This window comes from Manis javanica, chromosome X (assembly GCF_040802235.1).
Source record: "Manis javanica isolate MJ-LG chromosome X, MJ_LKY, whole genome shotgun sequence".
Classification (NCBI taxonomy): Eukaryota; Metazoa; Chordata; class Mammalia; order Pholidota; family Manidae; genus Manis; species Manis javanica.
The window spans coordinates 106,370,209-106,442,052 of record NC_133174.1 but is presented as its reverse complement, the minus strand read 5'-3'; the positions used below and the strand labels follow the sequence as shown (position 1 = coordinate 106,442,052).

The window sequence follows — 71,844 nt, the reverse complement described above, 5'->3', positions numbered from 1 at the left end:
AGGGCTGCAAAGGGGCCCTTGTGAGGGGTGGCTCTGAAGCTGAAGCATCATTAAGCTCCCTGTACATCGGCCTCTGTCCCCCATGAGATGTCTCTGCTCCTTGCTGAGCAGGGCACTGGTGCTCATTTCAACAGGAGAGTTTTCCTTTTCACTCTCAAGCATGAGGCCCTCAGAAGTTGGTCTGTCAACAGGGATTTGACACATACTTTGCTCTGGTTATGTCTTCACAGCTATAGCCATCTCCATTCTGGGAGTGAAAACATTAGAGAACGTCTAATAAAAAAAGGAGTGGAACGTCTCATATGATGAGATATGGTATGTTCTCTTAAATATCTACAGTGCTAACTTTCCGGCCTGCCTATGAAAGTTGCCTAAGGAAATGAAATCCCAGCATGGATGCTCACCATCAAAATAAGACCTCTCTTCCACTATGGTCCCTTTGACTGACAGTCATGGAAAAGCCATGGATTGACAGACTCCTTTATTTAACTCAGTTTTGTTCTGAAGAGGATCCACAGAAAACAACCACCCAGTCTGTTGCTTGAACATTGTTTATATTCGTTGCCAGGATACCAAAGGCCCTTTTAAGCCTTTGGCTAAGAAGAGCATCATGGATCTGAACTTGTTCACTTGCACATAAAGCAAATAATGGCTGAAATGATGGGAAAGCTCCTCCAAACATTTTAAGTGGAACACAAGGCATTTCTTGTGACCAGAAATTGCAGCATCTAATATTTGTTGTTCAAATAAATCTCCACCTGCATACCGAAGTGCACATTACACATAACAAGATGAGGCTTTGAAAAGACAGATGTTAATTATTTTGAGGTAAATCAGATCACCTTTGACCCAAACTCCGTGCTGTAATTTGGTTGCTCAGCTTCTTGGTCCTGAAATTAATGTAAATCTTTACATTTGTAATTTTACTTGGCAAAGCCAAGCCACCCACACAGTCTGCAAATGATTGCTCTGAGTCAGAGACTATTTACTTACAACTGTGTTAGATATTTTAAAATGTTCTCTGAAAGGATTAAATCACCTAGTCTCAGTCCTTTCATAGATTCTGCTTTATGTAAAAATGAAGGATCCAGAGAATATCTCAACTGGAAAGGACTTTAGAGGAGAACCTAAGGCTCTGGTGTTAGTTCCCCCAGGTCACTGAGCCACCAAAGCTAAAACCCAAATGGTAAGTACTAGTTTAGGGTTTTAATAAAAGATTTCACACTTAGAAATCCTTGCTCGGAGTCCAGAAGCTACCCCTTCTATACCCTTCTGCTTCCAACAGCATCTGTGAGCCCTGGTACTCCACAGTGTGATACTGGTCTAAAAGAATCATGCCATTTTGAATCCAAGTGGTCAGAATATGATTCGGATGAAAACAAACCAGCTATTATTACAACACTATGCATTCATATTTTAGAATGGATATACAAGAACCCGTTTACAATACTTACTTTTGAAGGAGGGGGATAGGGGATGGGAGAGGCAGGACAGGGAGATATTTGCTTCACATTTTATATATATTTTTTACTATTTGACTTCGCTCACCATGTACAGATATGAACTGTGTTTAAAATCTAAAACACAAATTAGAAATACTATGCTCACAAACTTCCCAGGAGAAATGCAATTTACCCCAATAGCACTGATGCTTGAAAATCTATTATCCAGTATAGCAGTACTTTTAAAAATGTTCTACAGAAGTATCTATAATGGCAGAGGAGGCTGAATGGGTTCCCCCACGGGTCTGGGGACAGTGCCAGATATGGCCCTCTGTACACAAGAACTCTCTTTACAGCTTATGTTTTTAAAATGCATTCAAATTGTGTAATAGACTCTCTAACATATCCAGAATCTCTTTTTATTGAAAATAATGGCTTAAATGACTTACCATACACGAAAACTGCCCCTGTGGGGAGACACCCCTGTTTTTTCTCCAGCGGTCCAGAGCATCCGTAGCACACTGCCTCCAGTGACTGAGTGCAGAGGCCCCTGGAATGGGAAGCACGGATGTGCGCAGGCTGACCTGTATTCTAGCTCTCTCACCTGGATTCAGGCTTCACGGATCCTGTTATGCATTGAATAGTAACAAAACAACGGCATAAATTAGGGTGTTGCTAAGATTGTGTACCATCAATTTTCACATGAGCATAATGGGTATAATGAATTCTATAGCGCTATCCTGCACAGCTTGGAGAGATTAAAACCACTTTGTCTTTAAATTAAATTTCGAAAATCATTGAACAACAAGAATAGAAATAAAAAAACACCCTCATCCATGTCGGCCACCCAATTGTAGGAGGCACCACTTCTTGCTTTCTGATCATTAATGTCTGGTCCTAGGTTTATTTTAATAGCTGCCAGCTCAGTGAGTCCACATCTATTGTAATAACCACAAAGGGGGTCTGGGTTCTCTTGTAGTGTGGTTTGCAGCCCTAAGTGGAGAGCTTATCCCCTTTCAGGATCAAAATCTATAACTGCGAAAGACCTAGGCTGAAGCTTATTTTATATAAATTCTACACAATATATGTGTAGGCTGTTGCAGAAAAGGAACAGTGGGTTTGAATGCATTCTTAAGTAGTGCTCTGCTTGGGCAAATCTTCATTCAACAAAATGGATGCCTAATTATGAAAAACTCACATTGGAGTGCTTACTAGGTGATGATGTCATACTTTTATCGCTCTCTGTGCTTTGTTACTTTAACCCTCACTCACTACCCAACTCATAACTCAACACCCCTAGGAAATATGGCTAGCACTATTATATACCCATTTCACAGATGAGGAAACAGACTCGGGAGATTAAGTGACTTGCGCAAGGTCATACAGCTAAGTAAACTGCAGAGCCAAGATTCAAATCCAGATACTTCTGATTATGGAGACCTTGAAATCTTACTGCCTCTTAATAATTACGAGTTACTGTTTCTGGAATGCTTATTATATAGATGTTTTCTATGGTAGATGCTTTGCATAACTTTTATCTTTGTAACAACCCTCTGAGGCAGACATTATTATCATTTTATACATGAGGAAAATTAAGGCTTAGGGAAATAATTTGCCCAACAACACAAGTAAATGGCAGAATCCAGGCTGCTCTGATACCAGCTTTTTTTTTAAGCAACTTTGTTATCTTTAACATAAAAACTGTATATATTTAAGGTGTACAATTTGAATATTTTGATACACATATACACTGCAAAGAGTTATCAAGTTGCATTGTGATTCAGGTGCTTGGCTAGGGGGCATGCAACAAAACCCTCTAGGATGCCCTGCACATTAATGCATTTCATGTATACCCCATCTGTGAGCTTAAAACATGCCAGTGTGTGCAATGTTCATTAGGAATGAGTTTTATCTGTGCAAGTCTATCACCTATCTTGTTATATTTTAATTTTAATGTTGTGGCTTGGCAGCCAGAATGCTTTATTCTTCATACAAATCTTGCTACAGGCCAAAAACCACTGGATTTGAAGCCTAATTAAGAGCTACAGAAATTGCAAACATTCTCATGTAGACCCCAAATAAAGGCTTATCAGAAAGAAGCCATATCCTCACATTGACTGGGCTTGTTAATTAGAATTTTAGGCAAAATGCAGATACATTTCCTTTAGGTAAACAAGCTTTGGGGTCATGGCGGTTGTCTCTCCTAATCTTTATCAGCAGTGCAATCTCAGCACTGCTTAACTGTACCAGCTATAATCCTGATTTGAATGGGATTTAAATTAAAATGGCTTGAGCCAGGTGAAGATGGATGAGGGAAGGCAGTTGAGCTAAACTTGATTACCTTATATTTCCATTTTTTTTTGTTTAAATGAGATGAAATTCATGTTTATGAACCATTTTAAAGTGAACTATTCAGCTTGTATTTCTCAATAACTACAGGACTAGGGAAGGTAGGCACACAGTACTTTTTGAAGAAAGCTCTTTCAGCTATGACTGTCCACAGGTCATGGACCAATCATTTCTGTCTACATTGGGCCTGAATCTCATTTTGCTAATGTATTGTGAGTGTTAATGGGTCACACAACCAAGCTATTCTTTGATGAGTGGATAGCTAAAGATTGGTTTTAAAAGAAAGCTCTTCATCTCAGGACTGTATCATTTATTATGTAGCATTTACTCAAATGTAGCACTTACTAAAGTACAAAATATATTTTATATGAAAGTAAGTCACAAACAAAATCACAGTTCAGATTTTTTTATTTCCTCAAATGTATTTATCAGGAGTGATTGAAATAAAAAATATAATTGAGTCCCATCATCATCATGGAAATGGCTTAAGAGAATACTGGTCAGATGAATATTATTGCTCCCATTTTCAACCAGTAAACAGTTGCCATTGATAAATACAGCCGACAGTCAAGAATGCTCAAGATATGTTATATAATACGACATGCCTGTTCACAGTGGGGAAAAGGCTAGGAAATAACTTATGTGAACTTCTTAATTTCATCATACAAGACAAGCACAAAAGCACCACCCATGCCTCTGAGAACATTGGACCATGCACCCTTGAAAAATGCCTTGGTTCCTTCATCGCGAGCAATCTTCCTCCAGCAGTCAAGTGTGCCTGTGTACATGATATCAGCTGCAAAGAATAAAGACATGGAGTGGGTGACTAAAGGCTGATGAAAGTCCAAAGATTTACTAGACTAAACCAGAGCCCAACCTCAAAGAGCTAATGTCAGTTTTTTAAAACCCAACATTTACACTTAGCATGGGCAATACTGAAATATTAATGCCATGACTAGAGAACAGCAGGGATATGTAGACTACCCCCTTGGTCTTATCCACTAATACCACTTAAGCACCCTCATTCATAGGCATCCAAGAGCGTGCTCAAAGCAAAGGCAGCTGTGCAGCAAACAACACTGAACCCCAGCCCGTGCTCAGTGCACTGCCATTTTTAAACATAGGCCTCACAAGTTTGTGGCCAAGTTTGTCCCATGCCCACGTTTTTATCTTCTGCTCCCGTGGAACTTACTTCCTTTGCGCCCTGACTGCATCATCATGCGGCGACGAACAGTGTCAAATGGATAGGAAGTCAACCCAGCAACCGCAGTGACAGACTGTGCGATCATCCAGCTGATGAAGATGTGAGTATTCTTGGGATCTGGAAGCATTCCTGAGAATGGAAAAGAGACACTTTTACCAGAAAGCAGAGTTTTACTGACTTCTTGTTTTCCACATATCCCCAATATCTCATCCATACACAAGGTTTGTACTGGATGACCTTGGCTTCCTTTAGCAATTACAAAAATGCCTCTGGCTCCTGGAAAATCAGGATGGCACAGTGACCTTTTAAATTGTCTCGTAAGAACATAGCTTCAAAGAACAGAGCAAACTTACCCTTTGCAGTGTCATAGATACCAAAGTAGGCAGCTCGGTAGATGATAATACCCTGCACAGACACATTAAAGCCTTGGTACAGGCCCTTAATCCCATCAGATTTGTAGATCTTAACGAGGCAGTCACCAAGGCCTCGGAATTCCCTTTCAGCTCCAGCTTTGCCCACATCAGCTGCTAGACGGGTACGGGCAAAATCAAGAGGATACACAAAACATAAGGATGTGGCCCCAGCGGCACCACCTGATGCCAGATTCCCTGCAAAGTAGCGCCAAAACTGGGTTCTCTTGTCCACACCACCCAGGAAGATCTGCTTGTATTTATCTTTGAAGGCAAAGTTGAGAGCCTGGGTGGGGAAGTATCTGATGACATTGGCCAGGTTACCACGCCAAAAGGACAGGACTCCTTGCTCCTTGGGGATACGAACAACGCAGTCTATAATGCCCTTGTATTGCTTATCTGCAGTGATCTGCTTGCTGGCATGCTGCACCTGACAGGGAAAAAGGGGGCCAACAGGGAGTGTTATAAGCATGGAGAAGGAATATCTCAAAATGCTTTAAAGTTTGCTCCCCTCTTCTCCAAATCTATTCTTCTATATCATACAGGCTGGACACTCCTAACTCTGATGAGGTTACTGGTGGAAGAGGTGCTGTGCACCATTAGAAGCGATAAGCCTCTGCCCCTTTCGGTGGGAAGGGGGCATCCCTCAAGTTGACCCGTGACCTTTAGACGTGGAAGAAAGGTCATTACCTCAGACCTAGGTTCACAGGCACTATGACGAGTCCCATGTAGGGCGCGGTCACCTTGGTGACCGTGGCCTACGCCTCCGCTCTTCGGGCGCTGCTTCCTCCCACTCCGCCCCCATTCCTCTCCTAAAGGTGACCCGTAGGCCACCTCCCCTGCGCCCGGACGGGCGCGCCCTCTAGAGCCCGAGCGGGAGAGCGCGCCGCGCAGGAAGGCTGGCGGCGGGGACGCGTCAGGGGCTGCGCAGGGCGGATGCAGATGGCACATGCGCTTCCCGGCGCCGGCTTCCGGCCCGGCGAGGTTTGAGCGCGTCCTCTGGCTGCGCGGCAGTAGACGGGCCGCATGGCCTCCCCGAGCTGTTATCTCCTTACAGCGACCTTGAGGTCTCCAGTAAGGACAGGTGTTCCTCTTTCTAGCGCTGACTTTCAGGCTTCGCCCTTGACCCAAGACCCGGGGGGACAGCCACTCCTGGACTGCCCCATCCGAGTTCGCTGCCTCCGGGATGCCAAGGCCCTGGTCCTCCTCACCTCCCGCCGCTCCCGGCCCCTTCAGGTCCAGAGCTTCAGGTCGCTAAAGAACCTCTCTTAAGTTCGCTTTTTGGTCTGACTCTGCGGCCACCGCTGCCCCCACGCTGCCACTTCCCTGGACAGGTCAAAAGAGTTCGTCCCCTCCCCCCGGGGCACCGCTTTCTGCGCGACTCCCTCCCTCCCCCGCCCCCAACTTCCTCGTCTGGCTTTCTGTTCCCAGGACGTACCTGCAGCAGCAGCTTGACTCGCTCGATGGGCGCTACCGCTGTCTTGGAGATGGCCGCGGCCACTCCACCTGCCAGGAAGTCCTTGGCGAAGGACACGGCGGCATCTGTCATAGTGAAACGAAAGACCAGGCGGGCGACAACGGGACTACGTTAGAAAGCAGCTTGGACTCCGGGGTTCTGGGGCGGAGCGAAGCTAATGGCCGATTTATATAGGGGGAGCTGGCGCCCAGGCGGCTGGCGTAGGGGGCGGGCCAGGGCGAGCGCAGAGCGGGGCGGCCAGGCGCCTGAGTGGCTCAGCGCTTGGAGGGCGGGGCCGAGGAGTCGGCCCAGGGACCGCCCTCCGCGCCAGCCCGGCTCTCCGGCAGCACCTGACCTGGCTAGAGGAATGCGCGGCCCCAGGGAATACCCGGCACCGGGACGCTGGACCCCAGGAGAGGCCTGGGAGTCGGGAGGGAGGGTGAGGTCATTGTGCCTGGACAAAAACCTCTGGAGCAGGGCCGGGACAAGGGTGAAGTGTAGTATTTTAAAGAATTAATATAGGTCTACTGGCCGGTCGCCTGTTTCTGTAAATAAAGTTTAATTGGAGCCCCAGGCTGGGACCAGGGATGAGGCACGTGAGGCAGGGTTATGCAAGTGCAGGGTGGGATCCTGTCTTTATTTTAAATTGTGGTAATTCATTCATCATGGATTTTTTTTGCATTATCTTTGTTTTTTTGAATAGTGCATTAAAAATCGTTCATCTTGATTACTAAGTTGTTTGATGCCCCCCTTAAATTTTGCACCAAGGCTAGTGCCTCACCTCTCCTAGACCAGGCACTGCTTTGGTGCTGCGCTCGTGAAGCCAGAGGAAATTGGGGGGACAGCATTGCTGAGCTGGGACACTGTTAGCGTGCTCCAGACTCCAATTTGCAAACATAGTTTAACAAAGATCTTGCCAGGAATTGGCAGAGAGTCCAAAGGCCTCAGCTGGAGGTGGGGAAATTATTTTAGCCAGAAGCCAAATAATAGAGATTGATTGTATCAGGAAGCCTAGGGGCTGTGTGAACTAGATTGACATTTGGCTCCTGGGATCCCAGGTAAAGTGCTCTTAGATTCAGCAGATTTCTGAACTCCAGAAAAGTTTAGAGGAATCAACAGAATTAGATAGGCATTATGTCAATGGACAAGTGCTTGCTGAGCTCCTCATCCCTGTACTGGGTAAGCATTTGTCACACGTCCTCAAAAACCTGCTTGTTAGCTTGAATGCAATCTCTCATGCTGAGAACAGGAGCCAGAGAGTGTAATCACAGATCCAGTGTCTAAGTAATCACACAGTGTTTATAAAAATAAGGGTAACTGTTGCAAACTCAGCTGCAACTGAACCCAAGGTGCCCAGCACAGTGAAGACATAAGAGGCATATCCTTTCCTTTCCTTTCCTGCCCTCTCCCACCTTCTCCAGATCTGCCTACTAAAAGGCCCAGTTCTAGGGTTCCTCCAGGATTGTCAGGCCCTTCCTCTCTACAGGTACTTTGCAACTGTTAGTCTTCCCAAAAACCCCCGCAATCCGAAGTGAGCATACACCACTGCAAGTGCTCAAAGAAGAGCAATTTTGAATCCAGTTTTGTTGATCTGTGTTCATGAGAGGCTGCTAACTTTTCATTAGCTGGTTATAACAGTGATGCAGCTTGGATACAGAAATGACCTTGCTGTATGGTTTCAATGATAGGGTATATTCTCTCGAAGTGATAGTCACTCCTCTGTCTCTACTGATGAAAGAATTAACACCTAAACCCAAAATCTACAGAGCATTTTATTTAAAGGGAGGTGGTGTTTAGAACCATTTCAAAATAAAAGTAGGAACTCTTGGAAATTCTCATTAAGGCATTTTTATTCAAATGTTAATTACTCTTTGATATGCGTCCCCATCATTGATGTAACTTTTTTCTGCCTTTCACTGGCCACATCTGCTACTCCCTTTGAGCATGATGTCACTACTATATTCTATCCCAAAGCTCTTTCACTGTTTTATGCACTTCCACATTTATGGTTTTGTCAGCTTTCTATCTCTCCACAAAAAGATGGTAAAATAATTACATAGAATTTGTCCCTTTTCAGTCTTTGGGTGCCTAAATGTAGTTTTATTGAAGATGAAATACACTGTGGGTCATTTAAAGGCAATTTCATGCCATGACTTGGTATTTTGCTAAATCCACTGTGAACTGGAGCTCTCCTAGTTGCCTATGACCAGGCACACTTCAAGGAGTTGGATGTTCTCAAAAGTGTCAAGGTCATGAAAGACAAAGATGAGGATCTGTCACAAATTAAAGGAAGCTAAGAGTGACAGCTTAATGCAGTGTGATTCTGGATCCTGGACCAGAAAAAGAACATTGGTAGTATTATTGGTGAAATTTGAATATCTGTAGATTAGTTAATAGTATTTTACCAATAGCATTCCTAGTTACAGTGGTAAGATGTTAACATTTAGAGAAGCTGAGTAAAGGCCATATGGAAATTCTTTATACTATTTTTTTGTGCAACATTTTTATATCTGAAAGTTAAAAAAAATTAAGTCGGAAGAAAAAAAAACCAGGAAAAAGAACCCAGGAAAATAGAGTGTAATATTAATGATAATGATGATTGTGTTGATAATGATATATGGCTGGTCAATTCATTAAACATTGATTCCTCTAGTGAAGCATAGTGGGGGCTCTGTATTAGTAACTATTGTGTTTCTGGAAGCTATGTAGCATACACATATTATTAAGAAAGAGGAACTAACATTAAGATAGTGTCTAGTAATTCTCAAGAAAAAACTCGGAAGGGGTCAGAAATGATACATAAGGCCTCAATTCTCTATGTACCAACACACCCAGAGTATGGGTAACAAAGTGAATGTAAAATGTTAATACAAGCAAGAATATGCAACTTCATACATATCACTCCAACATGGTAGAATGGGACTTCTTACTGGCATCTAGCACAGGAAGGGTAAGCCTGCTTAAGAAATACACCATGTAGAAGGAGAGCAGAGTGGTAATACATCAGGAAGCTTTAACCAATAATTCATTGGCTGGAGGATAAAAATCACTCAGGGAAAATGAAAGGGAGAAATGAAAGTGATTGTAGTTGTGGAAGTATATGAGAGACCGCCTAGGTAGATAAAAGCTATGAATAGTACTTCATAAACATTCACATAGGCAGGAAGTGGTGATCAGAGACATAGACCATCCAAATGACTATCTGCTGGAAGTTTCATTATTCTGATAGCAACACACTGGATAAATTCTTGACTCTCTTGCTGATAATTATAGTTCTCAGAAGACAGAAGAATCAGTGAGGTAAATTGCTAAACTAGGCTTAATCCTGACAATAAGGAAGATCTGGTTAGTAAAGTGAAAGTGACAAGAATCTTGGGGAAACAGATCGTGCCATCTGGACCTGTTAAGCAAAAGAATGCTAGGTGTGGTCAGATAGGTTAACTAACATGTGTGTGTACATGTTGGTGCATGCATGTGGTAGACTTGGAAAGAATCATAGAAAAGATAAATATGATCTTTTGGCCAAATACCAAAAGAAAAAGACAGCTCAAGAGGGTGAAGAATTCGAAAGATAACATTCAGACCCATACAATTTGGAGAAATTCCAACAAGAAATTAAAAAGGGAGAGATATCTAATAAACTGAAATGTCCCTACAGATTATTCTCTGATGAGCTCAGATTTTTTAAAGTACATATACAAATCACAGAAGGAGGTCTAGATATCCAAGGACAAAGACCAAAGTGTATCACAAACCTCTAGGAACTGAGTCAGAAGGGCTAAAGTCCAGAGTAAACCCAGGCTTATAAAATAGGAAGGACCACAATAAAGGGTTCAAATCCTTTGTTTAAGTTCAGAGGATTTATGGATGAGGAGCTAGAGTTTAATGGTAGGATGTGTGAAAAATAACTGGGGTGGGCGGCGTCCTTTGTTGACTGTGAGTTGGCAATGCCAAAATACGCTAATGAGTCTGGAGTTGGGCCAAGAAGATGGCGAACAGCTCAGGTAGACTTTCAGCCCCTCTGCTGGCTGGCCCATAGAGCTTTATGCCCACTTCTGGATGCCAGGTTTAAGAGGATATTCACAAACTGGAATATATTCAGGGAAGGTGGTCAGGGAAGTGAACTGCCTGTAAATCATGTCATAGGAGAAATGGCTGAATGAATGAGAGATATTTAACTGGGAAAGAGCTTTGGGTGAAGGAGGGATGTCATAACTGTCTTCCTAATAGAAGAACTCTCAGGTAGAAGAGAATTAGACATACTATATGGAATCAACGTCAGCCGGTAGAAGTTTCATGAAAGTAGACTTCAGCTGAATAAGAAACAACTTTCTAAAATGTGAGCAACTTAAAGGTGGAATGGGTTGCTTCATCATTTGGGGACCTTTTTGTCACTGGAAATGTTAAGAGTTGAGGCAGAATGGCCACTCATTAGGGACTATTTGTTAGAGCAGCCATAGGAAATGGCCACTGCAGAGAGATTGCTCTGTTGGCTGGAAAGAGAGTTCTGTAACCCTTCCAATTCTAAGATTCTATAGCTCTCTTCCTCTTCCTTTGTATCTCTAAGGTTGAATGGATTTGAGCATCTGAGTTTGGGAATCTTGGACAAAATAGGAAGCAAGAGGTAATTGAGCCCAGTGTTCTAGAGGGTGGGCTCTGGAGCCAGATTGCTGTAGTTCAAATACTGGCTCTGCCACTTGCTGTCAGGCCTTGGGTAGGTTGCTTAACCTCTTAAAAGTTAATTTCTTTAGGTGTAAAATGGGAATAGTACCTATGCCTCAAAGGACTGTAGGGACAATCAAATGAGATAATGTATGCCTAAACAGTCTGGTACATAGCAAGCATTCAATACATGATGGATTTTATTAATACTAAGAAAAATACTTAGGTGGACCAGCTATGAGTTTTAATGAACAAATCACTCTTCCCTTGCTTAAGTAGGGAGGTAGGCCAGTTCTTTGTCCCAGATAAAGACCCCACCATCTATCTGCTGATGATAGCCAAATTTCTATCTCCAGCTACCACTCTCCCCTGAACTCCAGACTTGTCCCAGTTTGCCCAGGACAGTCCTTGCTTACACTTAGTATCCTGACATAATCATTAATAGTGTTCTGGTGTATCAGTTTCCTATGGCTGCTCTAACAAATCACTATAAATCCAGTGTCTTAAGCAACACAAATGTATTATCTTATAGTTGTGTAGGTCAGAAGTCTGACACGGGGCTTATGGGGCTAAAATCAAAGTGCCTAGCAGGACTGCATCCCTTTCTGGAGGCTCTAGGGGTAAGTCCATTTCCTGGCTCATTCAGGTCGTTGGCTGAACTCAACTGTAGGATTGAAGTCCCTGTTTCCTTGCTGGCTTCCTTCCTTCAGCTGAGGGTTATTCTCAGCTTCAAGAGGCCACCCTCATTCTTTGGCTCCTGTACGCCTTTGTCTTCAAAGCCGGCAACAGTGAGTCAAGTTCTCACCCCCTATTTCTTCTGCTTCTTGTTCCATCCTTGAGTCTCTCTGAACCACTCTTTCGTCTTCCTCTTCCACTTTTAATGATTTGGGATTAGATTGGGCCAATCCAGATAAACCATGATAATCTCCCCATCTCAGTGTCCTTAACTTTAATCACATCTGCAAAGTCCCTTTTGCCATGTAAGGTAAATATTCATAGGTCCTAGGGATTATGGTGTGGATACTTTTGGGGGTGGCCATTATTCTGTCTACCACAACTGGTTTGGACAATTACACAGACACTCTGTGCTCCAGCCAATTGTCTGCTTGATTTCTCTACTTGGATGTTAAATTTAACGTGTCCAAGAGAGAACTTCTAATTTCTTCCCCATCAAAACTCTGGCCATTGGCAGTCTTCCCCATAAGAGCAAATGGCAACATTGTCTACCTTGTTAATCAAGTCAAAAGCCTAAAACCTAGGTGTCAGCCTTGATTCCTTTTATTCTCTACATCCAATCGCTCAGCAAATCCTGCTGAATCCAACTCCAAAATATGTCTTGCACTCATTCCCTCCTCTCCATCTTAATTGCCACCAGTCTAGTCCAAGTGATTATTTCTTACTTGGACTTTGTAATAGTATCTTTTTTTTAAAATTAAGATATCATTGATACACAATCTTATGAAGGTTTCACATGAGCAACATTGTGGTTATTACATTCACCCATATTATCAAATCCCCCCACACTCAATTTCAGTCACTGTCCATCAGCATAGTAAGATGCTATAGAGTCACTACTTGTCTTCTCCGTGCTATACTGCCTTCCCCGTGACTTATTTATATTGTGAGTGCTAATTATAATGCCCCTTAATCCCCTTTACCCTCCCTCCATACACCCTCCCTACCCCCTTCTCTGTGGTAACCACTGGTCCCTTCTTGGAGTCTATGAGTCTGCTGCTGTTTTGTTCCTTCAGTTTTGCTTTGCTGTTATTCTCCACAAATGAGGGAAATCATTCGGCATTTGTCTTTCTCCTCCTGGCTTGTTTCACTTAGCATAATACCCTCCAGCTCCATCCATATTGTTGGAAATGGTAGGATTTGTTGTCTTTTTATGGCTGAATAATATTCTATTGTGTATATGTACTACCTCTTCTTTATCCATTCATCTATTGATGGACACTTAGGTTGCTTCCATATCTTGGCTATTGTAAATAGTGCTGTGATAAACGTAGGGGTGAGTATGTCTTTTTGAATCTGGGATCCTGCATTCTTAGTGTAAATTCCTAGGAGTGAAATTCCTGGGTGAAGTATTTCTATTTTTAGTTTTTTGAGGAACCTCCATACTGCTTTCCACAATGGCTAAACTAATTTCCATTCCCATCAGCAGTGTAGGAGGGTTCCCCTTTCTCCACATCCTCACCAACATTTGTTGTTGTTTGTCTTTTGGTTGGTGGTGATCCTTACTGGTGTGAGGTGATATCTCATTGTGGTTTTAGTTTGCATTTCTCTAATCATTAGCGATGTGGAGCATCTTTTCATGTGTCTGTTGGCCATCTGAATTTCTTCTTTGGAGAAGTGTCTGTTCAGCTCCTCTGCCCATTTTTTAATTGAATTTTTCACTTTTTGTTTGTTAAGGTGCGTGAACTCTTTATATATTTTGGATGTCAACCCTTTATTGGATTTGTCATTTATGAATATATTCTCACATACTGTAGGATGCCTTTTTGTTCTAGTGATGGTATCCTTTGCTGTACAGAAGCTTTTCAGTTTGATATAGTCCCATTTGTTCATTTTTGCTTTTGTTTTCCTTGCCCGGGGAGATATGTTCATGAAGAAGTCGCTCATTTTTATGTCCAAGAGATTTTTGCCTATGTTTTTTTCTAAGAGTTTTATGCTTTCATGACTTACATTCAGGTCTTTGATCCATTTCAAGTTTACTTTTGTGTATGGGGTTAGACAATGATCCAGTTTCATTCTCTTACATGTAGCTGTCCAGTTTTGTAATAGTATCTTAACTGGTCTTCCCACTCAGAGCCTTGCTTTCCTCCAATCTGTTATCCACACAGAAACTGGAGGGATATTTTAAAAATGAGAATCAGCCAGAGCTGCCTCGCCAGTCATGGAGCAGGTCCTCACTCCCCTGATTCCTGTCTAGAGCTTCGTCGGACACGCCGGCCAATGAGCCGTCAGTGCCATCTTTTCTTCCTCAGCTCCTCTCCCCTCCAGCTGAGTTTGCTGGGAGCGTGAAAGGAGCCTGAGGACGCCCCAAGCCCCTTGTCCTCCCGCCTTTCACAAGTGCCACCACCACCATGGGCCCCACCATCTCCTTCCTCCTCTCCTGCCTCTTTGGCAAGAAGCAGATGTGCATTTTGATGGTTGGATTGGATGCTCCTGGCAAGATGACCATTCTGTACAAACTGAAGTTGGGGAGATAGTCACCATCATTCCTACCACTGGTTTTAATGTGGAAACAGTAGAATATAAGAACGTTTGTTTCACAGTATGGGATGTTGGTAGTCAAGATAAAATTAGGCCTCTCTGGACGCATTACTTCCAAAATACCCAGGGTCTTATTTTTGTGGTATATAGCAATGATCGTGAAAGAATTCAGGAAGGAGCAGAGAAGCTGTGGAAAATGCTTCAGGAAGATGAGTTGCAAGATGCAGTGTTGCTGCTTTTTACAAACAAACAGGATTTGCCAAATGCTATGACCGTCAGTGAAATGACAGACAAATTAGGTCTTCAGTCTCTTCATAACAGAACATGGTGTGTTCAAGCCACTTGTGTTACACAAGGAACTGGTCTGTATGAGGGACTTGACTGGCTGTCAAATGTGCTTTCAAAACGTTAATGAAACAGCAAGGACATGTTTGATGAATTGGTCTAGGCTTGTTACAACAAAGTTAATTCGCATATTTGTTATTAAACAATATCTGGGACTGGTTTAAACTTACTTTACTGCCAATTATTGTTTATCAAGTATAATGTTGCTATTGAGCAATATGCTCGGTTTTACAGAATTTTTCCTTAACTTGGGAAAAGTGTCCTCCTTTAATTTTACTTCCCTCAAGCATAAATGCCTGCACATAGCTATTGTGATACCTTTAAATAAATCCATTTTCAATGTTTTTTGATCCCACAAAATAATGTTTTAGTTACCCTTTGCTACTTTACTGATACCTTTATCATTCCTGGGACAGTCTGCTGATTAAAAAAATGTAGCATTCCATTTGTATTTTTTTCTCCCTTCCAAAAAAGGTTTTCTAATACTCCTTGTACCATCCAGGGAAAATGCTCCAAAACACTATTTTGAGATCTCTTGCACTGAGGAACTTATTTTTTCCCCCCATTATTGACTCGTCAGCCAAGTTTACCTTGGTGTGGTTTGGGTTTGATAGCTAAGTAGTTCTGTGCTGGTTGCGAAGTTAATATTGAGATGATTTTTAATACCCAGCAGATTGTCTTCCTTTATATTGTATCTTTTTTATATTGCATGTTGCTTTTGGTATCAGCCTTTTTGCCCAGTATATGATAGTACCGCTGTTTTATTGTTTATTGGTGAACATATCTTCATTAAGAGTTTTTGGAAAACTCATCAAACTCACTAAGTTTTCTTCATAACCCATTTGGAATTATTCCTAAAAAAATGATAAAATGTGTCAGAAAATGAGAATCAGATATTGCTTCTGTGCATAAAAAGCTTCAGTGACTTCCCGCTGCATTTGGAATAAAATCTAACTTCTTACTACAGCCTGAAACAGCCACATATGCTCTGGCCCTCTATCCAACCTCATCTCTACACTCTCTCACTCACTCACCACACTCTGACTATGCTCACTTCTGTGCTGTTCACCAAATCTTTTCTCACTACCAGTACCCCTTTTGTACATTTTGTTCCCTCAGTCAGGAATGCATTTCTCCCTAGGTCTTGCGTGGTTGGCTCATTGTCATCTTCCAGGTCTCATTCAAATGTCACCTCTCAAATGTGGCTCTCCCTGGCTCCCTGATTTAAAATATATCCCTCACCCCCACAAGATTCTCTAATAAAGCACCCTTTTTATTCTTCTTATAACATTACAATCTGGAATTACCTAACTTGCTGATGTGTTTACTTTTTGATTGACTGCCACCCTCACTAGAATGTAAGCTCGATGTGGGCAAGGATCTTATTTGCCTTATATACCAGTGTGCCCAGTAGCTGTCCAATAAATGCATGAAGCCAGTCCTCTTACTCTAACCCAAACTCTTTTCATTTGCTTCCATCTGTGTGACACTGCATATGGCCCACCTTCAACCTATTCTTGACCAAGTAATATCCTTTCACTTCCTCCAAGACTTAGTTCAAGACATAATACCTCTCCAAACCCCTGCTCATTGCTAACCCCTCTCATCTTTGATGAGCCCTTTAAAATCATTCAGTAAGTATATACAGGGCCCCTTGGCAGTATTGTAAAACTGTTACAACAGTATCATGCCTTTGCTTATATCTGTTTTGTAATCATAGTCATTTCACATATGCAGGTATGTTTATCTGTAGATTTCTCCTGGATCAATTCCACATCACACTTTATCATCTTCCTCAGCTACTTTGTCTGGTTTGGTGCACACTGCCAATCATGAAGCAGAAAAACAGAATACCCCCTTGATACCTTCATACCTCTGAGAAAATGAAAATAGCCAGAGGTTTATTTTAGGAACAAAACTAGAGTTTTAAAGAGTTGTGAAATAAGAAAAGTGAGGCATATCCTTTTTTCCACTTACTTTATTGAAAAAAATAATCCAACTGGAGTTCAGAAAACATTCGTGTGTGTGGCAGTAGCAAGAGCTTAGCTATCTATCTCACAACACTTGCAGAAGATATTCAGGAGATATTAATATGATGTAAGTAACCTGAGGTTAGGATTTTAGATTTAGTAAAAAAAAAAATATATTTTTTGCAGTTTTCAGAACTTTTACAAAAAGTTGTTAACCTCAGGGAAACTAGAGTAACAGCCATGAACTATGCACTCTGGGTAACAATCTGTGACCCTACAAATGCTAACAGATTGGACTACAGATTAGATTTTCACATGTGTGTTGAATGATATTGTCTGTAAAACAGTCTGCCATAGCAGTTGGAAAAATGAGTTATTTTGGTATATTTTAATAGGATAAATCTCTGAGAGTTTAAAGATTTTGGCCAGTATATATTTAACCATAGTTTTTTTTCTTTTTTAAATATATTTTTATTTAATTTTTAATACTAAAAGTAATACATGCTATTAAAGTCATAATTACAGAAATGTATAGCATAGGAAGTAAAAGTTCTTCTAAGTCCAGTTTCTTCACCAGAGGTAACATATTGATGCACATTCTTTTTTTTTTTGAGAGGGCATCTCTCATATTTATTGATCAAATGGTTGTTAACAACAATAGAATTCTGTATAGGGGACTCAATGCACAATCATTAATCAACCCCAAGCCTAATTCTCAACAGTCTCCAATCTTCTGAAGAATAACGAACAAGTTCTTACATGGTGAACAGTGCAAGGGCAGTCATATCACAGAAACTTTCGGTTTTGATTATTTAACCATAATTTTATAAATCAGATTTGTAATGAAAGAGCAACATAACATTTTTCTTTGGAAATTAGATTTAATAGGGTAAAGTACTTTCAACATACTGAAAGTATCTATGTGTGTATATATAAATTAACAACTTAATAGAAGATAGTTTTTTAATGCACAGATAGGCACCATCTGAAAGTAGTTATATAAACTTGACACAGAGTTCCCAAGGTGAAATAGTCCAAAATCTGACTTTTAAAAAACCTAGTAGAGATGAGTCTGAAATGTTTTTGTTCAGTTACATTTTTTTTTGGTAGGTGTGTCAAAGGTCCTATTTGATTCTTTCTAGTCAACTGGGACATCTTGTGGGAATAACTTAAGTTGACTAGGTGATTGATTTTCAGGGTAGGTTTGCAAAGCAATTTAAAAAGGCATGAATTCAGGCTACTTGAACTGTACATGATTTCAAATGGAATAAGGTCTTTTGGGGCATGCAGTCATGGTCAAAATCACTTCCCTGAAATATGAGATTCCTGAAATACCTAATCCTGGCATGCTTAAAATTTAAATAAAGAAGGATGGTTCTACTATGATCCTGGTAACTTTTAAATGTTACATGTTTTCATTTAGTTTCTAATAAGGCATAATTTACACTGTTGTATGTACATTCAGAAGTCAGCAAAGATTACGAGTTCCAGATCGACTGTATTGGGAAGTCTCAGGTCAAACTGAACAAAATGAGACTGATGTGGGTTAGTGCAAGCTGTTACCCTGTGGCAGAGCTCACGCCATGCTATCTGCTCAGCCACTTCAACTACAGGCTGCTTTGAGGTGTCATGGCAATGCCCTTTCTCTGGTGTCACGTCAACTGCGGGTTTGCATTCAGGGTGTAAACTGTACATTTCATTACTGCTAGGTTTTGTTGTAAAATCTGGTGTTATGTCAGTTATGAGATGGTCATGTTGGGAAATCTTGTGGGGCATGTGTTCACAGGGACATCAGTTTGAAGCTCAGAGGTGGTGTATGGCTGAATCTTCTCATTTCCAATAGCAGCAGACAGGAGTACCTTCTCGTTACTCCACACATGCACAATTAGGAGGCTACGTTTATCTGTGACTGCAACACACCTTCAGTCTGTGCACTTCCAGTTCCATTTAAACAGTTGGTTTTTTAGACTTTAGTTTTCCAGTTTTGAACTTTTTTAATTCGCGTAATTCCTGGGGCTTCAAACTCTGATCCACTCCTGGGGTCAAGTTATAGCTCAGAGGAGACACAGTGTAACCATTTTGGTAAAGACAGACTCTCTTGCAGAATTCAAAGGTACCAAACATAACTCCAAAATATGGAACTATCTGTTTAAAAAGAAAATGAAAATCATGTTAAAATCTTAAAAAGAAAATACCAATGCCTCTGCAGTCAACCTGGATCAGGGTAAACTGAGATAAAGGCTGGACAATACAACATAATTCTTTTTGGAATCATAGGAAGATGGTTAAATGAAAGCTGGCACAGCATGTCGTGGGGGAAGAGAAATGGCAGAGCTGTTGAAGGACATGCCCTAGAGAAGCATGGGTTTGGCTTAATATGCATGTAGACAATCTGATACTGCCTGTTGACGTATACTTGTCTTGATTGGAATCATTTATGTGTCAAGCAGTACAAGATTGGTCCAGAGTTCTTAACCTTATTTTCTGATCATGGAGTTCTTTGGGAATATGATGAAAGCTATGGATCCTCTCCCCAGAGAGAAGGACATATACATATACGTACACATCATTGCATACAATTTTAGGATGAGGGTTTAGGGTTCTTCTTAGATGTCATGAATTCCCATGTTAGCGACCTCGACACTAAATGCTCAGCAGCTCTGAGAGGGGGTATCAGATGCTCCAACTCTGCACAGGGTCCCCTCTCTTCAGGGCTGACTGCCAGTCTGCATTCCTGGGCCTTGTGCTACCATCAGTGCTAGAGGGGGCCTAACTATGCAAACTGTAGGAGGAGTGGTGAAGGGATAGGATAGAATTGGAAGATGTAGAGAAGCAGGAGAGACTGAGCACTCCTCTCACCTTCAGTAAGTTGGCTGTCAATCCATTCCAGAGCCCCAGTACTCCTTGGGTCCTCACTATCTGCCGAAAGCAGTCCACTGCTCCTGAGAAATGGACATCTACTCCTCCACAGTGGGGAAGGTAGGAGCTCTGAGCCTGGCAGGAAATAGAAGGTGGTATGAGGTGATTTAGTTACTGGGAAATAAATGTTCTAGTCAAAGTAGCCAGGGTCTTAAGTCTGGGATCTGGTTGCTATGCTCCTGGCTGATGATGTCAAAGAATGGCTGCTACAGGGCTGTTCCTGCTCTATGGATTCAGAATGAGTATTAACATGCAGTAAAGTCACGACATCTCATACACATATTTATGTGGCTTACTTGCTTGGAAGAAAGCAGCCATTTGAGATAGACTCACCTGCATGTTTAACATTGCTTCCCAACCTATGATTAACACATTCCCATGCCTTTAACCTTTTTAAAGTACCCCCCAGTTGTCTGAACTGATGCCTCCCCTGTGAAGCTCTCAAGTGGGGGCTGCTCATTTCCCCACATCACAGCTGTCCTAGGGTGGGGAGCAGAGTGATGGTGGCTTCTTCTAGCTCCTTGCTATTCCCAGACCCTGACTCCTTCAGTCTCATGACAAAAGCTCTCAGTTGGGGCTCTTGTCACTGAACACACTCCTGTTGCTGTTCTCATTTACTGATCTCTTGGCCATTCACTGGAGACTGTGACACCTGGTGGCTCCCCCTCTTCCAGACTCACCAATCTTTGGGAACTTGGGTATTTATAAAAACAGCCCATCCCATACCCCATTTCTGCACATTGACTTCAGTCAGCCTCACTTTTAGAGTTTTTGGCCACCCACACTTTTACCCAGCCACCTCATGGACTTCACCACCACTGCCAGAACTATCCTGACTGATCCCCAAAAAGCTCCATCTCTGAAAGTAACATTTTTTGGTCCTTCAGAAAAACAATTTTATGATCAGGTGACAGGACGTTTCAATATACCATCTATAGACAAAATTGACGCCTCTCAACTACTATGATGGGGACAGCACCTTATAGGTGGCTTGCAGAAATGGTGTTGGGTTTACACTAAGCTATGCACATACTTTCGCTTGTTTCTGAAATGTCCAGTTGAAGCTAGTATAGCATGCTATTGCAATGGAATCAAGATTTTCCACATGGGAGAGGTGGTGTAGTCTAACAGAGCACAAACTCTGGAATCAGACAGGTGGGGTTCTGGACTTGGCTGCATCACTTACTGGCCACATGGCCCTGGGAAATTTACCTAACCTTCTTGAGCCTCAGTTTCCTCATTTAGAAAACAGGAACAGTACCTGCTTCATGGGACTGTTGTGAGAATTAAATGAGACATCCAGTACATAGGAAGGATCCATATCAGCTAGCATTGCTGTTACCATTTTGGAGAAAGTATTCTAAATATTCCAAATCTCTTACCTAACCTATTTGTCCTCCACATCCAATTCTGCAATTTTACACTTCAGAACAGCTCAGACCATGGTGTCCTCCATCCAGCCCTCCCACTCCCTGATTCCTCTTATTCATAGTCATTCAGATTATTAACCTCTCTAGTCCCCTCCCTCTCCTTTATCTCTGAGGTCACCACCAGCCCCTGGCCTCATGATCCTCCTTTTCCATCCCTGCTGCTTTTTTTTTGTGCCTGCTCTCCAAATCCTTGCCCCTTGTCCTTCAGTTGGTCTCCACCCTTCCCCCTTCAAACTCATTCTCTGCTCCATGCTGCTGAAGATGAATCCACAAAAGGGTAGATCGGTGTTGCTGAAGCTTCGAAGTCTCAAACCTTAGCTGGGCCCTCATATTGCAAAGCAAGCCTTCAAAGCATCCTTCCCATTTCTTCTGGGAGGCTCTGCCAAATCTTACCATACCCCTGATGCCTTGTACCTCACTTCCATTTCCTCCACTCTGGGCAGTTGATCTTGCCTCTAGTTCATAGGGAAAAGAGATTATATAAGGCCTCAACTTTTGCTTCTTTGTATAAATATCTTTTCTTCCCACCAGTGCCCTGGATCTCACACCTTTGAACTCCTCTTGGGCACCATTCCCAGGAGACCTGACTTTCTTCCTGAGCACATGAATGACTCAAGTCCCTCCCAAAGAGGAAACAACTGTTTCCTCCAGTCTTAACTTTGCCCTTCAGATACTACCCAGTCTCTCATTGCCAAATTAATATATAGAAAATTACCTTGTTTTGGTGTAGAGTTCTAGGAGTTTTAACACATGTATACAGATTTGTGTGACCATCATTACAATCAGGACACAGAACATCAGGACATCAGCCCCCAGAATTCTCATGTGCTGCCCCTTTGTAGTCAAGGTCTCCCAGCCCTGGGCAACCACTGATATGTTTTCTGTCCCTATAGTTTCACCTTTTGAGACTGTCATACAAATGGAAGCGCACAGCATGTCAGTTTTTGAGACTGGATTCTTTCACTTGCTGTCATGCCTTTGACATTCATCTGTGTTGTTGTGTTCAGCAACATTTTCTTCCTTTTTATTGCTGAGTAGTATTCCATGTGTGGCCACAGAACAATGTGTTTATCCAGTTATCTGTTTATGGACATCTCTTCCCCTACTCATCTGCACTTCTTGAATGGCTGTCTACTCTGGCTGACTCCACTTCCTCCCTTCCACTCACTGCTCTACTCACTGTGACCTGGCATCCATCTCCATGACTCTGCTTACTTATTCTGGACAGGCCTGTATCTTTTCCCTGCCTTTTCTTTTCTTCAGAGCACTCCCCGGCTTTTAATATTTGGTATAATTTACCTATTTATTTTCTTTATTTGTCTGCTCCTCACCTGACTATAATTTCAGCTTGATAGAAAAAGAGGTTTTTACCTGTTTGGTTCATCACTGTATCCTCATATCTTTAACACATAGTAAATATTCAATAAATATTTGAATAAATGAAATATAGTCAGGGCCTCCTAACTGCCCAATGTTTAAGACATTTTCTTATTGGATTTTTTTGGACTATATTTGGTACTAAAACCCAGTAATTTCTGTCTTCCTGAATTTATACAACTTTTCTAGGAAATTCTATCATAGCCATGGTTTTAAACACTGTTCAGAGGCAAATGATTCCCAAATCTTTGTCTTTGGCTCTGACTTTCCCCCTGAGATCCAAAACCAAGCACCCAGTTGCCTACTGGACATCTTCACCTGGATAGCACACAGGTAGGTACTCAAAGTTCAACACACATAGTATTCATTGTTGCCTTTCTCCTCGACTGTAACACATTTATTTTTCTTTCTGTATTTATTATCTCAGTAAATCGCCCTGCAGTTCCATCAGCTGCCATAAGCCAGGAACTTGGGGTTCCTTCATCTGCTCACTCTTACTGCCCTAGCCAATCAGTCATCAAGTCCAATCAATTTTATCTTCTAAATATAGTCTTTCTCAGATCCATCCCTTCCTCTGCATCCCCAACTGCCATCCCTTGGGTCAGGCTACCATCATGGCCATCCCACACACGGACTACTGCAGCAGTCTCTTACTGTCCTCCTGGACCCGCTCTTGTTCTTTCCAATTCATCCTTCACACTACAGCCAGAATGCATTTCCCAAATTTCGGTTTGGACAACTGAGTCCTTTGCTGACTTCCTGTCACCTATTGGATGAAATCCAAGCTCCTTAGGATGACATACATGGACCTTAATGACAACTTTCCTAGTATTAGAAGCATCATTTATCCCTATTCATACCAACTGCATTCCCTAGCAAACTTTTTGTACTCCCAGTAGCTGTCATTATCTCCTCTGAAGACTTTCCACTTATTCAAATATTTTTTGAGTGCCTACTATGTGCCAGGCACTGAGGATACAGCAGTGAACCAGAGAGATAAAAGTCTGTTCCCACAGAGCTGCAATTCTATTTGCGGGGAAGGAGCAGACAAATAAAGAAAAATAAGTAAATAATACCAAATATTAAAAGGCAGGGAAAAGATAAAGGTAGTCTGGAGAGTGCTAACATTTTTATTCCAGTGGTCAGGAAAGACTCATCAAGAAGATGACCTCTGGATAAAGATGTGAAGGATGTGAGGAAGTGAGTCATCAAGGCCTCTGCAAAGGCCCTGAGGCAGCATTACGCCTGGGGTGTTGGAGACAGCAACAGGAGGCCAATGTGGTGGGAATGTAATGAACTAAAGAGAGTGTGACAGGAGAAGACATCTGAAAAGTAAATGGTGACTGGATCAAGTAAGGCTGGTAGGCCATTGTAAGTGTTTTGGCTTTTACTGAGTGAGATGGGGAGTGGAGGGGGGGTTCCAAATGGAAGAGTGATTTAAATTTTACAGGATTTAAATGTGATTTAAATTTTACAGGATCACTTTGGCTGCTGTGTTAAGACTAAGGATGGGGGAAAGAGAGAAGGATGGAGACTGGTTAGGAGATTATTATAATAATCTGGGCAAGGAAAGGATGGTAGCTTGGACTGGGACACTAGCAGTGGGGTGGTAAGCAGTGGTCAGATTCTGGATACACTGTGAAGACAGAGTCTATAGGATTGGCTGAGCACATGAGAGAGAGTCTAGGATGACTCCAAAGTTTCTCACCTGAGTAACTGGGTAGATGGAAGTACCATTAAGTCAGATGGAAAAAACTGTGGAAGAAGCAGGTTGCTTTTCTTTGTTTTTTGGAGGGTGGGTGGAGACTTAAGGAGTACAGTTGTGTGACACCTATTTGACATCTAACTGGAGGTAGGGAGTTGGCTATGACATAAGTCTGAGTTCAGGGGACAGGTCAGGGCTGGAGATGTAATTTGGGAGACATTAGCACGGAGATGGTATCTAAAGCCAGGAGACTAGATGAGATCATTTAAGGCTTGAGCCCGCGGATACTCCAACATTTTGAGGTCAAGGAGAAGAGGAGGACTGGCAAAGAAGACTGAGAAGGAGCAGTCAGTGTTTAGAAGGGAAACCAGGATAGGGTGGTGTCTAAGAAGCCAAGTGAAGACAGTGTGTCAGAAGGAGTGGTGAGCTGCTGATGGCCAAGAATGATGAGGACTCAAATGAGATTTGAGAATCTAAATTCAGATTTAGAGATGTGGAGGTCACTTGTTACCTTAAGAAGAGAAGTTTCTATTGAGTGGATGAGGGCAAATCTGATGGGACTGACTGAAGAGAGATGAGAAGAGAAAGATTGGAGACAATAAATACAAACGACTCTTTCAAGGAGGCTCTTTCATACTGCATTATAACCATGTCTGATTTACATAGCTGTTTTTTCCAGTGGGTTGTGTACTCTGTAAGGCCTGGCTCTTCTTCATTTATGTATCTCTAGTGCCTTAACCAGCAGCTGGCATGTGGCCAGTGCTTGGCGAATGGTTTGCTGAATGAATGCATAATGCTCAGTATAGGAGAGGGCTGGAATTTTAAGAGCATTTTGACATAATTTTATTCATACATTATAAAAATGTTGGGTCAAGACCTATACAATATAGACTCTTTTTAGAAAAAAATATCAAATTTCATATTATTTCATTTTTCTTCACAACAGTACTATGTAGATAGTTCTATTTTACTAAGAAGTGATAACATACAAGTATAAAATATCACATATGTAGTAATTAAATAATATTTAAATATATGATATATATATATGCAAAATAATATTATTACTGCTACTGTTAATAGCTGCTGATGTTTATTGACTGCTTATGTGCCTGCACCAGTTGAGGAACCTGAGGCTCAGGGACAGGTTAAGTGATCTGACCAAGGCCGTACAGCTGGTAAATAACACATTTTATTCCATTTCATATTAGTTGTTTTATGCCCTTTACCCAAGGAGAATGTGAGATCCTTGATGGCAGGGACTCTGTCTAACTCAACTTCTCTCTTCTCCATAAAACTCTGTAGAACATATGAACAAGTTACAACCAGGAAAGTGGTGCTAAAACTCAATTTTAATCACTCAAACAAATTACCCAGGACAGGCCTTTGGGCTCTTGGATTTTCTTGTCTCTGACCACAAAGCCTGGCCCTTTTTTGCTCTCCTTCTGATTCCTAGATCTTCATTGCTCCAGACCCTGATAACCCCAAGTCCCCAAATCATGGACTTAAATCTGAAAGTGACTTTAAGATATTCCAATCCAGTTACTTCATTTTACAGATGAAAACCCAAGACCTTGAGAGGAAGACTGACAAAGAGTGACAAAGGCTGAGGCAGGACTAGAAGCCAGGTACTCCACCTCCCGATCCACTGCAATCTACCCTCAAGGATCCTGCTTCCTAGTGACTCGCTGACCTTGGCCTCTAGGTTCCAAGACATAAAATGACAACTTGTGCTGCACTTGTTACATTCCTAACTTGTGCCCTTGCAGGACACCTCACCCTGCTGCCTTTTGCTGCACAGCTGGCAAAGACTGTAGCCATCTTGCCCAAGTTAGACTTTTGCTTCTCTTATGCTTCCCTCTATAAGGACATTCAATAAACCATACAGAAAAACATCAGTAATTCCAACTAGTGTGTGTGTGTGTGTGTGTGAGAGAGAGAGAAAGAGAGAGAAAGAGAGAGAGAGATGGGGGTGGAGGAAGGCATTAGTCTAAATAAGTGAAGTCTAAATTATGAAATTTTGGAAAGATGTTCCATTTTATTATATATGACTGAAACTCAATTAATGAAGGTCAACCTAGTGGAGGAAGTTAGTTTTGGGGCCCAACTTTCACCTCTAGCTGAGTGGTTTTCAGAAGCCTAAGTTGAGCATAAAGGTCATATGCATGGGTTTTACCATCACACAGACCAGCATTTGACCCCTTGTCTCTTCCACTTACTAGCTGTGTGATCTTAAGCAAGTTCCTTAACTTCTCTGAGCTTCAATTTCCTCACTTCAAATTGGGGATGACAAGACCAATCTCTTAGGATCGCTGTGAAACTTAAATGAGACAGAGTGCCAGCAACAAGATAAGTGCTCAATGTTAGCTATTTTTATTAGTAAACAGATATTTCAGCAGGCCTTAAAAGCAGCTTCTTTTGGTAAAGAGTTTAAATATCCCCATAATCATGCTATTTATATTATCATTTTGCCTGCTAAACCCTGGGTTACTATAATTTTAGGCTTAGTGGCATGCAAAATCATAAGGTTTCACAGTTCTTTATTTCAGATGAATGATTGTTGTATATTGCTTTACTACTCTGGCTTGAAGGATCAGCTTTCTATGCCTTAATGATATAGAGTTGTCCATGAAGGTGAAGGGTGAACTTTTGGGTTAGGTCTTCCCTTTGAGGTACAGTAATAGCCAAGCATAGACCCAAGTATGAGACAAAACATGAAATGGACGGGCTGAGTCTCCAGTCTGGAGATGGAGGAACCAGAACAGTTATGAGTCGTTAGTGAATGTCTTACTTCAAAATGTTTTATCTTAACACTGTTCTGACTCATCCTCCTTTCCTCCTTACCCCATCAAAAAAGAACCATTGCCAAAAAGATATTAAGCTTCCTTTCCCCTTAGCAAGAATCTGCCTAATCATAAGACTTGAAGTTCCTCCTGCTGCTGTAAGACTGACATACTGACAAGAGATTATATTCATGCAGGAAATTAACCTTCTTATTCTGCTATGAAACAGTATTATTGATTTATCTTCTGCTGGTTTCCAGTAAAACTGCAAAAAGACCTGAATCATGAGTCAAAGTAATCATTTTGCAACCTGGTGCCCCTCACCACAACCAAAACAAAAAGCCACTAACCAAGTTATATGAGTTGTGTGTCAAGTCAATTATAATCACCTTGTGAGGAGTCGAGAGCCATCCATATTGAATCTTAAGACTTCAACAATCTTCCAAATGTTTTTGCTTCACTCCACCTTCACTGCCAAGCCACCATCATTGCTCACATGGACCATCACAGCAGCATTCCTGGCAGTCTCCTTAGGACATGGCAGGTTTGGGACTCCTTGCCTTCCTCCCATCTACAGTCCATTCCCTACAGACTTGCCAGGTGATTAAAAAAAAATAAATCGGATCTTTTTACTTAACTGCTTAAAATATTTTAATGGCTTTATATAACACTTAGAAAAAAAAATCTGTACTTCTTACTGTTGCCTATAAGCTGTAGTGGTAAATATTTAACGACTGGCTCTCGGGGGGGGGGGGGGGGAAGCCCTGAGTTGTAGCATTTGCTGATTTCAATGGTGTAAATATTCCCACCGTGGACAACTTCAAGCTACCAACTGTGAGATCAACCAGTTGCCAGATTTCCTACAATTTAACAATCAGCTCTCCTGAGCCAGAAGGAACTGGCTCTTGCATACTTCTTGAAGGCTACAAGTGCTACACGATCTGCCCCTGCACACCTTTTCAACTTCATCTGTGGCTTCAATTTCACTGGCTTTCTTTCTGTTCTCCTCTGCCTGATGATTTCCAAATTTCTATCTCCAACCCCAGTCTCAACCCCGAGGATCACATAATCAACTACCTACTTGACATCTCTGCTTGGAAGTCTAATAAACACCTCCAACTGTATATCCTGGTTAGAACTCCACCCCAACTCTGATTACCCTCTCGTTTTCTTCAAGTCAGAAGATGGCACTGCTATTGACCTATCTGCTCAGGCCAAAAACCTGAGTCACCCTTAAGTTCTCTCTGTCCCTTACCTTCTACTATCTGATCCATCACCAGCGAGTTCCAGTGCCTCCAAACATGTCTCAAATCTGCCTACTTTTCTTTCTGACCACTATCATCATCCTAGTCCAAACCACCATCATCTTTCACCTTCACTACAATTGCGTCTAGCGGGTCTACCTGCCCTTATTCCCCACATAGCAGTCAGAGTGATCTGATAGGTTACTCCCTTGACTTCCACTCTGCAGGGGATCCCCACTGCCCTCAGGATAAAGTCCAGACTCTTTCATCTGGCTTACCAGGCCCGCATGACCTGGCCTCTGCCTACTCTCTCAGTCTGATCTCTTGCTATGTCCTGCACTGATTCCCTGTTTCAGATATTTTTCAGTTCCACTTCCAGTACCTCGCATCATCTCTCCTGAGTGCAGGCCACAATTTCCCTCCCTCTCCACACCCCTCCAGGCTCTGACCTCTCCATCTGCAGCCCATCGTACCCTGCAGCCGGGCACCATTCCAAACTTACTGGATGCTGCCATTGTTGTGCTCAGTATCCTTCACCAACTCCCAAATCTCTAAAGAAAAACTTTTAGAAGAAAGTTTTCCAAAAGAAAACTCGACAGAATTCAAAACCCTCTACAGTTTGGCACCCACCTGCCTTCCCATAAGCACTTCTCACTACTACCCTGTGATGGTTAATTTCATGTGTTAACTGGACTATGTCACAGTACCCAGATATTTGGTCAAACACCAGTCTAGATGTTGCTAGAAAGGTATTTTTTTAGATGAGATTAACACTGAAATCACTAGACTTTGAATAAAGCAAATTACCTTTCATTATGTAGATGGGTCTCATCCAATTAGTTGAAGGCCTCAAGAGAGAAAAAATGGAGGTCCCCCAAGGAGGAGGGAATTCTGCCAGTAGTCCAGCCTTTGGATTTGAACTGCAATATCAACTTGAATGGCAGCATCTCCAGTCTGCCAGCCTATGCTGCAGATTTCAGACATGCCTGTTGCCACAGTTGTGTGAGTCAACTCCTTAAAACAAGTATCTTTCTCTACATACATACATATCCTATGGGCTCTGTTTCTCTAGAGAACCCTAACACCTACCCCCACTCCAGGAACCCTACATACTGTCACACTTGTTATTTCCTAAACATTATGTATACCTTTTCTCATTTGCAAAGTCTTAGTCACCTAGGGCCAGATCAGATGCCACCTCATCTTAGAACTTTTGAATTCTTAACTGAAATTGCTTGTTTCCTTGCTCTCTCTTGAAATGTACCTCTCTCTTTTTAAAAAACTTTTTATTGTGGACAATTTTAAACATATACAAAAGTAGGATAGTAAAATAAACACAAAGTTCTATCTCCCAGCTCCAACAATTAACAATACATGCCATCCTTTTTCACTCTACCCTCAAAAGGCATCATTTCAATTCATCCATAAATATTATAATGGTTTCTTCTATAAAACATAAAAAAATATAAAAAACATATCATACCTATCATTTTTAATTCCTTAATATCATCATGTATCCAGTCAGGGTCCACATTGCCTTATAATTTTCTAGCTTCTTTGTTTGAATAGAGGTTCTTTCCCTGTCTTGTGCTCCCTTTGCTATTTGTTTGGACCTCTGCTATGGCACAGTCTATCTGGTATGAGCTATCTGGGTGCACATGTGGGCTGGCAGCCAGAAAGCCTATGGGAGCAGGCACTGGGCCACCCTCACTGTCCTAGCTCTTCAGGGTCTAATACCCTTCATCACACATATCAGGCACTCATTAAATGTCAAGCCAGATTCCCCTCAATATCAGTGCCATTGGTAGCTTTTCCCAAATACAACTGTTTACTTGTCACTAGGCTCAAATGAGCCACATGGTGGTCATGAGGCTAAATAATGGCTAATATTTACTGAGTACTAGATATCAGGCATTACATTGAGTATGTTGTGTGTAACATCTCATTCAGTCCTCATGGAATTAGGTTGTATTATCTTAGCCCTGTGAAAGGATAAACCTCCCCAAATCAGAGAACACAAGAGATAAAATGTCAGCTTGATTCTGGGTCTGTCTGACTCTACTCTACTAAACTACACTGTCAAGCTCTACTCTACTAAACTACACTGTCTCCTGATGTCCATGACTGAGAAGACTATTTTAGCCCCCAACGAACTTGTTACCACACATCATCCTTGAGTGTGGCTGCCACAGTATGTTCACTGAATGAATTCTCCCTGCTAAGATTGGAGCTCATGGTCTGATATGAATTAATGCCCCTACCATGTCATACTAAATGGATATCCAGAACACAAAGGCAAGCGTGCATTGCTGGTTGCCCCCTGCTGTGGACTGTTAGCATGCCCCTCCCCAATTCATATGTTAAAGCCCTAATCCCCAGTTGACGGTATTTGAAGGTAGGGGCCTTTGGGAGGTGATTAGTCATGATGGGGAAGCCCTCATGAATGGGATTAGTGCTTTATAAGGAGAGATACAAAAGAGATGATCTCTCACTCTATCCTGTGGGCACAGCAAGAAGGTGGCTGTCTGCAAACCAGCAAGTGGGTTCTCAACAGACACCTAATTGCTGGCACCTTGATCTTGGACTTCCCAGCCTCCAGAATTCTGGGAAATAAGTGTGTGCTGTTTAAGTCACCTGGTCTACGGTATTCAGTTACCGCAGCTCAAACTAAGATAACCCCAAAGGTAGAAGGAATGGTAAGTTATATATCAGTGCCTCTCAGCCCTTAGCTGTGTTTTTTGAAAAAAAAAAGCTTTTCAAAACCATCAATGATTGGGATTCACCCCTAGAGATTGCAATTTAACTGACCTTGGGTGAGGTCTGGACGTCATTCTTAGCAAGCTCTCCAGGTGATTCTATGTGCAGATATGATTGGGGATCACTGACATAGGCCCTCCCCAGTATACGGCAGCTCATGGTTCAGACCCGAGTCCACCAGCTGCTGCTGACACTGACAGTGCCCAGAGAAAGCCCATGGGCCCTGAAGCCAGGCTGCTTGAACTGAGCCCCTACTTTGCCACTCACTAGCTCTGTGACCTTGAGCAAATGGCTTGACCTTTCTGGGCCTCAATTTCCTCATCTGTAAAATGGGGTAATAATGATACCTACCTTTTAGGATTGTTGTCAAGATTAAATGAATTACATGTAAAGTACTAAGAAGAGCATTTGACATGTAGCAAGTACTACATAAGTAACCATCATTATTAATATCGCTATTACTTATTATCTAAACTTAGAGAAGAGACAAGTATGCTGAAGACTAAACCAAGCCACTAGACTGGAGTTGCTAGACTACCATTTGCCCAAACTATATCTTACTAGTAAAGAGAAACAAAACATGTCAGGCTGTTAGTCACAAGGACTTGAGCTCAAATCCTCCCTCAACATAAACCCAGGGAACTATCCTATAGCTGTCTAGTTGATCCACAGCTCCCAGGATGGACATGCTGCATTGTGCAGCATGGTACCCTCTGAAAAAATTTGGAGGAGCCAGGTCCTACTCCTGGCTCTGCCACTATCTATCTGTATAACCTCAACCAAGTCCTTTAGTTATCTGAACCTTAGTTACCTCTCATGTCAAGTAAGGACACTGGACTAAGTGACCTTGAAGGCTCTTTCTTGCTCCTATGATCCATGCTGTCCATCCTCCTCCATGCCCCTCCCTGCCTCTAGGACTTCAAACCTGCCATACCCTCTGCCTAGCTAAGTCTCTCTTATTGATCAGAATAAACACCCTTTCCTCAGGGAAGTCTTCTCAGAGGCTAGACTAAGTCAGGAGCCTAGTAAACGCTTTTGGTCACCTGTACTTCTTCATGGCATGTGACAGTTTGTAATGATTTAGGGTGTAAGTCTTTCATGTGTACTCCTCACCCCCACTGGGCCCCCTAGACTGTAAATACCATGAGGGCAGTGACCATGTCTATCTTGTTTGTGGCTTTTTCCCCAAGGCCTACCAACATGCCTGGCACACAGTATGTGCTTAATACATATTGAAGGAAAGAAGGAATAAACTTGGAGTAGATGAAAATGACAAATACTTCAAAGCAAAGTACTTGATTGCTTCTGTGATAAACTCCTGAGAGACCATCCAACAGAGGCAGCATTTTAGGTTGTTCATTCTTCCCATGGGCACTCAAATAAATTATATTAATAAAGATATGAAACTCATATATCCTTTGACCAAAGCAATCCTACTTCTAGGAATTTGTTCTACAGATATATTTTCCCATTTGGGAAAGAGATATGTTACAAGGATTTTTGTTGCAGCATTGTTAGTAACAGCAGGAAACTGAAAATAAATGTCCACCAATAGTGGGCTAAAGAAATAGTACATCATATTTTGGAATACTATGCTACCATTTAAAAATACATGCCATCTCCAAGATACATTTTTAGGTGAAAAAATGGTTCAGGAGAATATGTAGTATGCTGCTGATTATCCAAAATACAAAAAGAACATAAATGTGCTTATTTATGTATATCTTTGCATAGACTATCTTTGGAAAGATTCAGATGAAAAGCTGGAAACAACAGTGTTGTCTCTGCAGAGAACTGGGAGACCAAGGGACAATGGTTGGGGAAGACTTACTTTTCAATGTATACTCTTTGCACCTTTTGGATTTTGTATCATATGCATATGTTACCTACATAAAAGGTAGAATATTTAAGAGAGCATTAATCAAGAAAATGAGAAGACAAGCCACAGACTGGGAGAAAGTATTTGCAAAAGACACATCTGACAAGGGACTGTTATCTAAAATATACAAAGAATCCTTAAAACTCAACAAAAAGAAAACAAACCACTCAATTTAAAAAAGGGGAAAGACCTTAACAGATACCTCATCAAAGAAGATTTACATATGACAAATAAGCATAAGAAAAGATGCTCCATATCATATATCATTAATGAAATGTAAATTAAAGCAAGGACATACCACTATATACCTATTAGAATGGCTAAAATCAAGAACACTGACAACACCAAATGCTGGTGAGCATGTGGAGCAACAGCAACTCTCATTCATTGCTGGTGGGAATGCAAAACAGTACAGCCACTTGGGAAGACAGTTTTTTTGTCTTATAAAACTAAACATACTCTTACCATATGATCTGGCAATTGTGCTGATTAGATTATACCTTGGTATTTACCTAAAGGAGCTGAAAATTTATGTCCACACAAAAACCTGCACATGGATGTTTAAAGCAGCTTTACTCATAATTGCCAAAGTTTGGAAGCAACAAGATGTCCTTCAGTAGGTGAATGAATAAACAAACTGTAGTACATCCAGACAATGGAATATTATTCAGCTCTAAAAAGAAACGAGCTATCAAGCCATGAAGACATGGGGGAACCTTAAGTGCCTATTAGTAAGTGAAAGAAGCCACTCTGAAAAGCCTATACATTGTATGATACCAACTATACATGACATTCTGGAAAAGGCAAAACTATGGAGACAGTAAAAAGATCAGTGTTTGCCAGAGGCTGGGGGGAGACTGAATAGGCAGAGCACAGAGGATTTTTAGGGCAGTGAAAATACTCTGTATACTTTAAGGACAAATATGCTTCACGACACATTTGTCCAAACCCATAGAATGTATACCACCAGGAACCCTGTGGATAAAATGAGAGTTTCTGTGGCCAGGATTCTCACCTGGCCTTGGTTGACTAGCTCACTGCACACCTGTGGACAATGTGTTGCTGTTGACTCTGTATAGAGAGCTCCACCCAGTGCTCTGGGCACGACACAGTGGCAGGGCTGCAAGGCTGCAAGGCTGCAGGAGAGCAGAGCAGAGGCTGGAGTGGTGGCAGTGCTGAGGACAGAGGCCCAGAGGACGGCTGTGCGGGATGACTGTGCAGAGAGGCCCAGAGGATGGCTGTGTGGGACAACTGTGTGGGACGGCTGTGCAGGCAGAAAGGCCCAGAGGCAGAGACCGGCTTGCTGCATGCAGACTTGCTGAGGGAACAGGATTTTAGTGACTGACCTGCCACCTGGAAATAAAGTTGGGTATAACCCTTTCACCCCAAGAACGTTTTGCTGTCAATTTCTTTGGTCACATTGAATCCATAGCGAACTTGCCCGGGGCTGAAACCTATTGGCAAGACAAATCCTAAGTTAACTATGGATTTGAGTGATTTTATGATGTGTCAGTGTGGGTTCATCAGTTGTAAATGTCCCACTCTTGTGGGGGTGTTGATAATGAGGGAAGCCATGTATGTGGTGGGGGCAGGGAACAAATGGGAACTCTCTACCTTCCTCCAAATTTTGTTAGGAACTTAAAACTACTGTAAAAAAGGTCATCTTAATTTAAAAAGAGCATTTAAAAGAAGCAACCAAAAGAAAAGGAAAAAAAGGGTCTGCTGGTTGGATGAAAAGGATCTCAGGTGGAGAAGACAAGAAATGACTCTATAGTATATAACTACACTGATGGACAGTGACTGCAATGGTGGCGGGGTGAGGACTTGATAATATGGGCGAATACTGAAACCACAATGTTGTTAATGTGAAACCTTCGTAAGATTGTATATCAATGATACTTTAAAAAAAGGAGTTCAGAACCTTTCACTTGTTACTGGAGACAACTTTTATCTTCCATAGATGTTTTATACACAGCCTGAAGACCAAGCTGTCCAATTCCTAAACCGTCTGAGGAAACATAGCTGGGAAAGGCAGTCGTGGTAGAAGGCTTTTGTCTTTTGGCAAATCCCCAATAACCAAACAAAAAAAGGAGCAAAAGGACCTTTATGTCCTGGGAACCTCATGGCCCACGTTTCTCTTGGTGGAGCCAGCACAGCAGAAGCTGCCGTCTTAGAGCTGGGAAGCACCAGGCTCTGCAAATGCCCCCCTACACGGCCTCGTGGTTCAGCAGCGTCCAGAGGGCTGCCTGGCTGCTCAGAAAGTCCGCGCTAATGGTGGGGAAGTGAGCAAAAGGCCAGGTTCGTGTTCTGCTGGGAAACAGAGAGGAGAAACAGTCAGTTCTTGTGTGCCGAATGGGGGGTGGGTAAACATGAGTGCAGCTGGGTCAGCCTTGGGAAAGCAATTGAGATGCAAGTGAGCTGAGCTGCAGGGATTGAGGCCATGGGAGCTGCATGCAGAGCAGCTGCGGTGAACAGCAAACTTTTACTGTCACCTTGATTGGGGGTGAGACTGGGTAGGAAGGGTGACGAGAAAGATTTGGAAGACAGTTTTCAGAAGGCTGGGAATATAGAGATAGATATATGCAGAGCCTGCACCTAGTGACCTCTGGGTAAATGCGTGTCCAACTAACCCAGCAAATGAATAATTAACTCTCCCACTGTCCCTGCTCACCATTATCTATAGAGATGAAGGGTCTTGAGGTTTTCTGATGCTAGCTCATTTGTATTTATAGCAATCATAGGAAACACAGAAACACACCTGGACTGGCTTTTGTAGTTCTAATCAGGCCTTCAATGCCATGCATAGATTCTGAAGAGATGCTTCAAGAACAATAAAAAGAGCACATCAGCTTTATTGTTTATCCTGTGCCTGGCTCTGTATCTGCATTAACCCCATCTAATTTCTTTAAGGGTATATGAGAGAGGCACTATGCTTACCCCATGTTTTACAGATGAGAAAGATGAGGCTCAGAGAGACTATGTGGCTGACCCAAGTTCAAGCAGGAGGGAGGTGCAGGGCTGGCATCCAAAGCCCATACTCTTGATCACTGAGCTGGTCTGCCCATTAGAACTTTAAGACAAACACAGCTGTCAAGAATAAACAAGCAACAGCTATGTGGGGGAAGGGAGTGAACACTGGTGCTGCATTTTTAAAGCTGGTTTGAGGGGTCAGCAACCTCGTCTTCCTTTCCTCCGGACAGCAGGAGCTGCAGATGACTGTGCCCAGCTGTGGGTTCTTCCTGGCTGGCTGCAGGCCTTGTCTGGCACCTTTCTTTTCCTTTCTCCTACCTCTCTCTTCACCTGCACTCTGGAGGTTGGGTGGGCATGGCAGGGGGGCAAGCTCCTGTCTTAGGGGCTGTTACTGTGTAGCTGGAGCTCAAAGAACCCTGCTTAGCACAGCCTGGCCATTTTTGATTCCCAGACTTTATCTCTTCAAAGGTATAAAACAGCTCAGGTCCGGAGAAAAGGGTAGAGTGACTTTACAGTGAGTGGAATTAGGAAGGCTCCCCCCTCCTTCCTGCGGGCCTGCCCTCTAGGGACAGGCTGGTTTCCATGATCAACAACTGCCATCCCTAAAGAATTTAGGGCACTCTACACCTCTTGAGAAAAAGGGGAGAGTTCTTTTTTCCCTACAGCTTAAAAATGATGCTCAAACAAAGCTACCTTATCTAAGGGATGTCTAGACGTCTACCTGGATTCGGTGTCCTTTCTTTTTCAGACTGCCAAGGCAATGCTGCTGACATTGGCAGAAGTTAGTCCCCAAAAGGGCTGACCCCAAACTAAGATGACAGCAAGAGTTGACAATGCAACACCCTGAAGGTGATGTTGCCATCCTCTCCCACCACCCTGAAAGCTTAGCACCCAGGAGTGTCTGTACTTCAGGACAGGTAAGCTGGCTCTGTTGGGAAAACAGAGCTCTGTTCCTACTGAGAATAGATGCTATGTCAACCAAGAAATGTTGAACTAGGCAGAAAATCTGAAACTCTGTTACCACGTCCTCACAGGTGTGATGACAACAATTTACTCTCCCCTCCTGGGGCTTTGTGCCTGCTCTCGCAGGGGCTGAGAGAGCCAGCAGGGCTTTCTTCTCCATCCGTCCCAGCAGCCGTGGTCACTTGGTGGCCAAAGGCCTGAGGCTTCCGAATGATCTTTGCTTCTCATTGCGATCTGCTGGCTCCAAGCCTTCCATCATCAGGCTGCCAAGAACTAAAGCAAGCCCCCCACCCCACCCCTAGCCCAGTTTTCTAAAGATTATTTTCCCCCTTGAACTTGAGTTAACCATTTCCTGGCCGAAGCCAAGCTCTTGCCTGTCTGCTTCTGAGCTTGTATACTATTGGTCTTCTAAACTGCTCTTGCCCTGAGACCATGACCTCCAATTGTCAAGGTTAGGTCACCTCATCTCTCATCCTCCACTTCCACACCTGGGCAAGGGAACGGAGAAAAATGACACAGAACAAAAATGATTACCTAACATCTAGGAACAGGCCCCTGTATTCCTGGAGGATAAAGCACAAAGGAAAGACCCATGGGACAGTGGTCAATCCCAGCTCCACTACTTGGTAGCTGTGACTGTTGGGTAAGTTACCTCTTCTGTGCCTCACTTCTTCATCTAGAAAACAGGAACAATAACAGTACTTATTTCATAGGGTCCATAAAGATGATAATAAGCTGCCTTGTCTACATTAATGACCAATAAATGGTAGTTATTAGCATATTATTACAATTTGTTAATCCCAAGGAAGGCTTTCATTTCATTCTCCTGACATACCTTGTTTCCATCTTGTCCCAGACTTAAAGTCTCCCCACCAAAGGAGAGCACAGATTTAGACCCTATTTACATTAGGTCACATTTACGGAAATCAAACTAACAAATACAAACTCTATAATGCTATGGTTTGTCAAGCACTTCCACGCACCCTACAAAGCGGTGGGAGGCTGTGATGAAGAGGGGGCATACATCCAATCAGTGTCAAGATGGTTTTACCGTGTTCTTGTAGCATATTTACCTATTCTGAAATAACAGCTGTTGGTGCTGAGATACACAGAACCTGACTGCTGTGGGGAATAGAAGATGGTGCATTAGCAGAGTGAGCATTATGGGCAGTTTTAGACAGGGGGCAGAGATTTCCTTAGGGCAGCAGCTGTGTGGGTGGGGGGCAGGCTGATCTTACCTTCAGCACGGGTAGGCACGAGCACACAGACTTGGGGCTCACCTAGTGGCAGCTAAGGTTCAATTGTGTACTCACGGATGCTGAGATCTCATAAGCTGGTCCTGAACTTCATTTATTTTTTAACAAGTATCAAGTGCTTGCTCGCTACGGGAGGCTACATGCTGTGGGGACATACAAACGTGTAAGACACACTTCCCAAAGGCAAAAAACTCGCAGTCTAGAGGGAATCATGACATGGGAGATTATAACATAAGGAAGCATGTGACATAAGCCAGAGAGAGCTATAGCAAGAGTGAGCTGTGGGCATTCAGAAGGGAAAGTCTGGCTCCAGGAGGTGAGAGATGACTTTGGGAGGTGGCTTTCACAGGGTGGAGACATAGAGCAATGGTGTACAGATGGGGGAAGTTGAGGGAAGTAGAGAGATGCAGTGGAAATAAAAAAAAAACCCGGCTGGGTCAGAGGGCACATATAGGTGAACAGCATCCTTTAAAAAGGGGTTATTCACCCACAAAGCTCTTGGAACAAAATAGCTACGCCCTTGGCAGTGGGACAGGGATGACAGTGAAAACATGGCATCTACCTCTATTGCCAGAGCACATTGTGAGTTGAATCGCTTCTCCTGCCCCACAATCCCCTCCGCAGAGGTCTGGAACACCCCATTGTGGTTCTCCAAAGGCAAAACACCTGCCTTTATTTTTCAAGATAGGATAGCTGTATGGATGGCGGTGGGGGGCGGGGGTGGTTTAGCCAACTCATTAAGCAAACAAAAGCAAAAGATATATGCTATTGTCAGTCAGAAGAGACAGCTACCACTGGAGCAAATCTCAGTTGAGCCTTTAAGGAGATGGAGATAAATGTTCCAGGCAGAGGTAACTGGAATGTGAAATCCACTTATTCTTTACCGGACGTGAGAGGAGGACTAAGATAATTTTGATTGAATTGGAGGTTTTAATAGAGCAGAGGTTATAGAAAAGCTTGTTTTGCTTAGCCCACATGGTATTTAACAATTTTATTTGCCAACATTGAAAAACTGGAGATTTTACACAAAAACCTGGATTTTAGTATCCCTTGGGAAAACTGGGCCCACATTTCTAAATGGCATCCACCCCTTTGGAGACAAGGAACTTGCTGCAGCCTCCACTGCTAACTATTCCTTTCTGCTATGTTTTGCAAGCCAAAAGACTGTGACGGCTCAGAATGATTCGAAAGTTTATTCTTTAAGGGGTGAGTGTGTATTATTTGGGTTTCCCTACTTTGTTTTTTTTCATGTTACTTCCAAGTTTCTGCCAGCATTTGATTTTGCAACTCCTGATCCAGAGGGCCCCGTGTAATGAGGGTGCTAACGTTGGTAAGGGCACCATGCTAGGCTAGGGGCTTGGCCTTTATTCTCTAGGGGCGATAAAGGACAAAAGACGGGCAGATCTTAAGAAAATTAGTCTGGCAGAAGCAATACGCTGGGTGGGAGTGACTGAAATGAGGTGACCCTGCAGACAGCTATCCGGTTTTAAATCTCAGCTCAGTCACTGGGTAGGTGAACTTGGGCAGGCTACAAAATTTTTTCAGTGCCTCCGTTTCCTCATCTATGAAATGGGCTTGATAAGAACAGTACCCACCTAGCAGGTAGGGTTAGGGTGAAATGAGATACTGAGCATCAAGTACTCGGCACAGTGCCTGGTCCATTAGTGCTTGATGCTTATGATCAGTTTTACAGTTAATCCCAGAGACCAATTATAGGATTATTGCAATGGCCTAGGTAGGCGCTAAGGTCCTAGATTAGGGCAGGGACAGTGACAAAAAGAAAGACCAGCATGAGAGCAGTAAGAATGAAGAACCAACTAGGAACAAGGTTGACTGGGGGAGGGGAAGAGGATGAGTCCAAGACAACTTCTGGGTTTTCAGCCCAGATAATTGGGGGGATGATGGTACTGAAATGGAAAATTGGGAAATTTCAGGGCTAGAAGTCAGTTTGATACATGTTAAGTTAGAGGTGACAGCCAAATGGCAATGTCCAGCGGGCAGTGAGCAATGTGGGTCGGGGCTGAGGGAGTGAGCATGAGAAGCCGTGAGAGGGGAGGGGAGCTCTGAGAGGGAGTGGATGATGTCCTCGTGTCCCGGGCAGCCAGGAGGCCCCAGGTGTTAAGCATCTCCAGCACGGTCAGCATCTGTCTGAACAGCATGGGGCTGTGTATTCTGCTCGGTCAGCTGTGCCACTTGGATACCACCTTTGTCCTTCATCTTATGTGCTTTCAGTTCAAATGCTGACCAGGCTCAATCCTTATGAGCGCTTGGGGCAAAGTCCCCTGGGGTATAAAGCAACAGTCTGACACTTGGTTTTATATTTGATGAAATGGAGACACGTAAAATGGGCAACAGGGGAGGGTGACCAGGCTTGTGCCCACTGCATCCCTCCTGATCCTCTCAGAAGGCCCACCAGGTTCCAAGGCTCCCAGGTGCTTACTGCTTTTTCACGGCAGCTTATCTCTCTCCCATGTGCACCTGTCCAGAGAACCATTTGCTCAGGACTCCCCTGGACCTTATTAGGGGCCCACTGATTAATCAGGAAAATTGATCTCCATCAATATTTTACTCTTTCTACTTGTTCTCACAATGCACTCGGTGCTGCCAGTCTCTTCAGGCCCAGGCTCTGGGCAGCTGTGGGAGAAATGAAGACAAAAAAGCTAGGCTGTTCCTGGAAGAGCTTGAGCTGAAATGCACTGCAGTGTGGGGAAGATTTCAGGCAGGGTGCTCTTAGGATCCTTGAAAGCATACCAGGTGGGGGGTACCTCATTCTGTTTGTGTACAGAGCTGCTCCCCATCCCAACCATTGCATGATAACATGTACATACATAATTTATTTACCTCTCCATTCTCTAGCATGCCATCCAGGAGCCAAGGCAAGAAAAAGAAAAAGGAATAAAAGGAGTGTAAGCATGGTGAAGGAAGGGCTCAGCTGGTTAAATAAGACTTCTGATTATTGTCATTAATGTTCAAGAGAGCTCCAACCTGATGTGACATTAAATAGGCAGAATTTGTGTGTGCATGTGTGTGCAAAAGCATATTAGGGGAAGAACAAGACATTAAGACAAAGTGGCCAGTTTGAGGTGTTGAGAGAATTCCCTGTCCAGCTGGTTATCTATCAGACACTTGGTGCTGATTTGCTTCCTGATAGGCTGTGTGACAAGGAAAGCCAACGGAATGCAAATATTACCATTAAATGTGCTTAGGTCAGAGCAGCCTGGCTGGCCTGCCAAGTTCCTTTGTTATAAATTCGGCTGGCAAACCTTACCTGCTCCCATAGGGGGAGAATGTTAGTAAAGTTCTCTTGGAGAGTTTGGATCATGTGCTTTGCAGATAAAAACAACTACAACAGACCGTACGGTTAGCCTGGTGTTTCTAGGCTCCCTATCCTTGAAATGGACGTTTTGCGAGCAAGGATTGAGGTTGTTAACTGGACAGAGATCACTAGCTACGAGACTCTAATGTCCTCAGACAGTGCTCAGATACGCCCCATTTACTGCAGCGACACCTAATGGCCAGAGAAAGCAATGAGTGTTTGCATTTAAAAGCAGCCTGTGGTTCTTCTGTCTTGGGGTTTTTCTTTTAAAAGTAGGGTGGACAAGGTATTATTATGTCTTGTAAAATTATTATACCTAAATTACACTTTGACCGCAACTCTTAAGAATTCACTTCCTATATTTTTGTCATATCCTATATAACATTTACGATGTTATTTGTAACTGGATGCTGATTATATTTTATGAAAACCGTGCAAGTACCTGTTTTTTTAAATAACCATTATGACTTTGCATTTATTTTAAAGCTTCCTGTTGAAGCTCTGTGTTTGCATTACCTAGAAGGTTTCCATACAAAGGAAAAGATCAAGTTTATCACCAAATACCCACTTCTAGTGTGTCTTACCATAGTAGATTGTTGTGGTTAAGTACACATTCTAGAGTAGAACATAGTGTTGGCTAGATTCCCCTTGAAGAGGTTATTGTTCTAGCTATCAGGTGGAAAAAGGAAAGCTAAAAGTTTATGGTGAACACTGAAACTTCCCACCCCCGACATTTAGTCATTTAATTTCATCTGAAACCCTTTGTGCTTTGTGATTTATAGTAAGAAATATATATTTGATCTTCATCTCCATTTCTGGCCCAGAGCTCCCAAAACCCTTGGAATTTCCTAAGTGATAAGAGTGATAAAAGTGTCATGACAGTCATAACAAACTCCTTTCAACCACACCTGAATTTATGCTAATACGGCAACTTCTGGAAAGCACCTAAGGACGGGAAGGGAGAGGGGCTGGAGGTTGAATCCATTGCCTACAGCCAATGATTTAATCAATCATGCCCATGTAAGGAAGCCTTCATAAAGACCCAAAGGCACAGGGGATGGGAGAGCTTCCAAGCTGATGACCAGAATGCATCCATGTGTCACAGTGCCAGGTCCCAAACTCCGTGGGGATAAAAGCTCCTTTATTCAGGACCTCACCCTATAAATCTCTGTTGATTTGTATCCTTTAATACTTTTTATAATAAACCAGGGATCTAGTGAGTGAATTGGTTTCCTGAGTTCTGTGAGCTGCTCTAGCAAATGAATTGAACCCAAGGATGGAGTAGTGGTAACCCCTGATTTATAGCCAGTTAGTCAGAAGCACAGGTAACAGTTACCTGGACTTGGGATTGGCATCTGAAGCGTGGGGCCATCTTGTGGGACTGAGCCTTAACCTGGGGACTCTGGTGCTTCTGGGAAGATAGTGTCAGAATTGAGTTGAATGAATTGTCGGACACCCAGCTGGTGTCAGAGAATCGTTTGGTGTGGGTAAATCTCCCACACATTGGAACTGGTTCCTTAATCTTACCTGAATTTTACCCTTTCTGACTACCCCTACCTCCAGGCTCGAGGCTCTGGTTTTGGGCTGACCTACTATGGGAAGGAAGCCCAGCTCACCAAACCTTGAAGTATATGCTTAAGGATCACTAAATTATAAGAGGTGGTAGGAAATACTGGACAGTTCCCTATGGCTTTATTATTTTAAAAAGATCCTCAAAGCATGGAAGCCAGTGATCTATATATCCTTTGTTTCATCCATCCGGTGATCAACCAGCAAGAGCCTATTCCCACTCCTGACAGTAAGAGAAATTCTTAAGGCCAAGATTTTAAAAAATAAATAAAAAGCTTAAAGTATATCTTTTTCACTCACCCTCTCCCTGGCTTTTTTTTTTTTTTAAATGAAAACTCTTTGGAAAGAGCATAATTACCATATAAATAAATCAACTTTTCAAAGGGTTAAGTCATATGAAATTGCCATTTGAGTAGGTCAGAAAGGTAGAATACTGGCAGTTTCATATGGCTCAATGTAAAGAAAGAAGACAAACTAAGGGAGAAATATACTGTGTTCCTGAATAAAACCCAGATTTTACATAAGTCATTCCAAATTTTTAGATTTAACAGAATCCACTCACAATCACAAGGTATCTCTCACAGCTTCTGGTGGCCCTAAGTGTCCCTTGGTTTGTTCAAGTTCATTGGGGACAAAAGATGAGAATAACCAAGGACATGTTGAGAAGAAGAGCAGTGAGGAGGGAGGCGCCCTGCCATCTTTTAATATTCAAAGGTATTACAAAGCTAGAAGAATCACAACAGTGTGAGGCTGGCACAAGGACAGACTGATAGATTAACAGAACGGAATACACAGTCCTGAGATAGACCGTCGAATATATAAATGTCTAGGATGTGATCAAGGTTGTATCCCAAAGTAGTGGGGAAAAGAAAGATTATTCCAAAAAACGGTGCTTAAACAATTGGTACACTATATACTTTTTAAAAAGTCAGGTGATTACCTCATGTCATATACCCCAGGTAAATTCTAAATATATTAAAGTGCTAAGCATAAAATTTGTAACAGTACTTAACAAATACATGAGTGAACAGTCATATGATCGTGGGGTACGGTCGGCCTTTATGCAGAAAAGCAAAGTTAGAAATATAATTGCACAGAAGTTTAAAATACGTACAAATAAAACAACACATAAACAGCATTAGAAGCCAAATGTCAAAACGGGACAAATACATGCAATGTATGACAAAGGGTTAATGTAGGTATCATATAAAGACTTCTTACCAATCAGTAGAGAAAGCTGAATATCCAAGAAAAATAGGCAATGGACATAAATGGGAAATTTACAAAGAAATAGAAAGGACTGATTTAGGTAAACGGTGAAATTTGCTTATAATCAATGAAACAAATGTAAACAATGTGACAGCATTTGCCAGCTTGTAGGTTCACAAGTATTTAGAAAGAGAGAGTAATTACTGCTGATGACAGCTGAGATAAACCACTCTTACTCACCACCGATGCAGGTGTAAACTTAAACCTTTCCAGGGTGCAGACTTCATTAAGAGACTTAGAATTATTTTTATCTTGTGACCTGTAAATCAACTTCTAGGAATACAGCCACAGGGTGTCATCACAGATGTGAAAAAAATACAAACGTTTTCACTGACATGTTATTATACTGAAGAATTAGAAACAGCCTAAATATTAAAAAACTAAGAAATTGTTATTTATGGCATCATGGAGGCACAGATTGGAGCTATGCCACCACAAACCAAGAACACTTAAGGCCCCCAGAAGCTGGAAGACACAAGGAAGGAAGATGTTCTCAATACTTGACGGCCTCACACAATATCCATTATATAATAAATGAAAAAAGCAGGATACTGATTTTTATATATGGGAGGAACAGTTTTGTAAAAAAAATTAACCTTCCCTATACATGTATTATATATGCTTATATTTATGCACAAACACACACATACATATGTGCCTACACACAAGAAAAACAGTCATAGTACATGCAAGTGCTGGGCTTATAAGTGATTATTGTACACACAAGAAAAACTTAGTCATAGTGCATGCAAGTGCTGGGCTTATAAGTGATTATTGTTCTCTTTATTGTACTTTTCTGTATTTCACAGATTTTCTATAATCTATGTGCATTACTTTTTTTCATTGTGGTAAAGCATAACATAAAATTGACCATTTTAACTATTTTTAAAAATTTTTTATCTTGATATCATTAATGTACAACTACTTGAACAACATTATGGTTACTAGACTCCCCCCATTATCAAGTCCCCCCCACAAACCCTATTACAGTCACTGTCCATCAGCGTAGTAAGATGCTGTAGAATCATTACTTGTCTTCTCTGTATATACTGCCTTTCCTGTGTCCTCCCACCTACATTATCTGTGCTAATCATAACGCCCCATTTTCCCCCTTATCCCTCCCTTCCCACCCACCCTCCCCAGTCCCTTTCCCCTTGGTAACTGTTAGTCCGTTCTTGGGTTCTGTGAGTTTGCTGCTGTTTTGTTCCTTCAGTTTTTTCTTTGTTCTTATGCTCCACAGATAAGTGAAATCATTTGATACTTGTCTTTGTCTGCCTGGCTTGTTTCACTGAGCATAATACCCTGTAGCTCCATCCATGTTGTTGCAAATGGTAGGATTTGTTTTCTTCTTATGGCTGAATAATATTCCATTGTGTATATGTAGCACATCTTCTTTATCCATTCATCTACTGATGGACACTTAGGTTGCTTCCATTTCTTAGCTATTGTAAATAGTGCTGCGATAAACATAGGGGTGCATCTGTCTTTTTCAAACTGGAGTGCTGCATTCTTAGGGTAAATTCCTAGGAGTGGAATTCCTGGGTCAAATGGTATTTCTATTTTTATTTTTTGAGGAACCTCCATACTGCTTTCCACAATGGCTGAACTAATTTACATTCCCACCAGCAGTGTAGGAGGGTTCCCCTTTCTCCACATCCTCACCAACATTTGTTGTTGTTTGTCTTTTGGATGATGGCCATCCTAACTGGTGTGAGGTGATATCTCATTGTGGTTTTAATATGCATTTCTCTGATGATTAGCGATGTGGAGCATCTTTTCATGTGCCTGTTGGCCATCTGGATTTCTTCTTTGGAGAAGTGTCTGTTCAGCTCCTCTGCCCATATTTTAATTGGATTATTTGCTTTTTGTTTGTTGAGGTGCATGAGCTCTTTATATATCTTGGATGTCAACCCTTTATCGGATATGTCATTTATGAATATATTCTCCCATACTGTAGGATGCTTTTTGTTCTATTGGTGGTGTCCTTTGCTGGACAGAAGCTTTCCGGTTTGATGTAGTCCCAGTTGTTCCTTTTTGCTTTTGTTTCCCTTGCCTGGGGAGATATGCTCATGAAGAAGTTGCTCATGTTTATGTCCAAGAGATTTTTGCCTATATTTTTTTCTAACAGTTTTATGGTTTCATGACTTACATTCAGGTCTTTGATCCACTTTGAGTTTATTTTTGTGTATGGGGTTAGACAGTAATCCAGTTTCATTCTCTTACACGTAGCTGTCCAGTTTTGCCAACACCAGCTGTTGAAGAGGCTGTCATTTCCCCATTGTATATCCATGGCTCCTTGAACGCATATTAATTGACCATATATGCTTGAGTTTATATCTGGACTCTCTATTCTGTTCCACTGGCCTATGGGCCTATTCTTGTGCCAGTACCAAATTGTCTTGATTACTGTGGCTTTGTAGTAGAGCTAGAAGTCAGGGAGTGTAATTCCACCTGTTTTATTCTTCCTTCTCAGGATTGCTTTGGCTATTCGGTGTCTTTTGTTATTACATATGAATTTTAGAACTATTTGCTCTCATTCATTGAAGAATGCTGTAGGTATTTTGATAGGCATTGTATTGAATCTGTAGATTGCTTTAGGCAGGATGGCCATTTTGACAGTATTAATTCTTCCAAGTGAAGAGCATGGGATGAATTTCCATTTATTAGTGTCCTCTTTAATTTCTCTTAAGAGTGTCTTGCAGTTTTCAGCATACAGGTCTTTCACTTCCTTGGTTAGGTTTATTCCTAGGTATTTCATTCTTTTTGATGCAATTGTGAATGGAATTGTTTTTCTGATTTTTCTTTCTGTTAGTTCATCATTAGTGTATAGGAAAGCAACAGATTTCTGTGTATTACTTTTGTATCGTGTAACTTTGCTTAATTCAGATATTAGATCTAGTAGTTTTGGAGTGGATTCTTTAGGGTTTTTTATGTAGAGTATCATGTCATCTGCAAACAGGGACAATTTGACTTCTTCCTTGCCTATCTGGATGCCTTTTATTTCTTTGTGTTGTCTGATTGCCACGGCTAGGACCTCCAGAACTATGTTGAATAAAAGTGGGGAGAGTGGGCATCCTTGTCTTGTTTCCCATCTTAAAGGAATAGCTTTCAGTTTCTGGCTGTTAAGTATAATGTTGGCTGTGGGTTTGTCATATATGGCCTTTATTATGTTGAGGTACTTGCCCTCTATACCCATTTTGTTGAGAGTTTTTATCATGAATGGATATTGAATTCTGTCAAATGCTTTTTCAGCATCTATGGAGATGATCATGTGGTTTTTGTCCTTCTTTTTGTTGATATAGTGATATTGATGGATTTTCTAATGTTGTACCTTCCTTGCATCCCTGGGATGAATCCCACTTAATCATGATGGATGATCTTTTTGATGTATTTTTGAATTTGGTTTGCTAATATTTTCGCATCTATGTTCATCAGGGATATCGGTCTGTAATTTTCTTTTTTTGTGGTGTCTTTCCTTGGTTTTGGTATTAAAGTGATGTTGGCCTCATGGAATGACTTTGGGAGTACTCCCTCCTCTACTTTTTGGAAAACTTTAAGGAGGATGGGTATTAGGTCTTCACTAAATGTTTGATAAAATTCAGCAGTGAAACCATCTGGTCTAGGGGTTTTTTTTCTTAGATAGTTTTTTGATTACCAATTCAATTTCTTTGCTGGTAATTGGTCTATTCAGATTTTCTGTTTCTTTCTGGGTCAGCCTTGGAAGGTTTTATTTTTCTAGAAAATTGTCCATTTCTTCTAGGTTATCCAGTTTGTTATCATATAATTTTTCATAGTATTCTCTCATAATTCTTTGTATTTCTGTGGTTTCTGTAGTGATTTTTCCTTTCTCATTTCTGATTCTGTTTTTTATGTGTGTAGACTCTCTTTTTTCTTGATAAGTCTAGCTAGGGGTTTATCTATTTTGTTTATTTTCTTGAAGAACCAGCTTCTCCTTTCATTAATTCTTTCTATTGTTTTAATCTTCTCAATTTTATTTATTTCTGCTTTAATCTTTATTATATCCCTCCTTCTACTGAGTTTGGGCCTCATTTGTTCTTCCTTTTCTAGTTTCATTAATTGTGAGTTTAGACTGTTCATTTGGGATTGTTCTTCTTTCCTGAGGTAGGCCTGTATTGCAATATATTTCCTTCTTAGCATGGCCTTCGCTGCGTCCCACAGATTTTGTTGTTGAATCATTCTTGTCATTTGTCTCCATATATTGCTTGATCTCTGTTTTTGTTTGGTCATTGATCCATTTATTATTTAGGAGCATGTTATTAAGCCTCCATGTGTTTGTGGGCTTTTGTGTTTTCTTTGTGTAATTTATTTCTAGTTTCATACCTTTGTGATCTGAGAAGTTGGTTGGTACAATTTAAATCTTTTTGAATTTACTGAGGTTCTTTTTGTGGCCTAGTATATGATCTATTCTTGAAAATGTTCCATGTGCACTTGAGAAGAATGTGCATCCCGTTACTTTTGGATGGAGTGTTCTGTAGATGTCCGTTAGGTCCATCTGTTCTAATATGTTGTTCTAGTGTCTCTGTCTCTTTACTTATTTTCTGTTTGGTTGATCTGTCTTTTGGCGTGAGTGGTGTGTTGAAGTCTCCTAAAAGTAATGCACTGCTTTCCTCCTTCAATTCTGTTAGTATTTGTTTCACATATGTAGGTGATCCTGTGTTGGGTGCATAGATATTTATAAGTTATATCCTCTTGTTGGACAGACCCCTTTATCATTATGTAATGTCCTTCTTTGTCTCTTGTGACTTTCTTTGTTTTAAAGTCTATTTTGTCTGATATAAGTACTGGAACTCCTGATTTTTTCTCCCTGTTAGTTGCATGAAATATCTTTTTCCATCCCTTTACTTTCAGTCTGTGTATGTCTTTGGGTTTGAAGTGAGTCTCTTGTAGGCAGCATATACATGGGTCTTGTTTTTTAATCCATTCAGTGACTCTATGTCTTTTGATTGGTGCATTCAGACTATTTACACTTAGGGTGACTATCAATAGGCATATACTTATTGCCATTGCAGGCTGTAGATTCATGGTTACCAAAGGTTCAAGGGTAATTCCCTTACTATCTAATAGTCTAATTTAACTCACTTTGTGTGCTATTACAAACACAGCTGAAAGGTTCTTTTTTTTCCCTACTTTTTCATCCTCCATTCTGTGTTATGAATCATATTCTGTACTCTTTGTCTATCCCTTGGGTGACATCTCTTTAGCCTTAGGAAGGAACACTTCCATCTATAGCAGTCCATCCAAAATGCACTTTAGAGGTGGTTTGTGGGAGGTAAATTCTCTCAACTTTTTCTTATCTGAAAATTGTTTAATTCCTCCTTCAAATTTAAATGATAACCTTGCTGGGTAGAGTATTTTTGTTTCAAGGCCCTTCTGCTTCATTGCATTAAATATATCTTGCCACTCCCTTCTGGCCTGTAAGGTTTCTGTTGAGAGGTCTGATGATAGCCTGATGGGTTTTCCTTTATATGTGATCTTTTTTCTCTCTCTAGCTGCTTTTAAAAGCCTGTCTTTATCCTTGATCTTTGCCATTTTAATTATTATATGTCTTGATGTCTTCCTTGGGTCCCTTGTGTTGGGAGATCTGTGCACCTCCATGGCTTGAGAGACTATCTCCTTCCCCAGATTGGGGAAGTTTTCAGCAATTACCTCCTCAGTGACACTTTCTATCCCTTTTTCTCTCTCTTCTTCTTCTGGTACCCCTATAATATGAATATTCTTCTGTTTGGATTCATCACACAATTCTCTCAATATTATTTCATTATTAGAGATCCTTTTTTCTCTTTGTGCCTCAGCTTTTTTGTATTCCTTTTCTCTAATTTCTTTTCCATTTACCATCTCTTCTTCTAAATCTAATCTGCTTTTAAATTCCTCCATTGTATGTTTCATTTCAGATATGGAATTTATTAATGATTGAATCTCCGACTTAAATTCGTTCCTGAGTTTTTGAATATTTTTCTGTACCTCCATAAGCATGTTTATGATTTTTATTTTGAACTCTCTTTCAGGCAGATTGGTGAGTTCAGTTTCATTAGGCCCTTTTTCTGGGGTTTGTGAGATTTTGGTCTGAATCATGTTCTTTTGACGTTTCATATTTCTGTGTGGTGCCCTCTAGTGCCTAGAAGCTCCAGTTTCAGGAGGTGCTCAGCCCCTAGAGTGAGGTTGGGTGTCGTAGGGGAGCGGAACTGGTTCTTGGGGGGAGAAAGATATGTTTCCAGATTCCCGTCTGTGGTGCCTGTCTCCAGTGTCAGAGCCAGTGGGCCGAGCACACAGGTGTAAGCCTCTGTGCTTTGTGTCTCTAGCTGTTGTAGGCATGGCTTCCCTCTGGTTGGCCTGATGCCAGCACAGTGACTGCAGGTTTGTGAACCGGTGCTGGCAGGCTAGGAGGAAGGTGCAGCAGGCTACATGTCACAGTGGGGGGCCTCGGAGCTGAGTAGGCAGCCAGGTGGATGGAGTGACTGAAGTTCTCAACCAGCTGGGCAGAGCAGCCCAGACAAACTTGTCTAGCTCTCCCCTCCTCCATGCAGCAAGCTCTGTGCAAACCCCACTCCTTCAGCTGCCCTCTAGCTGCTAGGAAGCCTCTCAGACTGCCTGCCTTTCCCTTCTTCCAAAGCGGCCAGGTGTGGATCCCCTTCTCCACAAATGGCTGCAATCTGTCTCTCAAGCACTCTACCTGTCTGAGCTCCCCAAGGTCCAGAGCAGCATACAGTGTAGGTTTCTGCTCCCGAAGTAAACCTCCAGGGTTGGGTATTCAGCAGTCCCAGGCCTCCACCCCCTCCGCTGCTCCATTTCTCTTCCTCACGCAGGTGAGCTGGGGTGGGGGAAGGGCTTGGGTCCCAAGTGATTAAGGCTTTCGTACATTACCCTGTTTTGTGAGGTCTGTGTGCAGTCTGGTTCAGCCTTCTTTCTTATTTTAGGGTTAGTTGTATCAATTAACTACATTTTCATACTATCTGTGGTTTTGGGAGGAATTCTCCATCTCACTTCTCATGCCGCCATCTTGAATGTCTGTCCCATTTTAACTGTTTTTAAGTGTATGTGCATTACTTTTAAAATTAGGAAAAAATGTTTTCTACAAATAAGCAGGCACTAACCAAGCTTTAAACTTGTATCTAGATTACAATAATGTGACAATTATTTCTTTGGACAAAGGACTAAGAAGGAATATAACCCAGACAGACAAAGAGTTGGATGGATTGGAGCAAAAGAATTGGGTGTAATTGTGATGTGTATTATTCTGAAGGCAGCTTTTCTTTATAGGTTGAGATAAGTACCTGCAGGCTTTTTGGTGCTGAGGTAAGTGAAGCCCAGTCCAGCCCAGCCCAGCAAGCTGCAAGGGGAACCTGGTGGCCACTGAGCCCACACATCAACAAGTTAGAGACATGCAGAAAAACAAACCCAGCTGGGCCTGATTATTTAAACTTGGATTCAACTGACCCCAAATTAAATACCAAAGCAGCTCTTTAGGAATATATCAATTGTAGGAATCAAGATTTACCAAGAAGAGACCAGAGAGGCAGGCAAGCCTGGGGATGTGGTGGTATTAAAAAATTTTTTTTTCCTGTGGACGTGGAGTTTTAAGGGAGAATAGTGGACAGTGAGCAGGGCTAAGGGCAGATTTGGAGCCTCATCGTGCTTGACTCGGAGCTCACCCCACTCGGCCGACCTACCTGTGACCTTACTTGGCTTTACTGAAATTGGCTGTCTCTAGGCTAAGCCAATTACTCACTTTAGGACCTCTGCCCCAGGCTTTAGCCCTGTGGTCTGCAGAGAAAATCTGTTTTCCCAGGTAACAGGAAATGCAGGGCCAATCCCAGTAAGAACCAGACCCACCTCAAATGCAGTTATTTCCTCAGCAAGGAAGTCAGGGACTATTGGGCCATTTGGTTCTTTTGAGTTTGTTTCACTGAGGGGAAGAAGCAGCTCTGAAGAAAGCTGGAGGGCATGCCCTCCCTGTGGAAGGCGCAGGAGAGGAGGGAGAGTTAGGAGGCTGCTCCCATTTAATGGGTGGTGGCAACTATGAGCAAGAGAGGAAGAAAAGTGGGCCTCATCTGGAGGCTTTGAAAACAGACCTGCAAAAGCAAGAGTGTGGAATGGGGTGGCAGCTTGGGCTCAAGCCAAAGCCCTGAGGTTCACAGCTCAAATGCCACAGAGTGGGGGTTTGCACGGTATGTCTGAGCAGTCACAGGCTCCCTGGAAACCTGGCATCACTGATGGCTGGTGTTCTTTGCTGTTGTTACCCACCCACAAACACTTCCAGGCATCCTCCCTACCTGAGGACCCCCCCCAACATAATGCCTCACCTGCATCTTTCTCTTCACTGTGTCGAAGGGAAAGGAGAGGGTCTGGGTCACTGCAGCAGCCAGGCAGACATTGGCAAAGTTCTGGAGGAGAGAGAACCGATCTTGGGGTGCATTCCAGATTTTCTCCAGGTTCGTGTAAACGAGAAGGGAGCCAGCAGAGAAGGGGAGAGCACCTGCAAAACAAGGCCAGGAAGACTGGGTGTTTGTCGCCATAATGTAGGCTTGAGAACCTAAATGTCTGTGGAGAATCCAGGGGAAGTAAACAGGACTGCTTCTGTGCTTGGTAAAATCACTCCAACTGGAGCAGCAGGAAGGAACTTTCTTGGGTGATGACAATGTGCTGTATTTTGATAGGGGTAGTGTTATTTGTCGAAAAGCATAGAATGGTTCATTAAAGGTTTATGTACTTCTCAGTATGTAAATGTTTTTTGACAGTTTATTCCTTTATTCTGGGTCTATAAGTAAACCAAGCACAGAAACAGCTGTGGTTTATAAGCTCTGCTGGGGGACTGTTTCATAGGAATGCATCCTCTAAGCAGCCTGATGGGTCTCTAACTGGGATGGCCTCTGAAAGCAGCTCACCTCCCCTGCAACTCTGGGGCCACCCTCCTGTGTGCACTTGTAAGCTGGGCATGATCCAGCCCGTTCAAGGCTGTCACTGGGGACCAAGCGGCTTGGATGACTCTCCTGCCCCAGTCTTGGCCTGGCCTGGCTTTTTTGGGCCAACTCTGCTTTTTGCTCAATGCTGGCAGGTATGGCAGGTTGGTGGGGCGACCTCCTCCATAGTCATTCAGACAGCGAGGTCAATGTGATGCTGCCATTCCAATCCTGTGGATCCTCTTCATATTGTCCTTGGAGGGTCTCCAACTCTGCTGGGAATCCACAGCTGTGAGATTCCCTATGTAAATTTAACTTTAAGAAGAATCATAAACAAATATTGAACTCTGGTTGATTGATACACATGTTGAAGGACTGAGGGGTGAAGGATTTAGATGTTTGCAACTTACATGGAAATCATAAAAAAATACTTGAGATGGACTGATGAATGGCTAGAAGGATAGATAGATATGTGATAAAGCAAAATGTTCACGGTAGCATGTACATGGTGGGTGTATGGGTGTTTCCAATTCTTTTTACTTTTCTGGGTGTTTGAAATCTAAAAACATAGCTGTTGGGGAAAAATTCAGTCCCATAAAGAAAAAAGTTAGTGGGAGGCACTTAGGTTTTGGAGGCTAGGAGGGGCTGGTCTTCAGCTGAGAAGGAAACATTCTCTGGCAACTGCAAAGTGAGGCTGTAGTGGTGAGGGAGCTTACTTGACTTGCCTTTGGCAATGGCGTGGCCATATGTGCTGTGTGAGATCCTCATCTTTCTAGATAAAGATGGCGAGCAAGAAGTGCAGTAGGTAGTACTTTCACAAGTTTCTGGAAACTTTGGGAGCCATCTTAAGTTTACACAGGGACTGCTATCCCCTTTTAAAAGAGGGGATAACACAAGTGGGGTTGCCTATCTTAGAAAAACATAACATTTATTTAATAAGCACATGAAAAATGATGCATCAACTCCCCCACTTGCCTTTATTTAGCAAACTTTTGTGGAGGTTTGCAATGTGCTGGGCCCTCTGCCGGGTGCCAGGAATACAAAGAGGAGTAGGCTAATTCCTGGAGATACTCACCATCTAGTGGAGGAGACAGACAGCAGATATGTGCCATAATGGGGGCGCTTTAGGTACACGAGGATCAGAGAGATCAATTTCGCCTGGGTAAAGTAGGAAGGACTTCGCAGGAGAGAGAACTTTCCAACTAGGTCTTGAGGAATGAGTAGGCGTTCATCAGACCTTGGGAGAGTGGACAAGCAGTCCAGGCAGAGGGAACAGCATGTACAAAGGGAGTAGTGGTTCCAGGAAAAGCACATGTTTCTGTTTGGCTGGAGCATGAGTGCAGGTGCAGGTGTGACAGGATATGAGGTGGGCTGGGTGAGTGGGGCTGGCCAGGCCAGGTCTGAAGGACCTGGTGCACCATAAGGAATTTGGGCTTTTCCTTGCAGCTCAAGAGTCAGTGAAGGCTTTTAAAGAGGGCAATGGAATGAGGCTGGTGAAAGATCACGATGCTTGGCAGCAGTAGCATGGGAGACCTGGGACTGGGCACAAGTAGGAGCCTCTTGTAAGTGTCTGCAGGAAAGATGAGGTTCAGAGCATGAATGAGGGCAGAGGAGGGAGGGATAAACAAGGGACAGATTGAGGGTTAAAAGAGGCCAAATGACAGCACTTGATGGCCGAAGTGGGAGTGGAGTGAGAGGAGGAGTTAAGTGATTTTCGGTTTCTTCTGGCTTAGGCCAGTGGGTGAAAGAAAGGCAGTCTCATTCATCAGGGAATGCAGGAGGAGAGCAGGTGTTAAACTAATGAGGTCATCATGTTTAGTCGTGAGTTTGGTATCCCAGGAAGCAGCAGGTAAAGGTGTCCAATAGCAGGTATTCCTACTGCCATCAGGAATTGGTAGCAGTCAGTGGTTAAGAGACAGGGCTCTTGGGTTGTATTGCTAGGTTCTTCCACTTTCTATCAACATGACCTTGGGCAAGTCCCTTAGCTTCCCTAAGTATCTATTTCCTAGTCTGTAAAATGAGGCTTAAATGGGAAACTATGCAAAGCGCTTGGCACAGAGCAAGCACCAATAAACCAATAAATGTTAGTCATTGCTATTGTAGAGATGGGATTGGGAGTCAGTACAGTATAATGATGCTTGTTTAAGCCACTAGCTTAGATGAGGCCACCTAGAGTGTGGAGGATGAAAAGAAAGTTAAGGAAGGATCTGAGGGAACAGTGCTATGTAGAGGCTGGCAGTGTCAGATGAACCAGGTAAGAGAGCTGCCAGAGAGGTGGGAAGGATATCCAGGAGACAGTGGCGTCCTAGACCAAGTTTCCAGAAGAAGGGGTGATCAATCTCATCAAATGCCACAACAAAGATCACATAATGGGTGATCTGCTGGATTTGGCAATCAGGGGTACCAGGTGGCCTGTGCGTGTGTAGCCCAGGCAAAGCTTCCAAAGACCAGAGAACTACAGTTGCTACACTACTTGTGCTCCTGCCTGCAGGCAGATGGGGAGCATGTGGGACTGCTGTCCCATCAGTCTGTGCTGAGCCACCTCCACTCTCTGTCCTCCTCTCTTCCCTGGAATGGGACAGGCCAAAGTTAGGAGTGGGGTGTGTGGCTATGGAATAGAATGAAGCTAACTGGCTCTATATGGATTGAATTCATATGACCATGAACTCAGTAAAGCAGATTTAGTTGGTTACAAAGGTATACAACACATTCATTAATATAAAAGAACACAGCTTTTTCTTGGACAAGATGAAAAGTTCCATTTTACCTAAAACAGTAAGGGAAACTCCTCGATAAAGGGCCAGGAATCCTTCCTGTTGATAAACAGTAGAAAAAGCATGGAGGATCCCCCTGTAAGATGGTTCCAGCATGTTCTGTACAACCAACCGGGTTTTGATGAGGTCTGTAGGATATATCACAATGGTGGAAACCATGCCTGCAAGACTCCCAGCCATGATGGAACTCCACTGGGAAATATGGCCCAAGTCATCAGTGAACAGCATGACAAACCTGGGAGAAAATAGGGGGAAAAGCACAAGGGAATCAACTATGGATTGTACTAGAGTGCACCACACTACTTCTTGCAACATTTTCCAGCATTTGGAAATGCTTTACAAAGTGAAAATTACTATACTAATGTATTAGGATTAATGAACAACAAATTCTACTATATTTATATAATTCTACTTACCTATAAGAGACACCCAACTCTTGTCTTTATATCTACCCTAAGTTCTTCCCCCTTCATTTTAAGCATTTCCCCCTTTTATCTGTGTAACTGTCAATCCTGGCTTGCCTGTGGGGCATAAAGGAACAAAAGGACTTGTTCTGAACCAAGTAACAGTAAATACCAAACTGGAATGTGCTCCTTGGTCCTGCTGAAACTTAAAAGAAATGTAGTTGCTTGAAACGATGACTTTCAGAATTCCCAGGAATTTAAAAATGTACTGGCTTAATAATTATAAGAGAAGATGTGCCACCCTGTTAGTTATCAAATAAAATGACAAATAAAAGCAGTAACAAGATACCATCTCCAACTTAGCAGATTGGCAAAGATTAAAAAGTCTGATAATGTCAAGTGATGGTGAGGATGTATGGATATAGGAACTCTCACCCACTGCTGGTAGGGGTGTAAGTTGGTGCAGTCACTTTGCAGTATCTAGTAAAACAGAAAGAATGCCTACGTTCACTCCAACAATACCATTTCTAGGTATGTACTCTAGAGAAACTCTTGCACATGTACATACGAAGACCCAGAAAGCATGGTTTGTAAGTAGAGAAAGTCCAACAACCTAAATGTCCACTGCTAGGGGAATGGATAAATTGTACTATGGTCATACAATGGATACTTTAGTTAAAATGAATGAGCTTAGAACAATGTATTAGTGTGGAGAAGTCATAAAATCATAAGGCTGAGTGAAAAAAGTAAGTTGTAGAGTGACCTATACTGTATGATAACCATCTGTTTAAGAAATGCACCCAGAAAACCATACGTTATTCATGGATAGATACAGAAACATAAAAAAACAGTATAAAATATACCTCCAGGAAAGTGGAGAGGGGATGGACTGGGAAGGAGAAGAGTGGCTCTATCTGTAATACTGTATTTCTTTTTTTTTCATTACAAGCATTTTATTTTATTATTTTATTATTTTTATTTTGGTATCATTAATCTACAATTACATGAAGGACATTATGTTTACTAGGCTCCCCACTTCACCAAGTCCCCCCACATATCCCTTCACAGTCACTGTCCATCAGCATAGTAAGATGCTGTAAAATCACTATTTGTCTTTGTGTTGCACAGCCCTCCCCGTGCCCCCTACACTATACATGCTAATTGTGTAATACTGTATTTCTTATATTAAAAAAAGATACTCCTCCTATTAAAAATATCTTCTATACTAATTATCTTTCATGCCATCAATTCTGGATGGTGGGTATATGAGTGTTTGCTAGACTGTTCTTGTGTTTCTCTGCAGTTTTACAATAGTAAAAAATAGCTTTGGGTGGACTTTTCCAAATGCAGAACAGCCACTCTGTTACAGTCCCTCTTTTGGAAGCAGTGCACCCCTAGTCATGAGGGCCTACCACGGCAGAAATTACTATAAGGGGAATTTAGATGGTACACATTCCCTGGCCAGGAAGCAATGGAATTTTACTTTTTGCTGATGAGGACAAAATAAAAAAGGTCTTGGAAACCAAGAAAAATATAAATTTTTCTGCCAGGGGGTGGAGAGAGGGAGAGGGACAGCAATTATTTGAGTAAAAGGAAAGTGAACAGAGCTAGGCTCTAGTAAAAGTACTGTGTTTTCTTTTCTTTTTTTTTTAATGAGAGCATTCCCAGTTCTTTGGCTGTTGAGCCTCCAGAGCAGAGCATGTCCTGCTTCTGTCTGGCAGTAAGCTAGGGCCGTCCATCTGCATGATAAATAAGATGAGTGGGTGTTCAGGTGAAATCATTTAATGGGTTCTAGGGTGGCTCCTCTGCTCCCAAGTAAACAATCATTGATTAAAAACATCTTCAAGTGGTAAGGAAGTCTTGACATCATTTTGTCAATCTACTTTTTGTCAGTCTACCTTAACTGCACCGAGACAGTCATTTAAGTTAACTAGCTACGTTTTAAGGATGCAGATAACTAAAGCCGGCATTTACCAATGGGCCATTTGCTTCAGTTTCACTGCCTGCACACTTCCTTGCTCCTCCCTCCTCTCTGCCTTGGCCAGTCTAGTGGGAAGGAAGCCTTAGGAGAGGCAAGAGAGACAGAGGAAATGCTTGACAGGAGGGGTGGTCTGCAGCAAGCTGGACCAACCTAGAAGAAGGTGGGGACTGAAATGACAAAAGAAACACTGTTCTTTCTCACTGCCTCATTCCCTATCCTACTGGATGGCTTCCAGGGCATTTATTCATTCATTACGCACTTATTGAACATCTACAATGTGCCAGACACTGTACTGGCACTCAGCATAGATCATAAAAGAGTTCAATAATAGTCCTGCCAAAGAAGTGTTTGATAGGGACAACAGGAAAGGAAATAGGCCCTTGGTTCACTGAATGACTTGATGAACTACGAAGAGGAACCCTGTCTTATACTTGTTTCATAAAGTAGGGTCTTACTATCAAATATGCAAAATTAAAAAGATGAACCAAAGGAAGTCCTTTCCTCTCAGACTCTTACCGTCTGATACAGAGACAAGGACCACTAATCCTTCCCCTTAGAATCACAGAGTCAAGGCAGGCAGCCCCGACAGGCTCAATGATGTCCTGGTCTCTGTATCTGAAGCTCTTGTCCGGCTGGCTGAGGCAGCAGGGTTTCTGTTCTGCTCTTCCCCGCCCCATACTTTCAGGCACAGAAGCTTCTCCAGTGAGACTGGATAAGCTGGTGAACAGCAGTAACCCTTTCCTTTCAGCTACACGGATATTACACATGCCCTGGATATATGTAATTGGAACTGCCAACACTTCAACTTTGATATATACAATGTCTATGTATATCAAAACATCAAGTTGTACACCTTAACACAAGTCAGCAGCCAAACACAAGCTCAAGAAGTGGTTACACAATAAGGAAAAGGTGTTGGTTATGAACAATTTCAGAGCTGCAGGGACCCAAACCAAGGTTTATTCAGCTGGCTAAGCAGCTGTGGAGTAAAGCTGGGCGAAGGTCTACTATTTGATGCATTTGAAAGCCATCCTTTGTGTTAGGTATATTATTTATTACAAGGATCTAGCTCCTAACAGACTCTACTGAGTGGGTTCTCAGTCATAAATCTGAGGAAGCAGACATCTCAGCATCACAAGGGTGGGCAGAGCCCTGGACTAAGGGGTCAGATGACGTGGTTTCAAGCTCTGACTCTGCCATTAATTGTGTTGGTGGACAAGTCATTTAACCACTCCATTCCCTGAACATTCTGAATGTTTACACTTTGTTCATATACATGATCACAGGCCATACCATTACCCCCAGCCAACTGTTTTGCAATTCATGGTCAGTAAATGGAGATAAATCAGTATAATGATGGACCAAAGGTATCGTTTTTATGTAGGAAGGGTGGCACCATGATTAATTAACCACTTTGTTTTCTGCCTGGCTATTCACTGAAATACTTCTAGTTTCCAGAAAGAAACTTATCTTGTAGGAAAAAATTATTAGAAAACCTAGCAGGGGTAACTATCTGTTCTTCCTCTCCCAAAAATCTCTTCTCCACTCCCACTGTCACCAGCTTACTTAAAGTGCTCTCAGCTGCCACACGGACTAGTGCAAGAGGTTCCTAACTGGTCCTGCCATCCCCGGTGTTCCCCCTCTCTGGTCATCCTACCCTGCCACCAGGTGACAGTAATTCCTGTTGAACTGCTTTAATCACAGCACTCCCGCTCAAAAACAGACCACAGCTACCCTTGCATACCCAGTCCCAACTCTTTAACTCAGCCCCTCCAAGATCTGATTCCAACCTGTATTTCCCTTTACTGCTGTAGACACACCATGCTCCCGTCACGCTGCATACCTTCCCACCTCTGGGTCTTTGCTCAAGACATTAGTTACAATATCTTTTTCCCCATCTTTGCCCAGCAAACTCCTACTCATTCTCCTAAGACCAAACTCAGATGTTTTTCTTCCTCTATGAAGTCTTAACATCTTCTCCTTATCCCTCACCAGGACTGTGAAATTTCTACAGTATTTCACCCATGGCAATGACATGCTACAGACACACTAGTCTTATTCTTCTATCATTTTGTAAGCTCTGAGGCACAGGGACCATGCTCCCTTCATCCTTGCATTTTCCCTAGCTGCATGCACACAGTGGGTACTTAAAGAAGCCTCACTAAATGAATGTCAAATGAATGTAAAGAGAAAGGTAACATGATGCCATTGAGAACGGGATTTGGATTTAGAGACCAGGTGGTGGAACTCTCAGCTCTGTTACCGACAATGTTGTGGCCCATCTGAGCCCAGTTTTGCATCTGTACAATGGCCTTAATACTTCTTATCCTATGGACCTTACAGGGCAGGAGGCAGGAGTTGTAAGAATCCAAAGATGTACACACACAAAAAACGGTAACTAGGTCGAGGTGATGGGTGTGTTAATTAGCTTGATTGTGGTCATCATTTCACAATGTCTATGTATATCAAAACATCAAGTTGTACACCTTAAATATATACAATTTTTGTATGTCAAGGGTACCTCAGTAAAGCTGTTAAAAAATCCAGTGATGTACATATACTAGGTGGTTAGGAGAAAAGCCACAATACTTAAACCAGCCTTCGAAGTTCTGCCTCCCTTTGCTTGGTACACATTCCAAAGAAAGATTTCCATACCACGTTGGAGAGCAGAGTGAAGTGGGGAGAAACTGAGTTATTAAAACTCAGAGAACCGTTTACAGACTGCAGGCCAGATGTTGCTGAGGAGGAAAGAGGGCCTTGAAATGCCCCACAAGGTCACCACATTCCCTCCCCAGAGGGAGAGAACTCTGCTCCCAGGCTTAGGTGAAATGAGTGAGGACTCAGTCCCTGAGTACTCAGGATGACCCCATCCGGCTTGTTATCTGCCAGGTAAGCCTTCCAGGTCTGGCCTCCCAGGGCCGAAGGCAATTCTTTAATGGTTAGTTAGCCTCCAAGGTTGGATCAATGTGGTCAGGACTGTGGGCTGTCTAATTCAGTGCCAAGGCCAGTCTTCAGGGTTGGTGCTGTGCCCACTGAATGAGGAACACAGGGACCATCCCCTGAGTACAGAAGCATCTCTTCCTGAAATGCCATCACTACCATTTCACTAGGCTTTATTTTCAGTTAAAATGTAAATATCTCTGAGCTCTGAGGAACCTTTAGGAGTCATCCAGCATTTGCAATCTTTAGATCCTTTCCTGAGAAGCAGCTGTTGTAAGAAGGTGAAAAAGCCCAAAGAATGGGGTGAGGCAGTAGTAGGCTGAGGTGGCTGTTTGCAGCTTAGGGAGGGGAAGCTTCAGCCTGCGTTGAACCCTAAAGACAAGTTTCACTGGGGGTGGTGGGAGCGGGGCAGTGCTGCAGAAACCTGTGGCCATAGATTGGTACCTCTCCCCAATACCAAGCACGTTCTAGGGGTTTTGGTCACATGAACGCACTTGCATACACACACCTTCAAAAGGGTCTCTCTTCTCAGCCAGCCAAGGCAAAATTTCTAAGTTGGTGAATGATGGGAATGGTCAGGAGCCATCTCTCTGCAGATCCCTTCACTCCCTCCCCGCAAATCTTCTTTTGCACCATTCCACCTTCTCGCTGGGGCAACCGGATAAGCCTCTCTGAGCCAGGGCTGTGCTCCTACAAAAACTGCACCTGGCGGGGCAGTAATCCCAAGACTGTGAAAAACTTGGGGACTGCTCTTTGGGAACGGTAGGCGTCGCCTTTTGGCCAAACTGTCCCGAGGGGTCCCACGCGATCCGGAAGGGGCCTGGGGCTCGCCCCCCCCGGGGCCTGGGCTTCGGGAGGCCGCGGAACCCCCCACCCCCGCGGCTGCCTCCCGCCTCCCGGCCCCGCCCTGCCCAGCTCTTACTTGCGGTAGGCGGCGAGCTGCACGGCACTGCAGGGGAAGAGGCGCAGGCACGCCACCGCGTTCCCCTTCCACAGGGCCCGGGGCCCCTCGGCCCGCCACACCCGGAGCCACGTGGCCCCCGGCCCCCGGGCGCGGCCCCGCACGACGCCGACCTGGGCCAGCACGGTGGCGAGCTCCAGCGGCGCGGTGAGGCTGAGGCTCAGCGCCCCCGCCAGCCCGGCGCACAGCAGCCGTTGGCTGCCCGTCAGCCGGCCGTCCCGCCGCCAAGTCACCATCGCGCTTTGCGGGCCCGAGCCCCGGCCCGCCTGGGAGACCGCGTGGCTCAGGCCGGAGGTGGCCGGGCTTCGGCGGAGGGGGCGGGCCAGCGGCCCAGGCAGGAAGCCGGGACCACGCCCGAGCCGGCCTCGGGGCTGAGGGTGGAGTCGAGGAGGTCCGCCCCTGGGTCTGCGGCCTGGCGGGTTTAATGTATGCTGTTCAGTTGGCGAGTTTTTGTTTGCAGTAGAGAGAGTCTCCAAGTTCTCTCAAGGCCTGGCCAGCTAGACTTCTTTTTCCGAAGTATTCGGCGCTCCTTCTGCCTCTCTTCTTGTTTACCCTTTTCTCCCTATTCACATTACACCTCGCCCTGTACCTTCCCTGGCCCGGCTTCTGTTCCCTCTGAGCTCAGTTGTTCTGCTCCAATTAAAAGCCTTGCAGATTTTGCAGTGGAGAAGGGAAAAACCTTCTATAGCATAGTGTTACCTATCAGACATGTGTCAAGTTTTGGACTTTATGTACATTATCCCAGCCCTAAGAACAACTCTTAAGTGTGTCCTCATTTATTGCCCTCATTTGGAGAGGCTGTAGGTGTGGTTAGAGCCTGGAATCTGGAACCTTCTTAGAATCTTGGCTCAGCAGTTTACGAGCTGTGTGATCTTTGGGATGTCACTCAACCTCTCTGCCTCAGTTGCCTCATCTATAGTTTTTTTCCAATAGGGGTTATTATAAGGATTACATGAGAAATGATACCTATAAGCACTATATATGTTAGCTATGATTAGATACTATTTTGTGGAAAAGGAAACCAAGACAGACATTACCTTGTTCTAGGTCATGCAGCTGCTAAAGGCAGTCAGGATTCAAATCTAGGTGGGTTTTATGCCAACATCCAGTAACAGCGACACCACAGGTCCACTATGACTGTAGTGTGTAACTAGAGTAGGATATTTTCAATGGTTCTGTAAGGTAAGAGGACAGGAGAGGCAAAGAAGGGCTAAGAATGACTTGTCTAGAATTGAAGAAGGATTTGATAAGTTAAAAAAATTTCCAAATTTCAGTCTTTTTAAGAAGTCACATCAGTAATAATAATGAAAAGGAAAGGGGCAGTCAGGAGTCTGTTAAAGACATCCCAAGTACACAGTTACTTTTAGGCTTGTATCGTTTCTACATTTATCAACACACGTGATGATAAAAGGAAGCCTTTCTTAAAGGCATTGCAGGGTTTAGACTGAGAGGACTTCTAGTTACAGAAGCCTTGCTCTGCTCTCAGTGATTGGGGAATGCTGACTTTTCATGTTTTGTGAGTTCTCTTGTCTTATTGTCAGCTAATTTCACAGCCACGGGAGGCTGGAGAAAGTAGATTTGTGAGTCTGAAGACCAGAGGACACTGGACTTTAAGAGCATTTGAACTGGAATCTGGAGACTACAATAAGGAAACCTTCAGGTACCAGTTCAGTTCTAAAAAACTGTTGGACAACAGGACTAGATCCTAAAGCTCCTACAGGGAGCTCTGCCCCAGGAATGGAACAGTTAATACGATAACCCCACTGTATGGAGATTGCCTCAGCTGAGTTTTGTATTGTTTTCATTTTGTTTTAAGGCATCTTGTATGAGAGCTTCAACTGCACCCACCTTGGGAACTGGGTAAACCCTTTTCTTTAGCACTACAATTCTATTGTGTTCAGCTCGAATGAAATGTTCGAATGTTCCAGAGGCCAGAAGAGTCATTTTAGTCTTCATTGCTGTGGGCCAGGAGAGATCTTCAACTGATGGTCTACTTTAACCTGGAAGGTAAAAAGGCACATTTTTTTCATGACAGGTACATGGAACAGTCAAACGAGTAACCACTAAGTATATATTTGCTGCCTTCTGTCTTTTCATGATAATGTGCTAACATAACAAGGTGTGTTAATATTTTACTCACTGAGAGTGTCACTCATTTGCTAAACATCTAAGGAAAGCTAAGTCTCCTGCAGGGGGAAGGAAGGAAAGGAGGAAGGAAATCTCTTTTTGAGTTGTATAATTTGGAAAAGATTAGAAGAACATAATGTCTTCATAAAATTATTTATTAGATCCTATATGATAAATAGCAAAAGATTAGCTGAATTCACAAGATCAGTGGATTCATCAATTTGCAGTGAATAATATCTGCCTCTTTGAAACAGCATATTTCTCTTTTTGAGTTTCTAGCCACATCTGTAATTTTAAAGTGAACAGCAATATTTGACAGAGACACTTGCTTTGTCCCTAATCATTATTTGTTCCATGTCTTTAGCAGCAATTTTGGCAAGCGTGTCAACAATGACTTCAGTGGCTCTAACCTTTGCAATTAAATACAACACCATAAAATGTGGCTTCCACAATTTTTGCATTTTTATCCTTTGGCACACGGTATTTAACTTTAGGTTATGCGTAAGTATCCTTCCATTCTGCTTCAAAATTATTAGTGATGTTTGAAGCAGGAAGGTTTCATATTTGAATGTATGAGCCTTATTCCTTCATTCACTCAGTCATTTATTCATTCCATAAGTATTTACTGAATACTTCCTCTATATCAGGAACTATGCTGGGGATACATATGTCACATAACAGAAGTTAATTTGCTCCCATTACCAGGTTATGGTAATGCAAATTTCAATGGTTTTTCATGGTAGTCACATGGTACTTTTAGTTTCTTTGTTGCTGGTAACTTTACAACACTAAGATATGGTCCAGGTGATGATATGATCCAGAATGATACATCTCTAATACCTATCTGGAGACCTAGGACTAAACTCAACACATTTAAATGACAAACTCCACTTCTACACTTTTAGCAATTTATGTACAGTAAAATTACCTTGCTTTGGTGTAGAGTTCTAGGAGTTTTAACACATGTACAGATTTGTGTGACTATCAAGATGATGCCGGGGTTCTTGTTCATGAAGCTGAAGAATGAGCTCCACAAACACTCAAGGTAGGAGAGCAAGGTACAGGTTTTTATTTAGAGATAAAGTGAAAGGACAGAGCTCCTGGAACATGCCACAAGGGGACAAGAGAGTCCGTAGTGGTACGTTGTCTAGGGGGTTTTATAGGCAGATGAGGATTTTTCGAGAACATGAAAAAAAGCTTAGAGGTGTGGACTTATTAAGTGGTCCTAGGATATTTAGAATTAACTTGATACAAGTAACTTCCTGCTCTGTTGATTTCTCCCTGAGATACCAGCATCTTGGTCTGGGGGCATATGAAACAAGGCCACCTGCTCAGCCCCCAAGGTAGGCTGAGGTATTGTTTGCTACAGAGTAAGTTAAGTGCTATCTTATCTTTAAGGTGGAATCCTTCTTGCCCTTTACTGTGTTATGGCTGGGCTTGCATGCTAAATTAGTTTGCCTAGTTTGCAAAATCACTTCATCAGATCTGAAGGAGGAAAGACAGCACATAGGCCTGGGCCTTTTAGCATGTTAAAGCGAATCTTACACATGATTATAAATTATTAGCATAAAATAAACATGTGCTACTCTTCTTTATCTGGGGTATATTAACTGATCTCATTGAAGAATGACTCTAGAGCTGAATGTTTAACACAGAGTTTTAGTAGGAGTGTCCTTGCATGTAGTTACATTGCTGTGGATAAAATGAGAGTTCCTGTGGCCAGGATTCTCACCTGGCCCTGGTTGACTAGTTCACTGCACACCTGTTGGCAATACATGCCTGTTGACTCTATAAAAAGAGCTCCGCCCAGTGGTCTGGGCATGACACTGTGGCAGGGCTGCAAGGCTGCAGGAGAGCAGAGCAGAGGCTGGAGTGGTGGCAGTGCCAAGGACAGAGGCCCAGAGGACGGCTGTGCAGAGAGGCCTGGAGGATGGCTGGGTGGGACGGCTATGCGGACAGAGGGGCCGAGAGGCAGAGACCGGCTTGCTACATGCAGACTTGCTCTGAGTGAACGGGATTTTAATGACTGACCTGCCACCTGGAAATAAAGTTGGGTATAACCCTTTCACCCCAAGAGCATTTTGCTGTCATTTTCTTTGGTCACACTGAATCCATAGCAAACTTCCCTGGGGCTGAAACACATTGGCGAGACAATTGCTCTGACTGCGGATATCTTGTCTTGCTTTTTCCGGAGGCCCTCACCCTACTCTGACTACACCCACGGTCCCTGTCTCAATTACAATCAAGACACAGAACTGCTCCATCAGCCCCCAGAATTCTCATGTGCTGCCCCTTTGTAGTCAAGGTCTCCCAGCCCTGGGCAATGTGGGTAAAATTGCAATATTTCCAGAATCTCTCGCAGCCTGGCCTCTCCATATCAATAGATGTGTTGGCAGAGCGTTGTGTGTTTCCTCGGTCCTTTTCCCCTGCTGTGACAAAGAATTGAAGGGCAGAGACACAGTAGTGAAGCAGAGTAAAACCTTTATTTAAAGTTACTTAAAGAGAGAAGAAGTGCAGAAGGCAACCTCAGCAAGGAGGTGCCCCGAAATGTTAGAGAGAGAAATTTAAGATTATAACGTTACATACTTATAAAGTGCGGGTGACCTCAGAGAGAGGAGTGCCCTGAAAGGTTGGGGGTTTCCCCTTTTAAGGATTTTTAGGAATCTGACTAAGGGCTGGGGGTGCAGACTTGTTAAGTGGTCTTTGAATACTCAGAATTAACTTAACACAGGAAGTTCCTGCTCAGATTTCTCCCTGGGATACCGGCATCTTGGCCTGGGAGCAGATCAAACAGGCTGCCCGCCCAGCCCGCAAGGTGGGCTGAGTTATTGTCTGTTTGCTAAAGAGTAAGTTAAGAATCTTATATTTTTAACTTTCTGGGTATTAAAATACAATCTTTAAGATGGAATCTTTCCTGCCTTTTACTGTGTTGTTTTTGGCTGGGCCTGCCTGCTAAATTAGTTGCCTAGGTTACAAACTACTTAATTAGGGCCAGAAGGAGAAAAAAACAGCATATAGGTACAGGTAAAGAAAGTAAGCTGGCAAAGAATACAACTTCTCAGATTCAAAAAGAAATATGCCCCCCTATGTTTATCACAGCACTTTTTACAATAGCCAAGATATGGAAGCAACCTAAGTGTCCGTCAGTAGATGAATGGATAAAGAAGATGTGGTACATATACACAATGGAATACTATTTGGCAGTAAGAAAGAAACAGATTCTACCATTTGCAACAACATAGATGGAGGTGGAGGACATTATGCTCAGTGAAATAAGCCAGGCTGAGAAAGACAAATGCCAAAAGATTTCCCTCATTTGTGGAGCATAACAATGAAGCAAAACTGAAGGAACAGAATAGCAGCAGACTCGGAGACTCCAAGAATGGACTAGTGGTTACCAAAGAGGAGGGGTGTGGGAGGGCGGGTGGGGAGGGAGGGAGAAGGGGACTGAGGAGTATTATGTTTAGTACACATGGTGTGGGGGATCACATGGAGAACAGTGTAGCACAGAGAAGGCACATAGAGGATCTGTGGCATCTTACTACACTGATGGACAGTGACTGCATTGGGGTATGTGTGAGGACTTGATAATATGTGTAAATGTAGTAACCACATTGTTTTTCATGTGAAACCTTCATAAGAGTGTATATCAATCATACCTTAATAAAAATAATTAAAAAAAAAAGAAAGTAAGCTGGGCCTGCATGATTAACACAATAAAGACATGGGCTATGCTGAGGTACCTTCCTTTATCTGGGAAATATTCAAACATTCCAGGCGGCCAAGTTGCTCTTGGCTTTTGGAACTTTAATTGATTAATTTTGGGTCTTTTTTATTGGACTTTCTGGACTTTTTCTCTTTCCACCCTGTTCATATCTATTTTCCTGCCTAACAGATGCATCTCCCTATCAATAGGTGTTTCCAAGGGGTGGAGAGGCATATCCCACATTATTTCTCCATTTGACTGATTTTGGTTTCAAAGGTAGTTTGCCCAGGGGTGGGAAAATATTTCCCCCCCAGAGTTATAGCAAGCACTGATCTGTTTTCTATCACTATAGTTTTACCTTTTGAGACTGTCATACAAATGGAAGCACACAGCATGTAACCTTTTGAGACTGGATTCTTTCACTCGCTGTCATGCCTTTGACATTCATCCATCTAGTTGTGTTCATCAGCAGTTTCTTCCTTTTTTTGCTTAGTAGTATTCCATAGTGTGGATGCAGCACAATGTGTTTATCTAGTCATCTGTTGGTGAATATTTGGGTTGATTCCAATGTTTCACTTTAATGAATAAAGCTGCTGTGAACATTCACATACAAGTATTTGTGTTAGGCAGAAAATAGATATGAGCGGGGTGGAAAAGAGAAAAAGACTTCACAGGACAGCAGTGACTTGGTGAGGGCGGTCCCTGCTGTCTATTCCTTAGCTTTGTGGATCCAGAAATTCAGCTTTATCAGTGGCCCTGCACTGCAGTAGGACAGTTCAGGGTGCTGACTCTTGATAATACTGGTCATTCCTCAGAGTCCTTTGTTGGTTCTTCCTCAGCTCTACAATCTCTAAATATCAAAGTGCTCCAGGCTCTGTCCTTGAGCCTCTTCTCTATTTAAACTGATTTCCATGGTGATCTCTTCTAGTCTCATGTCTTTAAATACCACCTATGTCTAATGACTCTTAAATATGCTTCTCTAGCCTGGAATTCTCCCATGAACTACAGATTCTCATACCTAAATGACTCCTGAATAGCTCCACTTGGGCATCTAATGGGCAGCTCAAACTAACTAATTTGTCTCAAACTAAACCCCTAGTTTTTTTTACCTCAGTAAATGGAAACATGGTTCTTTTGGTAACTCAGGCCAAAAATCTTGTAGTCATGCCTGACATCCCTTCCCTTCCTTCCTTTCTTTCATCTTTCTCTCTCTCTCTTCCTTTCTTTCCTTTCTTTCTCTCTTTCTTTGTATTAAGGTATGATTGATATACACTCTTATGAAGGTTTCACATGAAAAAACAATGTGGTTACTACATTTACACATATTATCAAGTCCTCACACATACCCCAATGCAGTCACTGTCCATCAGTGTAGTAAGATGCCACAGATCCACTATGTGCCTTCTCTGTGCTACACGGTCCCCCGCGTGATCACCCACACCATGTGTACTAAACATAGTACCCCTCATTCCCCTTCTCCCTACCACCCCACCCGCCCTCACACATCCCTCCCCTTTGGTAACCACTAGTTCATTCTTGGAGTCTCTGAATCTGCTGCTATTCTGTTCCTTCAGTTTTGCTTCATTGTTATGCTCCACAAATGAGGAAAATCATTTGGCATTTGTCTTTCTCTGCCTGGCTTATTTCACTGAGCATAATGTCCTCCAGCCCCATCCATGTTGTTGTTGCAAATTGTAGGATATGTTCTTGGGTTCTGTGATTCTGCTGCTGTTTCGTTCCTTCAGTTTTTTCCTTGTTCTTATACTCCACATATGAGTGAAATCATTTGGTACATGTCTTTCTCCACCTAGCTTATATCACTGAGGATAATACTCTCCTGCTCCATCCATATTGTTGCAAATCGTAGGATTTCTTTTCTTCTTATGGCTAAATAATATTCCATTGTGTATATGTACACATCTTCTTTATCCATTCATCTACTGATGGACACGTAGGTTGCTTCCATTTCTTGGCTATTGTAAATAGTGCTGCGATAAACAGAGGGGTGCATATGTCTTTTTGAAACTGGGCTGCTGCATTCTTAGGGTAAATTCCTAGAAGTGGAATTCCTGGGTCAAATAGTATTTCTATTTTGAGCTTTTGGAGGAACCTCCATACTGCTTTCCACAATGGTTGAACTAGTTAACATTCCCACCAGCAGTGTAGGAGGGTTCCCCTTTCTCCACAACGTCGCCAACATTTGTTGTTGTTTGTCTTTTGGATGGTGGTGATCCTTACTGGTGTGAGGTGATATCTCATTGTGGTTTTAATTTGCATTTCTCTGGTGACTAGCCATGTGGAACATCTTTTCATGTGTCTGTTGGCCATCTGAATTTCTTCTTTGGAGAACTGTCTGTTCAGCTCCTCTGCCCATTTTTTAATTGCATTATTTGCTTTTTGTTTGTTGAGGTGCATGAGCTCTTTATATATTTTGGATGTCAACCCTCTATCAGATATGTCATTTAGGAATATATTCTCCCATACTGTAGGATGCCTTTTTGTTCTACTGATGGTGTCCTTTGCTGTACAGAAGCTGTTTAGTTTGATGTCCCACTTGTTCATTTTTGCTTTTGTTTCCCTTGCCTGGGGAGATATGTTCATGAAGAAGTTGCTCATGTTTATGTCCAAGAGATTTCTGGCTGTTTTCTTCAAAGAGTTTTATGGTTTCATGACTTACATTCAGGTCTTTGATCCATTTTGAATTTACTTTTGTGTATGGGGTTAGACAATGATCCAGTTTTATTCTCTTACAAGTAGCTGTCCAGTTTTGCCAACACCAGCTGTTGAAGAGGCTGTCATTTCCCCATTGTATGTCCATGGCTTCTTTCTCTTATATTAATTGGCCATATATGTTTGGATTAATATCTGGACTCTCTATTCTGTTCCACTGGTCTATGGGTCTGTTCTTGTGGCAGTACCAAATTGTCTTGATTTCTGTGGCTTTGTAGTAGAGCTTGAAGTTGGGAAGTGAGATGCTCCCTGCTTTATTCTTCCTTCTCAGGATTGCTTTGGCTATTCAGTGTCTTTTGTTATTACATATGAATTTTAGAACTATTTGCTCTCATTCATTGAAGAATGCTGTAGGTATTTTGATAGGCATTGCATTGAATCTGTAGATTGCTTTAGGCAGGATGGCCATTTTGACAGTATTAAATTTCCAAGTGAATAGCATGGGATGAATTTCCAATTATTAGTGTCCTCTTTAATTTCTCTTAAGAGTGTCTTGCAGTTTTCAGCATACAGGTCTTTCACTTCCTTGGTTAGGTTTATTCCTAGATATTTCATTCTTTTTGATGCAATTGTGAATGGAATTATTTTCCTGATTTTTCTTTCTGTTAATTCATCATTAGCATATAGGAAAGCAACAGATTCTTCTGTATCAATTGTGTATCCTGCACCTTTGCTGAATTCAAATACTAGTTCTAGTAGTTTTGGAATGGAGTCTTTAGGTTTTTTTATGTACAATATCATGTCATCTGCAAATAGTGACAGTTTGACTTTTTCTTTACCAACCTGGATGCCTTGTGTTTCTTTGTTTTGCC

At 42.5% G+C, this 71,844-nt stretch overlaps 2 protein-coding genes and 1 pseudogene across 2 annotated transcripts; 1 reads left to right on the top strand and 2 right to left on the bottom strand.

Moving 5' to 3' along the window:
- Positions 1–4,181: 4,181 nt before the first annotated feature.
- On the bottom strand, positions 4,182–7,053 carry SLC25A5 (solute carrier family 25 member 5). Its single transcript, XM_017644885.3, has 4 exons — positions 6,844–7,053; positions 5,349–5,835; positions 4,984–5,124; positions 4,182–4,587 (listed from the first exon to the last, which is right to left on the bottom strand). The coding sequence occupies exons 1-4, from the start codon at positions 6,952–6,954 to the stop codon at positions 4,430–4,432; spliced, it is 897 nt and encodes a 298-aa protein (XP_017500374.1). The 5' UTR covers positions 6,955–7,053; the 3' UTR covers positions 4,182–4,429.
- A 7,556-nt stretch (positions 7,054–14,609) lies between these two features.
- On the top strand, positions 14,610–15,151 carry LOC108386808 (ADP-ribosylation factor 4-like; annotated as a pseudogene).
- A 1,893-nt stretch (positions 15,152–17,044) lies between these two features.
- Positions 17,045–62,792, bottom strand: SLC25A43 (solute carrier family 25 member 43). The gene is made up of 5 exons (XM_037016968.2): positions 62,431–62,792; positions 56,177–56,418; positions 52,813–52,985; positions 19,914–20,048; positions 17,045–19,199 (listed from the first exon to the last, which is right to left on the bottom strand). The coding sequence occupies exons 1-5, from the start codon at positions 62,703–62,705 to the stop codon at positions 19,002–19,004; spliced, it is 1,023 nt and encodes a 340-aa protein (XP_036872863.1). The 5' UTR covers positions 62,706–62,792; the 3' UTR covers positions 17,045–19,001.
- Between the last annotated feature and the right edge of the window lie 9,052 nt (positions 62,793–71,844).

Excerpts from the sequence above, each read along its gene's own strand:
- SLC25A5 (XM_017644885.3), bottom strand. The coding sequence starts at position 6,954 with ATGACAGATGCCGCCGTGTCCTTCGCCAAGGACTTCCTGGCAGGTGGA. Across the intron at positions 5,836-6,843 it reads GAGTCAAGCTGCTGCTGCAG|GTGCAGCATGCCAGCAAGCA; the intron begins GTACGTCCTGGG and ends TTTCCCTGTCAG. Across the intron at positions 5,125-5,348 it reads TATCTATGACACTGCAAAGG|GAATGCTTCCAGATCCCAAG; the intron begins GTAAGTTTGCTC and ends TTCCATTCTCAG.
- SLC25A43 (XM_037016968.2), bottom strand. The coding sequence starts at position 62,705 with ATGGTGACTTGGCGGCGGGACGGCCGGCTGACGGGCAGCCAACGGCTG. Across the intron at positions 52,986-56,176 it reads AGTTTCCCTTACTGTTTTAG|GTGCTCTCCCCTTCTCTGCT; the intron begins GTAAAATGGAAC and ends CTTGTTTTGCAG. Across the intron at positions 19,200-19,913 it reads TGACAGCCAACTTACTGAAG|ATAGTTCCATATTTTGGAGT; the intron begins GTGAGAGGAGTG and ends CTTTTTAAACAG.